Raw genomic sequence first — 72,089 nt, 5'->3', positions numbered from 1 at the left:
CTTCTAAATCAGTAATCTTTGTTTGAATAGCCAGAATGTCCAGATCATGTGTATCTGATTTTTTTGCAAGTAAAGTTAGTTTATCTTCATTTTCTGATATCCGAGCTTCAGTCTTGTCCATTCTTTCAAGAATTTGGGTGCAGGAAATTCCAAATGTTTGTATTTGGGTAGTAAGTTCTTTTAGAGCTTCTTGAATGGGTAATAGAGCAGTCTTGATGTCTTCCATGTTTAACACTTGATCAGCTTTAGTTTTAATCCCTGGCTTTTGTTGTTCCTGCTGCTTTATAACTTGTTGTATTTTGGAAATTACATCTTTCTCCGGTGACTGTAGTTCTGAAAGTTTTGTTTTAGTAATAGTTGTGTCCATATTCTTTTCCTCTTTTGACATTTTATCTCAGTACAGAAACTTAAAGTGTAAAGAGAAAATGGTTTATTTGTTTGATTCTCTCTTCAGAGCCAGCTAATCTACTATAATCCTGTTAAATATCGTCTTATTCTTCAGTTTTTTCTCTTCCTGCGGGATAGTTGAGTGAAGTTATAATTATTTTTTCGAAGATTTGATGTTAAAAAGTTCTTGGTATCACTTCAGGGTTTAGATTTTCTCAGGTTATATGAAAAGCTGCAGTTCAGCAGTGTTCACAGAATGGCAGCCATCTTTGAATTCAAAGGTGTGACAAGTTTTATTATTCATCAAGTGCCTTTATAAGGCACTATTTGTATTCTTCCTCCTAATGTTATACATATGCTTGCATATTCTATTCCTTAAAGGTCTTTCAGTTTTCCCAACATAAAATGCCGGGCATGTGGTTCACAAGGCTAAATATATATTGTGTGTATTACAGTTCCCTTTCTGAAACTTAATTTTGGTCCTATTTATGTTAGCCAACTGTACATCCAAATTCTCACAAATAAACCCACAATGGTTACATGAACCACATTTTCTTGTACCTTGGAGGACTCTCTTTGAATTGAGTGGTTTAAAATTCTCAAAACTACTCTTGAGATTAACTCCTGTCTTATACACAAAAGTCGGTGAAGTTTCTAATAAATTGTAACCGTCCCCATCGTCCCTAAGGACATTCCAAATTTTTGACACTACTTCTTTAATCACTGATGAGTAAGGACTGGACTTCAGTACCATAGCTCTAGAATGCACACTTTCATTCAAATTTTCACCCCAAGATGTCAGTCCAACCCCCAACAGTGGTTTGTACTGTAACCCCCATTATGATAAGACATAGTAAACAGTCTCATCTACTAAATAGGTTCATACATTCATAGGTTGGTACTGGGCTATCTGCCTGAAGGCATATATTAGCCCAGCCATGTTGTGCGGTATTCATCTCCCCTTTAGTAGTTCCCTAGACCCTTGTACTAGCAGCTAGTACCCTTGGCCCCTATCTAGTAGTGCTGTTGGTGTGATCCCCGGTGTGAACTTTCTGTTACCCATCCACTCATCAAGGTTCCTCTTGAAGAGTGATAGTGAGGGGCTCTGTCTTATGTAGATCGGGACCCTGTTCCATAGTAAAGGAAGTCACTGCGAAGGGAATCTATCCCTCCAGCATGTTCTATTCATTGTTGTGTTGAGGTTTATATCCATAGAGCATGTAGCTCGAGTATATTTTGGTTTTGCTAAGATGGAGCATGTTCAACAATTCTGAGTTGGACATGGCTCTGTACGTTAGACAGCGATCGCCTCTGAGAAGGCAGTATGCAACAAAGAACAGTTTTAGCTTTTTCAATCGTGCTGCATAGGGCAACTGTCTGAGGCCAGTAATCCTCTTGGTTAGGTACCTCTGTGGTCTCTCCAGCTGCTGGAGATGTCTATCCAGGTACATTCCAATTGGTGCATTGTACTCAATAATGGGTCTGATGAGGGAAGAGTAGAGGGGCACCATTACATCCTTAGATCTTGATGCGAACCCTTTAGTGATCAGATGGGACACATAGAAGGATGTTCTAACCACTTTGGCAACACGGTTATCAAAGGAAAGCTGACTATCTACTTGGGTCCCTAGATCCCAAATGGGGTGGATACCCTCATTCTAGAAACATATTCGCCACAACTTTCAATTCATTAACAACATTAGTGTATTCAGATGTCATTCTGGCCACCCTGATACATTCACCTTTTTAAGTATGCTGTTTTTCTGTGATATAGGGTGGCAACTATTGTACTCTAAGTAGGAACTGCAAAAAGTGGGTTTGCGGTACATGTTAAATTTAAACCCATTCTCTGTGTGGGATATGTATGTATCCAGGTAGGATACACCTTTCTCACTAAATGAGTGGGTGAATTTAAAGTAAGGGCAAACACTGTTCAAATATGCTACAAAATTTTCAACTTCCTCTTATCTCCCTTCCATAGAACAAACAGGTTGTCCAAACATTGGGCATAAAGTTTCAGTTTACTTGACAAAGGACTGTTGAATACATGTCTGTGTTCCCACTCAGTCAAAACAAGATTTGCAAATATGGGGGGCACAAGATGCCCTCATAGCATCACCTTTGATTTGTTTGAAATGCTCCCCCTCAAAATAGATGAAATTATTATCTAGGATGGTAGTCATAAATTCCAACAACATTTGAATCTTATCACTGTCCAGTGTAGAATACTTGACCATAGATTCATGGAAAAGTTCCAATCCTACATCCTTAGGTATGCAATTAATCAAGTCAACCACATCAGTGGTTAAAAATAATAAATTCTTCTCCCAAAGTTCACTTTTAATTCTACCTAAAAAATCCCAGGAGTCTTTTAAAAGGTAATGAATGTTGTTATAGGAATGCTTAAGCCAATTATCTATAATCACTCCAAAGGGAAATGTGTTAGACTTACTCCCTCCAACTATTGGTCAAAAAGGGGGTTGTGTCACATTTTTGTGAACTTTGGGAATCTCAGTAATAGAAGCTAGTAGGGGGTTCTTAACTTTAAGAAAATTGTATGTATCCACAGCAATCCACTGATCTAGTAAGTATTCTACCAACTCCAAATCTATACATCTGTACACTATATGTATCTCATTTAGTGATATAGGCTCATATCCTTCCAAATTGTTTAAAATGTCATACATCTTATTTAAGTAATCCATTTGGTTGTACAGCAGAGTACTCCCTTCATTCTCGGGTCTCATAAAACTTATGTCTGTGTCTTGACTTAGTTTCTGAAAATCTTTCAGATTTACTCACGTTGTATACCTTTCTTTTTTTCCCTTTTATAGCTTCATAAGCCTTGTATATGTACTCTTGACTAGCTTATCAAAGGTTTGTAAAGAAGGGTGTAAAGGAGGGTGTAAAGGAGGGTTGTAGGTGCTCTTTTTCTTAATAGTAGATGCCTGAATCTGCTGGGCCTTATCTTTAAATTGAATGGCCAGGATTTGTTTTCTTATAAAAAGTTTCATTTAAATCAATGTGTTTACTAAATCAAAGTGTGTAGTAGGTATATATTTCAGCCCTTTAAATAACAGGGAGAAATAATCCTTTGTCACTTCACAACCAGTGTACTTGAAAATGTTAACACTTTTGTAGCTATAAATTACCTCGTTTGCGATTAAAATCTTACCTTGTTCTTGGGGTAATATGCTCGATGCACTCCCCCTTGATATTGGGACTGGCCCACTCCCTGACATGAGTCTGAATAAACTTCATTGATCTGGGTGTGCCTTAGGTTGTTCCCCCCCTGAAATTCTTTTGGGGTATGGGCATAATGATCACATCTACAATGCCCAGATTGCCTATGGTTGTTAATGTTCTCATCCCCACCACTAGCATAGCATTCTCCATACATTTATTAAAATATGCATTATCTATCTGTAACCGTTTAATGTCCCAGGGTTTTTCCCATGTGTAAAATCTTTTCCTTTAAAGAAGGAAAAGCAGTTTGATTGTCAGCATCAGTTGGTAAACAGTTCTTATGTGTAAATACAGAGTCTCTACTTTTCCCAAATGTAAATTCTAACTTTAGAATATTATTAAAGTCATTGTTTAAGGTGCATAAGTCTCTAGAATAATGCACACTGTCATTATTAGTTGTAATATTCACCTGAATATCACTGGTATCTATTGGCACTGCATTACCAGAAACTGCTGCATACGTACGCTTTGGAACGTATAATGCTATTTTATTGTAGAATCTGATGAAGTCCCGTTAAGCAGGATGAAAACGCTTATTCCTTTTATACTACAAATAAAAGAAGTTTTTATTTGATTTTTCTTTGTGGAATTCTGGGAGTCTTTATGGCCAAGGACCATCTGAGCCAGTTTTGCAGTGGTGATGTTTGTCTATTTGTTGCCTTAACTACTGCACTCAGAAATTTGGACTTATTATATAATTGTAAACATGACAACTGTGGTGGATATTGTTCATGCATAACACTATACTGACACAAACTGATACTGTTCAGCCACTGCGAGGTTTGAACACTTACATATGTGACTGCATAAGGTATTGTGAAGACTGAATGCACCACAGGATAAGTCTTACTTAAACTGTGAGATACTGTGTATTTGAAGGCATTACATCATCTTATTGTTGCAAGGCACGTGTCTAAAATTTGGTTAAAAGACTAGTACATGCTGTCTCCTTGTCACAAAGTACTGCATGATGCAAGGTATACGCAAACACACATGTTGCACAATGCCTTCATCACTGTGACGATAAAAGCAGAATCATGCACAATGCATATACTAACGCAGATACAAACATATGTCTTACTAAGGCAACAAGACCCAGAACACTATATCATTTTCTCACACCACAAAAAAGGCTTACTATTTGGTTTATAAAAGGCACAGTTCAAAATATTAGATCAACAGTGTTCAACAAAGGAGTACTCTGTGTTAAATGCACAGAAAGTATCAAAAGAGAATTTTCCAGTTATGCATGTACACACTAAATATTTGATTAATAACATTATCTATATGTACATTCACACTCATACTGACACAACTGAGTTTTAGGAGTAATGTCTGGTTTTGAACAGACTACCTGTCTAAGATCACAAAGTAGAGAACCTTACATCAATCAGACATACAACATGCAACAATGTTTACCACTGTGGATCTGTACATTTGAATGGATGCCATCACTGTGGTTTTGCTAGGGTGATGTGTCTGCTAAACGAGAATGATGTGCACATCAGAGTGATGATTTATATTCAGTTTATGGCTCTACATGAAGTTTAGAGCTACTCATCAGGTAAACACCATAGCATGCTAATTAGTACATAAGCAGCTGAATTATATGCTAATCAACCAAACAAATATGGCAGAGCTATTCAGCAAGCTATAAAGCAATTGTGTACATTCACATAGCTATGTGACCTGTACTCCAAAACCTTTTGTAATACAGCCAGAGGAACTACACTGAAAAGAAAGAAAGAATATTAGGGGCTGCTGTTGCTCTTATTTATGTGTCTGTGCAACAGGCTCAAGCCTATGCTCCTGATGCTGACAGACTTTGGGCAAGGAAAAGAAAGGTATTTAGATCATGTTTAACTTTTCATGGTCTGTAGGAAGTGGAAATAGTAGACCACTACAGGGTAGATAAAGACACACTCCAATAACCCTGCAAACTGTGTTGTCCTCACCTGACACCAAGAGCAAACAGAGGGAAACCAATACATGTGGAGACCAAGGCATGTATAGTACTTAGAAATTTTGCTACAGGAAGCTTTCATAGACCCACAGTAGACATTCTGGGGTGTTACATGTATCAGCATCCATGATTCTATATCAGTCCCTGAATGCTATGCCCACCTCCAAAAAAATGAAAAGGTTTGGACAAACTCATGAATAGCACATAGTAATAAAATATTTCAGAAAAGGATAATAAGGATGTGTACCCACTATCAACAAAAGCACTTGAAACACACTTCCCATTTAAAAAAGAATGGTAGGTTGATTCCCACCCCCATTCCCCATCAAACCTCCAACACAAATGCAAACCTCCAACACAAATGAAAGTGGCTGGACAAACACTTATTCTGTCAGCATTTCAATATTCAAGACTGCAATTCTGTCATTGATTAATGGATGACAATTGTCATTTCTAAACAGTCAAGAATGCAAATAAGAATGCCAGTCAATTTTCTCTGTGCCCACCACTGTTGTGAAGGTTGCCCTGGGACATCTGAGAAGCTTAATGCCACTGTTAGCCACATGTGCAACCACTTGCATTTGATGAAAAGCACAATACAGCTGTCTTCAATACCAGGTGATATCATTGGTAACAACATACTCTGCTGCGAGCATAAGTTTCCCATCTCACAAATCTAAACCACTGGACAAACTGCCTGTGCCATCTGTGAAGTATAAGAAGTGCATACAGAACAATCTTTATTTTTTTCTACTCACTATATAAATACATTCCTAATATTTTAATATAAATTATCTTAAATAAGAGAAACATATCTTGGCAAAATATGTGCAAAAAAAAAACTCCTTCAAAGAAATAGCAGTCACAATTTTCTCTGTTGAAAAACAGTCTCATCAACTTCAAGTTCCCTAACTCTTTTAGTGTAGATTTAGCTCTAAGAGTACTCTGAAGATGCAAATAAGATGTGGACTCATTAGAATTGCTGAATACCAAACTTTTGACTTCGTTTAACAGATGTAAACATAGTGTAGCCTCTACAAAATGAATAGGTGGTAATGGTTTACAGCTATGAATAATTAGTCGGACTGAAGCAAAACACAATGATTCACAGACACCCTTCCCTGAGGTGTCTGTGTCACAGAGGATACACTTACAAAGTGTTGAACTAACTGCAGTGAGTTTTTACACAAAACCAGATGCCCCATATGTATATTTCTTTGTCATAATAGCATAGTTTCCCGACTTAGTTGAAAATTGTTGCTCACTGTTATGTATTTGTATCATACCTTGAAAGTAAAATGAGAAGAGATGCATGAGAGACTGCCTGTCTGATAGTAAAGCAGAAATAAAGAAGGATTCCCGGAATATAAAGGGAAGGCAGAGCTGCAGTCTTGCAAACATATTAATAAATATTTGTGTGATCACTCTTACTCTAAATATGTTATTTACACATGTACAATCAAATATGAATTTCCAGATGTATGAACTGTTTAATACGAGATATGAAATGTGAATTGCTTGTATGCACATTATTTGATTGCTATTGCAAAGCTGTGTCTGTGGCAAAGAGAGACAACCCACTACGCTTGTGTTGCATATGTGCAATAGTCTGATGGTTCTAATCCAGAGCTAATTGTTTAATCTGTGTTTCTCTGTTTTTAATCTTTATTTACTTATTTATTTATTTTTGCGTTTACCATGTATGTGGCACATGGCATAGCAGAAACATGGTTCACTGCTAAAAGAAAAAAATGAAAACAAAATGAATTTCAGTCACCTTATATAATGCAAACATGCTTAGCAGCATTGTGCAATAGTCAGCATCATGGATGGTAATGACTGCAGAAATTTCACTTGTTAGCAGATTGTCTCTGTAGCAGAAAGTGTAGAGATGGTAAACTAAAAAAGAGATAACAATGGTAAAGCAGGGCTCGAATCCCACAGTAGTTATTTTTAGTGAAGGGGTCATAATGAGTACTTACACAAGTAATATGTGTGTGCTATTGCATTTTCCATTTGCACATTGCATACCTGAGTGCAAATACGTCACTGCTTAGAGAAAAAAGTGAAAAATGCAATCAGTGGTAATGCACCTTTATTGAACTATCACTTGTTGCATAGGCAAATTTACATTTATATACAAGCAATTAAACTGTATTAAAAAGTTCAGGTTTACAAACATTACAAACATTATACTTCACATATATTGCCATATATCATATAATCTAAGCAACATTACATAAATTATTTTTTTGAACAAGAAACATTTTTATTAAACCATCACTTACAACACAGGCAATCATACATTTATATAATTTAAAACAAACCACATAGACGCAATCCTAGTTCCAAGCATTTTACATCACAAAGCATACTTATACACTCCCAGTTGCAAATGTTATACATCACTTATATTCTACCCAATCATTTTCAGTCAAACATTGCATAGCTCATTTATTCCCCCTGTATGTATTGTGACAATTCCCATTTTTTCCTATGTAGTTTGCGTCTACTCTTTTCTAAAGATCTCAATTCCAGTTGTTTTATCTCTGTTACTATATTCACTATTTCTAGTATAGTTGGTTTAGATTTTGATTTCCATTTTCTAGTAATTACTTTTTTGGCATCTACAATAATTAGACACAGCATGCCTTTACCATGTCTAGACAATTCTGATTCTGTATCATAGCTCAGAAAAATCATCTCCCTCATCACACCTATCTGCCTACCCATCATCTCATACAGTGCATCCCACATGGAATCCTTAAAGTACGCCAACTCACTGCACTTCCAGAAATTTTTTTCCCAATTTCCTCTTTTCTCCCGTTCACACCTCCAACATTTGCTGTCTACCTGAGGAACAATTTTTTGGAGTCTACTTGGGATATACAAATATCTGTGTTAACATTTCCAAGCAGAAATCCTAAATCTTCTAGATTTTGTTGCATATCTGAGAGATATACACATATCCTCCCATTGTTTCTTTGTGAATTGCTTATCCACTTTCTCTTCCTAATCTTTTCTAACCTCCTCTGATTGATTGTAGTAGTTATCATGTAATATTTTATATGTTCTACTAATCATTCCCTTTTTAATGGCAGCTTCTGTTCTAGATTCTTCTAAAAGCTCTACCACTGCTGGTCTTTCATTTAGGACCCCCTATTTTTTTTTCTTTGCCTATAATCTAATAACAATCCTTGATAGGGAAGGCAATCTCAAATATGTAGTATTTGTGTGTCTTCCCATTCTATCATTGTTCCCTCTCTAGTTATTTGCTCCCAGTACCTTGGTTTCTTTGCCAGCTTTCTCCAATAAATTCCAGCCCCTTCTTGAATATTGTCTATATCCCTAATTGCAGTTATCCTTATTGACAGACTCTCCTTTCTCCCAAAACTTTGATTATCAAGTAATACCATATGCCAGTAGCTATGTATAGTAGGATGATTGACAGAAAGGTATCATTACTGCTTGCATACACATACCTTTGTAGTTACCACAGCTCATTAATGACTGACATATGAACCCTAGTTTATTATATATGTAACTGGTTTGGCATGGAAATGATGATTATGTAATAAAAATGCAGTTCCCTATCTTCAAAGGATAAAATAGTTTACTGATAATCATTTAGAGCCCTCCCATAACCCAATTCTAACTGTAAAACAGAATGTATTGTGAGGTATGTATCATAACTCCAGGCTCTATTACTACTAATGATACAACTGAGAATGCATGAGCCAGGACCTTTTTAATGTCATGCATGTACTGACCTAACTAAAGCTATAGCACCAGTCAATCTTTAAGCTGTATATCTTTAATAACCACAGTTGACAAACACTTCTTCTGTAACAATGAGGAATAATCACCTGTGTGGAAAATTATGGATTATCTTTTACATATGTTTGAATCCCACATTGTAATGTACACAGCACTTTTATCTAAGTCATAACAAAATATGTGTCAAGTCATCCCATTGATTCCTACAAAGTCAAGTGTTAAAAGCCATGCCATTGAACATTTCAGTGTTGACCATTAGATAAAGTGTGACCAGGGATGGCATCACTCATGCCAAAGATCACTGCTAAGTTTCACATCATCATTGTTGTTTTATAAACTCCTTTCTTCTTTGTTTGGCAATTTCTCTATTTGCTTACCATTACTCAAATGCAGTTGGCATGGTCATACATGTTTGCACACTGGTCTTAATATGCAAGATCACAATTTGGCACCAAACCAATATTACTGTTGCTGGAGGACCTCTGCAGACATAGCGGGCAATAAGGAAGATACTGCCAAATTCAGGGTACAAAGATGGGGTGTGGAGGAGTCAAAAATCTTTGCTGCACTCCTTGTCAAGTGCTATAGTTGAATGTTGCTCCAGGGGGGTCTATACTGGGTCTCACTACAAAGGCTGTCTCCATTGTGACTGGCATACCATGCACTGGGGAGCAGTGTAGGCACCACTATAGTGACCTTAAGAGGTCAAAGCAGGCACAACTTGACCAGTGGGTTGATGAGTTTATACCTGCTAGCACCCTCCAAGTTGTGAAAGTATACGGATCAAGCAACTTGAAATGATATGGGATGGTGGAAATAACCAAGGCTGGTATGCACAATGCTTTCATGCCTCTTCTTCTCTCATTCTCTATTTTACAGCTGCAGAAGAAGTCGTGGTGAACAAGGAGGTGCATGATGAGAGATTGGCAAGGCTCAGAGAGGCAAGGGGTATGTTTGCAGTACAACTGACCCTGATTGTAGCAATTATTGCAATTCTACAGATCAGTAACAACTTCAGTATACAAACCTTAGCTGTAACAGCTAGCATGCATGCTTTCTCCTACAGCTGTTATTGATTATATTAGGCAGGTGTAGTACTGTATTCAGATTATATGGGTTCAATACCCACAGCTAAATATAATTTCACATTCATCAACTATTATTTTCACACTTGAAATGCAGCAATATTAGCTTTAATGTCATGTTGTTAACCTGCTCTGTAATATCTTTGAAAGCATCTATGGAATAGGTACATATTCCAAGGATTACTTGTAACAATTTACAGTTATTTTGGGAAGCTAGGATAATAATAATGGCTATTTATTGTAATGTGTGTGTGCGCGTGTGTGTGAGTGTGTGCGTGTATGCATGTGTGCATGTCTCATTATTGCATCTTCCTAAAAACTGGCACATGTATGTCTAACTTCTGCAATATGCATTCATGACAGCTTATTTGACCTAGGTTGCCAGGAAGCATTCACACAATCATATCACAAACTCCTGGCTTTGTACCAGAGTCTCATAATAGTATATGCTACCTGCAACACTATGATGATGTCATCCCCTATAAGGTGCACTCTGACATTGTTAAAAGTCAGACTTCTACAGTGGTGCTAAAGTTAAGTACTGTGTTTTCTAGCTTGTGTAACTAAAGTAGTAGATGTTCTAGTGTCTCTGCAATCAGCTTGTGTGTGTGTGTGTGTGTGTGTGTGTGTGTGTGTGTGTGTTTGTGCGTGAGTGTGCGTGTGTGTGCGTGTGTGTGCGTGTGTGTGCGTGTGTGTGTGTGTGTGTGTGTGTGTGTGTGTGTGTGTGTGTGTGTGTGTGTGTGTGTGTGTGTGTGTGTGTGTGTGGTCAGATGAGAATGAGTTCAGGTCCTGCTGGTCTCACTCAAGTAGTATTCAGACAATGCTTTTACACTGGTACATGACTAAACAGCAATTTCATAAAGCCCTCCCAACATCATCTTCTCAGCATACACTGATGATGTCATTGTCTATAAAGTGTACTGTGACAGTGTCTAAGACAGGCTTCTGTGGTACCACCAGCATTAAGTACTGTGTTTTCTAGTTTCTGTAACCTAGGTAAGTAAGGATTCTAATCTTGCAGCAGTCAGTAGGTGTTTGTGTATATTCTTTCAACTCATAGTCTGGAGACAGTTTTACATCAGGATGTGAGTCCCCAGCTATGTCAGACACATCTTCCAACATATTCTTCTCAGCATAAACTGATGATGTCATCATCTATAAAGTGCACTCTGAGAGAGTGCAAGTTAGACTTCTGCAGTGGCACTAGTCTTACATTATTTAGAATCCAGCTTGTATACCTAAATAGGTATGATGTTTGAACCTGACCTCATTTAATTGATGTGTGTGTGGCTAGTGACATATTACAGTCACTGCATAATATTTTGAATCTGCTCTCAGTTGACACCCACTCCAGATAACCATTTACATAACCACAGGAATCCAACAACACCTTTTTTCCCACATAGCATCCTTTCTGCAAAACACTGATGATGTCTTCATCTCAAAGATGCATGCACACATTGTGAAACAGAGCCCCTTCATGAACTTGTATAAGATATCTGCATACCACTGGATGTGTGATTGCTAATTCACTCATGGGGTGGTTCCCGTGTCCCATACGGACAGAGGCAGTTTGTAAGAAAATCAAACACGTATGCACATATTCCTGCTATCTTACCTCACATAGAGATAGTGATTTGGGTTCAATGGAATAATAATGAATAGGTTTGTATGGGCTCTTGGCTATTAGCCTAGTAATGTCCTATGACCCTATGAGCATTGCACATGTCAATGTTGCTGCTAACCATATTTGCTCTGTTGAGGTATGCTTGTACTGTAGCCCTACAACTGTGTATTCCAATCTAGGATTTGAGCTACTGCATTGATGCCCACTGCTGCCATTTGGTAACATGTTCCTTCCATAACAGCTGTAGCAGTATGCCTTCTGAGGACTGGGGGCATGGGATGATGCTATGTATATTTTTGCCTTATTAAGGAGTGTCTTCTCATAGTAGAGTATATCCACATTCTTAACAGAAACAAGTACACTGTTGGGTAAAGGTCACTGCTCAACAAAAAAACAATAAAGAAAACAAGTAAAGTCCAGTGACCAACACAGCAGCTGAAGTATAAACTCTTTAATCTTAATAAGACAATATAGTGTCACCAACGAGTAAAAATAAAAAAAAACAGGCAATAAAATAAGGATAAGTGCTTTCATGGTAACTAGGACCACTTCTTCAGATCTATTAGAAACATACGGACTCGGCATATTTAAAATCACAATGGTCTATTGCAGATGTCTAAGGACAACACGTCATACACAAATGGATCCAATTACCAATCTACAGTACATTACAAAACTTAAAAAACAGCAACAAATTAAATTAGTTACTGTGAAAGCACATATCCTCATTTTATTGTCTATTTTTACTCTTGAGAGCTACTATATTGTCTTATTAAGATTAAAGAGTTTATACCTCAGCTGCTGTGTTTCTCACTGGACTTTATTTGTTTTCTTTATATCCACATTCCACAAGATTCTCATTAAACCATCACAGTGACAGCTGTAGTATGGCACAGATGTGCATGTACATACCTAGTATCTGGAAATATTATCTGACATACAAAAGTATTACGTCATAGTGATTACATGGGTACATACTCCTGGGTTCATTCACATGTTGTAATGCTGTTACATTTACAAACATATGATATTTTGAGATTCACTTGCAACCTTGGTGAATTCATAGAATGCACTATTGTGTTGCTGTTCACAAGGATTATACAGGTGTTCCCCAGTAGCATTGTGTGTCAGTCAGCATTATATCATTTACCTTTTCTGCCTGAACTGCATCCACCTCATTTGTAATGTGTCCATGTATGATGACAGGGCCCTCAACCACACATTTCCACTAATAAACATATAGCATATGATGTACAACTGATGTAATCATAGGCATATTATGTACAACTGATGTAATCATGTGAAATAGGTAGAGTTGTATGACTGCATTACCAGTTCCACTGTGTCACATGTGATTCATACCCAAGTTTTTATTTGGAGGTGATGTACAGCTTAAAGTCCAGTTGTAGCATAGGTACAGCTGTAGTGTGACTGTACTGCATCAAGGCTGTACCACTACCACTACATCACATCAGTATTACTACTTAATAGCCTGCATGAAAAGATCTGGGCTGTAGAATCTCACTCGCCCATGCCACCTTTCTAAACTAGTATAGTCCCATTTTCAGGCTAGTGCTGAATTCAGGGCTGTGTTACAATTTTTTGAGTTGCCCATACCTTACTTGGATAGAGGGCAGATTGTCTGTTCACTTGTGAGAGAGGGAGCTTTGAGCAGCCATCTCTCCCTGGAGGAGTGGTTCCAGCCAAGAAGTTAGTAGTTTATAGGCCATTTTGGGCTAATTTCTATCTCTTTCATTTCATTGCACGGTTTTGCATGTCCGGGCAGTGTCGGTTAGCTAGGGCTAAATTTATCCTGGCTTCACCAAGTCTCCTCTTCATTTTTTCCCTTGAAAGTAGTCTAATTCTTACCCTAAGCACTTAAAAAGCATCCTACAGTCCAGCACTTGCTCAGACCTAATAGCAAGCACTAATGTACCCCAACATTTGATTGCTCAGTAGGGCAAGGCTCATTATTCACCCCTCACCAACCAAGTGACTAAGCAGCTCACCCTACAATTCAGGCATGACCAAAGGGCAATTTCAGGTATACTCTCCAGTCCAGCTGGTGACCCCGGGTATCCTGAGGCAATGTTATAACTGCTGCATGTACACAGACAACCCTCTCCTCCTACCACAAAACATTAACATATGCAAGAGATGCAATTATATAGCTAAATTGGAGGCTAAGCTCTCTCCACCCAAGACTGGAACAGGCAGTCATGAGGAGAAGGTTAACACTTGCACCACACCTCCAGCCTCACATAGACATACTAAACCAGCACTGAGCAAAAAATACACATAAATACACAAAATCATACTCGGAGGATCTAAATAAAAACCTGCAAAAGCATCACAGACTTACAAAGCAGACACCCAAAAAACCTGCACCTCCCTTCACAAACCAGACAACACATAAAACACAAAATCAGTGTGCCGCACAATCACAGTCCTTAAGGTGAAATAACATACCTAACACACTAATAATACATGACTCTATAGTCAGGCACACTGATGTCCCACTCACTAGGCTGGACAAGGAGAAGGTTACTGTTAGCTTCCTGTCGGGAGCCAGAATCCACCACATAACATAAATACTCAGGTCACTCCAGAACAAGTACAAATATGACTCTGTCATTGTTCATGTTGGTATGAATGACCTGAGATGTACATATCTGGACTACATGAAAAGAGACATGGAAGAGCTCTCTGATCATGTAGCCCAGGTGGGTAAGACCCCGACCCTGAGTAGCATCCTGCCCTCATCAAGAATGATACTGCAGTATAAAGAAAAAATGATCAATTTCAACAATTGGCTAAGCTTCTGGTGTCATTCAAAGGGGGTTCAGTGTCTGTTAGCCTAGGATGACATGCTCAACAAGCCACGTTGCTTGCACCTGTCACCCCTTGGCTTTTGAATACTGGCCAAGTCTCTTCCTGCCCCCATAGTGCCTTGTTTACACAAGGCTCAAAAGTCAAACCCACCTCCGTAAACAGCACAACTAAAAAAATGAGGGTTATGCTACTCAACACCAGGAGTTTAAATCTCAAAATGCACGCACTCGAAGCACTCCTCAGTATTTAGAATGTTGACATCTGTGCAGTAACTGAAACCTGGTTCAAGGCTCCGCAGAGCACCCCAGCACTACTGGGCTACAACTCATACCACACATTTTGGCCACAGAACATGGACCGAAACACAAAAGGAGGGGGGTGTATCCATAGGTTCATAGATTAGTACTAGGCTAACTGCCCTTGCGAGTCATTTTAAGTCTAGCCAATTATCCCTTGTGAGACTCAAACCCTGCACTTTGTGTTTGTAAGGCAAACACCTTAACCATTAAGCCACCCTCCCAACCCATATTCATCAAGGTTACCTACACCTCCAGGTTAGTGATGCAGCATGATACCTCCGAGATCATCCATGTGCAACTAACATCAGGAAAATCTGCAATGCAAATTGTGGCCTGCTACAGATCACCCTCCACGACCCAGGACCACCAGTCCACCTTTCTGGAGATACTGGAAAACATGATGGTCCTACCAAACACCCTGATATTGGGCGATTTCAATTACCCTACCGTTAACTGGGAAAACTACTCAAGTACAAACTCCCAGGTCCAGGGCTTTCTGGAATTTATCAATTCAAATGCCCTGGATCAGCTGGTAAACTCCTCTACCGGAGGTGAAAACATATTGGACCTGGTCATCACTAACATGGGGGACAGGTGTTCCACACCGGAGGTCAACCCATCACTGGTTAGATCAGACCATAAACTAATCACTCTGGATGTCCACACCACACCACCACCTCCAACCAAGGAAACCACAGTAAAAACCTTTTCTATAGCAAACTTCACCTTACTTAAGACAGAGGTGGTAAGTTTCACAGCCCCCGGGCTAAAGGATAACAGTTCCCAAGATGCAGGAACCTTTACAAATGTACTCTATGAGAACCTACAAGGATGCATGGATCATGCCATCCCTAGCAAAACCAAGACTCACTCCCCTAAGAGAAGGAAACCAGTCTGGTGGACCCCTGCCATAAACAGGCTATACAATAGAATGAGGAATCTAGTTCAGAAAAAAGCAAATCCCAAGAAGGAAAGACATCCCAGATCAGTATCAGTAAGAAACTAAGATCCCTCATAAAATCCTCCAAGGCTAACTTAGAAAGAAAAATAGCCAAGAATTCAAAAGATAACCACACAGCCTTCTTTAGCTATGTCAAGAATCTAAGTGGCAACTCACAGATATGCCCTGAGCTAGTGCAAAATAGCACAAAATATACTGAACACACTGATATTGCCAACATTCTGGCAGACAGATTCTGTGCAAACTTCACCCCCCTCTCACCCCCAAAAGGACACACAACAATACCGGAAAAGTGTAGTGTCCAGAAATCACAGACGCACAGGTGAAAACAGCCCTTTCAAAAGCCAAAAGCACAGCGTCAATGGGGCCAGATGGTGTCCCAGGCTGCGTCTTGCACGAACTACAGAATGAACTAACCCCCCACCTAAACACACTGTTCAACCTTAGCCTCTCCACAGGCTACATGCCCATAGAATGGTGCACAGCAACAGTTATTCCACTCCACAAAGGACTGCCACAACTGACCCTGGTAATTATCATTCCATAAGCCTGACTAGCCTGGTCTGAAAGGCTATGGAGTGCATCATCATGGAACTCATTAACAAAGACATTGGAAACCTCCAAACACTTGACCCAACCCAGTTCGGCTTTGTTAAGGGCAGATCATGCCTACTAAACCTGGTTGACTTCTTCGAGACAGTCACCAAGGCCATAGATGAGGAGAAGGTAGTTCACACAGCCTACCTTGACCTCGCCAAGGCTTTTGACACCATTCCCCACTCAGGAATTATAGAAAAACTCACCATCCTGAACATAAACCCCTACGTCACGAGATGGGCTGCATACTGGCTTACAGACAGAACTCACACTGTAAGAATAGCGAGCTCCAGGTCCGACTCTAAACCAGTCACAAGTGGTGTCCCACAAGGCTTGGTTCTGGGACCCTACTATTCGGCATATACTTCTCAAGAAGTACAGGCAAACACAGGAGGACTATGGCTAACCAACTTTGCCAATGACTGCAGACTGGGAGCCATAAGTGACTCTCAGGCTGACATGGACATTCTCCAAAAGGGCCTTACTGAGACAGACACCTGGTGTCAAAGTCATGGTCTCAAGCTAAATGCCAAAAAATGTATAGTTATCCCATTTGGGAAAAACAAAACACCCATGAATTACCACATATGTGGCAGCCCCCTTAATACAGCAGAGGTAATCAGAGATCTGAGGACCCAGGTAGATAGTAATCTCTCCTTTGACAATCATATTGCCAAAGTAGTTAGGAATTCCTTCTATGTAGCCCATCTAATTACTAAAGGGTTCACATCTAGAAATAAAGAGGTTATATTGCTCCTATACTCGTCAGTCATCAGACCCCATCATAGAGTACAATGCCCCATTTGGCATGTACCTCACAAGACACTTCCAACAGCTGGAAAGACCACAAAAGTACCTCACCAAGAGGATTACTGGCCTCAAACATATGTCCTATGCAGCCCGACTGGAAAAACTCCAGCTGTACTTAGTCGCATATCGCTTACTCAGAGGTGATCTCTGCCTGACTTATAAAGCCATGTCCAACTCAGAATTGATGGACATGCTCCACCTAAAGAAATCCAAGTCACTGCGAGCCACTCGCTCTAGTGAGCTAAACCTCACCACAACAATAAATAGAACATGCTGGAGGGATAGATTCCTGTCACAGAGACTCCCAATGCTTTGGAACAAAACTCCTAACTACATTAGGCAGAGCCCCTCACTAACAGTCTTCAAGAGAAACCTTGATGAGTGGATGGGTAACAGAAAATACACCCCTGGGATCACTTCATTGGCTCTTCTTGACAGAGGCACAGTTAATTAATCAATGGGGTGGCGAAAGCTGACACACTCTGGCTAGGTTTATAAATGCCCTTGGGCAGATAGCCTAGTACCTATCTATGAACCTATGAACCTCCTCCCCAACCTCTTCTATGGCTCACAAATTCTAACTAACTTACAGTCTTCACTTTTCTCCAAATTAGAAACTACCTAGAACAAGGTATCCAGATTCGCTGCTAATCTGTCTTCTAAATCTCAGCACTGCCACACTCTGAAGACACTTACCTGACTAGAATTTCCTAACCAGCTCTTATTTACTCATCGTCTCATCATCCACTCTTTCTTGAACAAACCCTCCTCCTGCCGCAGCACCTCTGCACTCATCTCCCTCTACATAGATTCACAAATCAAGAAAATCAATTGGACAGATTCTGTATAGCTATTCTCCCACCACCCAATGGAATAAACTTCCCTTGCCCTCAGAAATATTTCCAGTGGCCTTGAATTCAAGAAAAATCTCAAACAACATCTAAATAGCACCTGGTCATGTCTCAGTGAGCATCATACCTGAACCCTGCCCCTGCTCCATCACTACTTTCTCCCTATTCACTTTCCTTTCCTCTCCCCAATTCCCTCCCTTTATTTAAAATTATCTTCAAATAGCTCCAACACAACTTTTGCTGTTTCCTTCATCCTTTTTCCCTACTGTTACCTATTATCCTCACCCTCTGTCTCTTTCTTCTTATTTTTACTAATAACTGTTATATTGCCAAACTTTTGTAATGGATACATTGCCAAACTTTTGTAATTTACTTTACTTTATCATGTTAATTTTCTTATATTGTTGTAATGTGGAGCTTTTCTCTCTCCGGGCCTCTTCTGAAAAAGGGTTTTAGCCCAGTCACTAAGAAAAAAGGCGCCAATAAAACAAATAACACAAAAAGCTGGCAGATGGAAGCTGGAACCAAGATGAACTCAGTGAGAGTCAGTAAATAGCCAGTAAATAGCGTAACCAACAGTTTAATACACGCTTTCGTAAAAACTTCATCAGAATACAAAAAAAGGAACCAGAATTCAGTGCATTTAAATACTCACATGATTAAAAACCAATTACTCAATTAAAATCAATTAACAAAGCAGTTAAAAAGATACATACTGTTTTTAACTAAAAAACCAAAAGGAATTAACTTCCTTATTCACTTGTAATTTCCTATGCTTTAAAAAACATTTAATATTGATGTAATCATTAAGACCAGGGAATTTATCCGAATTAAGTTTTATCTGCCACACAGTTTCACGCTGTTCTAAGAAATTCTTATGATCTCCTGCCCTGAGATCAGTATGTGCAACTTCCAAAACTGAAAATAAAAATTTTTTATATCCATTACAAGTTTTGGTGTGTTTGTACAATGCATTCCTGTCATCACAAGTCTTAATACTATAAATGTGCTCTCTAATTCTGACATTTAAACTCCGAGTGGTCATACCTATGTAAAATGCAGAACAGCCAGAACATTGACCAATGTAAACCACCCCCTTAGTTTTACAGTCAACATAACATGGTACTTTGAATGTCCTGTCAAAATTGTCTATCTTAATATAAGGTCCCTCAGAAATAAATCGGCACATATTACAGCTATGGCAAGCATGCATGCCAATTTTATTGGTATTGATGATGGGTGGCACTGAAATAGTATTTTCCAAAATTCCCTTTAAATTATATTTGTTCCTAAAAACAAATTTGGGGCCATCCCCCAGTGTCCGTTTAATGTCCTCATTGCCATTAATGATTTTCCAATTGTCGATAACAATCTGCCTGATCAAGGATCCATCAGAACTAGTGTCAAAAGAACACAAGGTATCAACATTATACCCGTTCTCTTGATCATGCTGCTGATGGCCAATATTGAACGCATTTGGAAAATCTATAATAGATCTAAACATGCTGTCACGTTTGCTAAGAATCTCTTCACTAACCAGAGTTAAACCCTGTGCGTCGTACCCTCTATGTTTGAATAAAAACAAAACTGTGTGAAATTCTTCTATCAAATCACCCCATTTAGATGTCATCCTACTTACTCGTATAAACTGCCCTCGGGGGATATTCCTGATGGTGTGTTTAGGATGGTTACTGGAATGATGCAAATACCCATTAGTGAAGGTCTCTTTGCGGTAAACCTTGCTATGAATACGTTGTTCATCTGCATCCCAATATAAACATACATCCAAAAAATTCACCGTAGTACCAAAACTTCCCAAGGTGAATTTAACATAGCTGGAGATAGAATTCATTACATGGAAAAACTCATTGACTACAGTAGAATTGCCTTCAATAATAAAAAATAAATCATCAATGTAACGACAAAAAAACTGGATGTTGAATTGACTTTTCAAAATGGGTAATGCTACACGCTCCCAAAGGGCCATGACTGTGTTGGCAAAAGCGGGAGCTGCCGGAGATCCCATCGCCACCCCCTTCTTTTGCCTATAATAGCTGTTACCAAAAAGAAAAATGTTGTTCTCTAAAACTAATTCTAAAAACAATCTGATGGTAGAAATGGCCCCAGCAGTGAACCTACCACCTATTCTAGCTAAATATTCACAAACTGCATCAATCCCTTCCAGATGGGGAATACAAGTGTATAAAGAAATGACATCAACTGTGAAAATCACATGCTTAGAAGGATCAAAAATATGCTCCTGTAAAAAGGCACCAATTTTGCTCAAAAAGTGCCAAGAATCTTTCACATAAGATGGTTCATTCAAAAGAATGGGACCTAAAATTAAATCAATCACTAAGGAAATACCTTCAGTGATAGAATGTGGGCATGAAACTATCGGCCTAAAGGGGGGATTGTTTACATTTTTGTGGGTTTTTGGTATTCCAAAAATCACCCCAATGCGTGGCTCTGTTACTACGCAAAAATCATACACCTCACTTGTAATGTCTCCTGACATAAACAGACTGTATAACTCAGAGTGTATCAAATGCACTCTACGTTTATAATCAAAAAGAGAAATGCTTTCATATTCGTCTGAATTGTTAATGATTTCTAGCATTTTTGTCTGATAAATGTTCTGGTCCATAATCACAATGTTGCTACCTTTGTCACTTTTCATGAATATGAAGCGATGACATAAAGACTTCAGATTCATGAGGGCAACCCTTTCAACCCTGGATAAATTATCTACAACATACCTCTTTGCATTCAAAGCTTTGTTAACATCAGCAATGCATTGTTCCTCAAATACTTTAATAGTATTGTGCAAACGTGGAGTGAAAGTAGAAGGTTTCACCAAAGACTTTTGAGGTTGTCCATTGTTGGCCATAAAGTGCAAAGTATATTTTACATTCAATTTCCTACAAAACTTCTTGATATCAACAATGGTATTAGTCAAATTAGCCCTGAATGTGGGAATAAAATTCAAACCATATTTCAAAACACTAAGTTCATTTTCAGAAAAACAATGTTCTGTCAGATTGATAATGTTAAACTGATCAAAAGTTCTTTCTAGGTTTCGTCCGTTGAAGAACTGGACCCCAAAAAGGTCCGGCTGCGGGTCAGGACAGTGTTCCTTTGATGCTGACCTCCCTTTTTGTTTAAAAAAGTAGAATTAGGATTGGAACCAGAATTGGTGTTGCCCAATACATTATTACTAATTTTAACTTTGGGTCGAACTGACCCTTCAACATGAGCAAATTGTCCATCAGTTTCAATGTCAGTACCCTCATTGCCAATAATGACATCGTCGGTAAAAAAATTCTTAACATTGTGGGAGTCAACCACTGACTCCTTGATCAGCCGTCTGTCAGAGTCATTGTCAACTAAATTATTTTCCGTGTGCATGGTCCTGCATTCCACACCATTGCTATTGACCCCTACTGGATCAGATACATCGTGAATAGGTGTAGAACGCCCAAAAGCATGAGAAGTCTGTTGCTTCGAGGTGAAACGACTATTCGTTTCACCTCTAGAGCCTCTTAAAAACTCTTTGTTGGCAAAATTGTCATAAGCTGTGCCACTATCATAGGCGATAGTGTCACGGGTTATCTTAACCCGTTTACGGTTAATAACCTCTGCTGTATGTTGTTCCAACTCTTTATGCAATACAATAAAAAGTTCTCCAACCTTGCTGTCACCAACCAACTCCTTTAACTCATTTTCCAACTGCATAATTTCGGCTTTTAAATCAGCCATTTTAGTGACATTGTTGTCAATTAACAAGTTCAAAAAATTCATGCCCACAGTATTGAAAAAAACACTCAAAGTTTTAAAAAAAGGCGACTTTTTGGTAACTCCATTCGGGCATTTGAAGAATCTCAGGCCCTTAGGGACCATACCTAAATCAACACAATGTCTGAAATAGCTGTTTTCAATGTCCAAAGAACGATGTCTTTTTAACAAATTTACAAGCATGTGTCGTTTATTACTAATGTCAATGTGGTTAAACCCACGTTTTGCATTACCTTGTTTGCCGAACGGGTTCTGAATTCCATTGAGAAAACACTCTATGGTTTTTGTTCCTGCATGATAGTCCAGGGAAGACTTTTCTCGTGGTCGAGACGCCGCAACACGGCAATAATCCCTTTCACGACGGTCTTCTGTTTCCACCACTGTGTTCAATTCAAGAAAGGAAGCGTTCGGACTCAGTTGTCTTTCAAAACGTGGTTTAGTCATCGGAGAACGTTCGTTCTCATTGGATCTCTGCATTAGAACCTTCAACGAACTCTTGATATCTAGTAAAGTGGCCATAAATAGCTCACTCAAGGTGTTAGTTGCCGAGTTCGGTGTATCATGCACAGTTAAATTCAAAAGTTCATCATCCCTTACATCAGCCATGGCGAAAAAAAGAGACTAAGAAAAAAGGCGCCAATAAAACAAATAACACAAAAAGCTGGCAGATGGAAGCCACGAGGGCAGTTTATACGAGTAAGTAGGATGACATCTAAATGGGGTGATTTGATAGAAGAATTTCACACAGTTTTGTTTTTATTCAAACATAGAGGGTACGACGCACAGGGTTTAACTCTGGTTAGTGAAGAGATTCTTAGTAAACGTGACAGCATGTTTAGATCTATTATAGATTTTCCAAATGCGTTCAATATTGGCCATCAGCAGCATGATCAAGAGAACGGGTATAATGTTGATACCTTGTGTTCTTTTGACACTAGTTCTGATGGATCCTTGATCAGGCAGATTGTTATCGACAATTGGAAAATCATTAATGGCAATGAGGACATTAAACGGACACTGGGGGATGGCCCCAAATTTGTTTTTAGGAACAAATATAATTTAAAGGGAATTTTGGAAAATACTATTTCAGTGCCACCCATCATCAATACCAATAAAATTGGCATGCATGCTTGCCATAGCTGTAATATGTGCCGATTTATTTCTGAGGGACCTTATATTAAGATAGACAATTTTGACAGGACATTCAAAGTACCATGTTATGTTGACTGTAAAACTAAGGGGGTGGTTTACATTGGTCAATGTTCTGGCTGTTCTGCATTTTACATAGGTATGACCACTCGGAGTTTAAATGTCAGAATTAGAGAGCACATTTATAGTATTAAGACTTGTGATGACAGGAATGCATTGTACAAACACACCAAAACTTGTAATGGATATAAAAAATTTTTATTTTCAGTTTTGGAAGTTGCACATACTGATCTCAGGGCAGGAGATCATAAGAATTTCTTAGAACAGCGTGAAACTGTGTGGCAGATAAAACTTAATTCGGATAAATTCCCTGGTCTTAATGATTACATCAATATTAAATGTTTTTTAAAGCATAGGAAATTACAAGTGAATAAGGAAGTTAATTCCTTTTGGTTTCTTAGTTAAAAACAGAATGTATCTTTTTAATTGCTTTGTTAATTGATTTTAATTGAGTAATTGGTTTTTAATCATGTGAGTATTTAAATGCACTGAATTCTGGTTCCTTTTTTTGTATTCTGATGAAGTTTTTACGAAAGCGTGTATTAAACTGTTGGTTACGCTATTTACTGGCTATTTACTGACTCTCACTGAGTTCATCTTGGTTCCAGCTTCCATCTGCCAGCTTTTTGTTTTTAGCCCAGTCAGACTATCCCAGTCAACAAATGGCAAATACATAAATAAATTATGTTAGTATCTCAGGGCAGTATACTATTTTCACTGGAAGTGTCAGTGGGACAGTGATCATGTGCCTAAGTATTTACATGTACTTATACAGGGTGCTTAATATATTGTCCGGTAGGGGTACAATATTACAGAGACAGCTTCCTCAGTCATTGGCATTTGACTTTGCATTGCTGTAATTTCTGTGCACATCCGCACAGTTGATGCATTGCCACAAGTCACATATACTGCTGTGCCATTCATTATCACAGATCACTTCGTAATTCACACATCACTTGCAGATGCTTCAGACAATATCCTTTGTTATGACATGTGGCAGATGCATGCAGTACTGTGTGTAAGGAATCCACTCATAATAGTGAGGTGTTTGCATGTGTTGTTATCTGCATGGCCAGTACCTACATCAGGCAAGGCTGCTTTTCTCAAGTGTATCACATTTGTCACAGTGAACTCCCACACATGGTAGACAATACAGAATTACTCTCTGGGATGCTTACCCACTAGGATTTGACAGTGCAGACTTCCCTTCAAGGTGTTCTACTAGATGCATGTGTGATACATCTTTCTGTATTGCACACAGTAAATAAAAAGCTCACTGACAACATTGATGACAAAGGTTCGATTCTTGCAGGGGCTGATTGTGGCTTATGTGTCATACAAACCTCTCAGCTCGCCATGATTGTCCCTGATTTCAACTCTGGGTTTAACACTTTTCCTCTTAAACCCTACAAAAGTGTTCACTTTTGGTGAAGGGTTGTGAAATCCCCTAATAAGATAATGATAGTCATTAAAGCTGCACGTCTGTTACTGCAAAATGTGCATAATAAGTAACAGTCACATATTCTGTCAATGCTACAGGTTAATGGTCATAATATTTTAAAAGTGTCCATGGTTGCACCTATTTCTTTCTACATTTGTCCATGAGTCTGTTGCTATTTGTCCCTGATTGGTTGAGAGCTATGGTGACATGTTGGTCATATTCAAGCAAGTCATTTTTACAGGTCTTCAGAGTATGCACATACCCCAAATTATATAACATGCTTGCTAAATGTCCACTCCAGTGAGCATGTCACTAATGTTTGTATCCTAACTATTCACCTCCATTGACATGTAGCCTTGTGTGTCCATCACATATATACTATCATATGTGTTTATATCATAATATACTTGCTCACGAGGTGTAAAGAGCAGTAAGTACTGTGCTATCTACACATGGCCATAATGCTATGCTACCAACTTGTTTTGAAAGAGTACGTACATAGATATATACATTGACATATCCTATCTTGAGGACATTTCCATATTTACCATGCCTTCTTCCTCTTTATTCATTCCTATCCTTTATGTTGCAAAATAAAGAAAAACAAATACCTGCTCAGCTATGAAGCAGCGATATCACTTTATTCATAATAAAAACAAATAAAAGTAGGTAAAAAATACATGAACTATATGCTTTCACCCCTTATTGGGGCTTCTTCAGAGTCAATGTGTTAAACAAACATTCATCTTTTATTTCCCATGCAGCATGACATCATATCCTGAGAAAATACCCACTAAAAACACATTCATAAAACTCATCTAACTGCAGTATATGCATAAAATTTACTACCCAACTGGTGATTAATGAAAAATTAAAAACCATCACAGACTCTGCACAACTCGCTTTTACCATAGTATAATAAAAACACTAGTAAAATATGTGCATACAGAATGAACATCTTGAAAAGTTGTAACATCCAATTTGTATCACTAGGTGGCATACTTGTTAGTTATATCACTGTTGCCCTTCTCTTTAGAATGGACTTAATTGATATGTAGTCATTGATCCCTGGGCTTTTGTGGGCATTTAATCTTATTTGCCATTCAACATCTCTGATCTCTATTTCTAGCTTAGGGTCACACACTCCCACCACCAGCACCACCACCACCAACCTTCACTTTGTCTATAATGAAAAACAGGAACTTTTTAAAATTCCTGCATTGTATACTGTGCATATAGAAGGAACTGACACGTTTTGTTCCTAATGTCCAAGACATGTTCTGAGATCCTCTTTTAATTTTCTAGCAGTTTTGCCGACGTAAAACGCCGGACATGCCATGCAAGATGCAACATATACCACACATTTTGTCTCACAGTTGCATCTGCCAGGGAATTCCAAATTCCTACAGACGCCATGAATAGAAATCTATGGTCCGTCATTGATGTACTTGCAAAATCTGCAGAAACCACACTTACTCATTAATGATCTAAAGGCAGTGGGCCTCTCCTTGCCACCTGATTCTAAAATTTCCTTCAAGTTTCTACCTCTAACAAAGGTAGTTATGGGTCTATTGCTCAGCTTCACTGTGAGCTGAGTATCAAATTTTCCTTCCCAAAATCCATTCAGTCCTGAGATTATCATCTGAGAACAGTCATTGTATACTACTACCATGACATCCTGTCCTGAGTGTGTTGCCACATTAAAATCAGTGTCACTCAGGCTATCTTGCATTCTCAGTATAGGTTTAAATCTTGCATTTCTCTTCCTTGTCACCTCCCTTTTTATTTTACCAAAAATTCCAAAGGATAACCTCACTCAATTAACATGTCTATTAAAATATTCATTTCCTCTACAAAATATCCTTTATGTCTGTGTAAATTTTAATCAGCAAACTGTCCCTGCCCAGTGTACCTTTCATTGTAGTTGCCCTTGCTGTTTACCCTCCCTCTCCATTATTTCACACTGCAAATAATTGTTTTAGTTTAAATTGCAGTCAGTAAACTTTTCTTTACCAAGTTATTACTGCTTTACTGCTGCTACTGCAGAATTTTCAGTGCTGGTAGTCATTGTGGCTGCCTGTGTATTCTCAAGGGGCAGGTTTGCATGTAGAAAAACTTGAATGGTTCTTCTTTCTGTGCTCATGCTGGTCGGCATGGTTTTCTGGCCAGCGGCCCTGTTGCTGGCAATGAAAACCTGCTTGTATTCGAATAAGCATGATGAGCAACATGCATATGCCCTCCTGCCCTTCGTTCTACAATGTAAGCGCCTTGTAGGCTTCCTGCAAAGCCTACACAGAGTTTATTGAATCCCTGGGGTAGCATTAATGCCAGTTTTATGCTTCTTCATCTAAAGAGATGATCACCTACAACATACGGAATACTTTTAGTAGCCATAATTACTAATCTTGTTACAACAGATTTAAAGACTTTCTTTTCCCAAAGTTAAGGGTGTCATTGATTGTAATAGCCTTACTAAATTCAGAGAGAAAAAAAGATTTTATTACAATTCTGCCAAGAGAAAACATAACTATTTCAAATGTTCAGTATGTTAAATTTCTGACAGCATTGCCATTTTCCACAGAATGTGTATACAGACAAAAGTAGGTGCAGACATTTTTGTCTGTAAATGCCTGAATTATAAGTGCAAGTAAGGGAAATGGATGAGGATTTTACAAAGGAGGAAGTAGTTTTGATTGGGAGAGTAGAACAGGATATGAGGTAGTTAGCGGAGAAGTAGGGAAGCTTTATTTACAAGTGGGTTGAAGGTACATTTATCCTCTTGGCTTAACCTGAAGAAATATCCATGTTGGCAAAAGGTCCCCATACAATCTGGTGTCAAAGCATTCAACTAAAGGGAACTGTGGAATTTTGAGGTGAGTAGGTGGCTAAGGCTGTGTAGTAGGTAAAATGATTTATTTTTCTGTTATGGAGCTTTGCCAATTGTGGGAGGGTACAGTGCGTGCATTGTGGTAAAGTAAAGGGGTTCAAACATATTATTCTAGTTTCTTTCATGGTTGTAAGGGAGTAATTGTGAGGTAGTAGACATTAGTGAGATGAGGTTGCATTAAGGATAGGGTGAGGGTGCTATCAGAAGTTATAAGTCTCTCTTCAGTGGGGACGTTTGGAAGCAGACAAGCTGATTACTTAGGGCTATTTCACCAAGTTTTCAAGCTTGGCAAGGATCTTGTAGGATTTTGAATTGGGAGAGAAGGGAGACATAAGGGTGCCAGTAACAAGAAAACGTGTCCATCTACATACTTAACTGAATAAACTACTAGAAACTTCAACAAGGTGTCTTTATTCCCCACACAGGGAGGGTATCAGAGTGAGAGTGTCCTAGATCTGCTAGTTAATGTGATTTTATCTGGCTTATGCTTTATACTCTGTTTCTAGTTAGTAAGTGAGGGAGCAGTGGGGTGTGTCTGTAGATGGGAGATCGTGGTAGTGAGCAGGTAGTGGTAAGTTCAATAAAAAATTCTGACAGAAAGGAAAGAAACAGCCCATTCCCATTAATATGAGATACCGGTTGGTATAGGTCTAGGAATAAGTAGGTGGCTGGGTCAGCTTACTTGTCAGCAGGCTTGGTGCAAGTTATGAATGTCCTTGCGAGGGAAGTTTTGTTTTGACAAAGCTATGCAGATGGAGTATGCAGTAACTTATGCTATTTTAAGAAGTTCAGCTCAAAACTCCACTGCATATGGCAGCAGGACAACCTGGCAGGGGGACAGTTCACTAATTTAGTCATTTTCTCCTGGTGGATGATAGGATAGACTGTAGACAAAAGTCCAGTGTAGTTTTTTGGGAAATATGAGAGGGGTTCAGTATTCCGCTGGCCAATGATAATGAGGAGTGATTGACTAATATGCTAGCATTTTTGGTTTGGATGCGGATGCTTGGAAAATCTTATTTAGGCTATTGTAGGGTAAGCTGGAGAGATTGAAAGATAAGCTTGACATCTAGCTAGTAGTGGACAATGTTAGAGTGAAAGAGGTGATGGTGGTTTTAGACTTCTTGACCTTTTTAATGCAGGGCCATAAGGCTGGGTAGGGCATTTTGCATGTTGGTGGCAACTTTACAAAGAGGTAAGATTAAGAAACAATGTAGCACTGTAACTGGGTACCAATGCAACTAGTGGGATTGGGATGAGATCATATTTTCAAGCAAGGTGACTCATGGCCATGTGGCTGAATGAATCATCACAGGACGTGAAGAAGAGTTTTCTGTTTGGAGTTGGTGCTAGATTGGGTAGCAAAGTAGGTTTGGAAGGAGGACTTGGCCAACAGAAAAGTTGTGTTTCATTCTGATAATGAGGCAGTGGTCCAACTTTTGGCAAGGAAGTCAACTAGGTCTGTTCCAGTACAGTTTTAACTTGGGAAATTGTCTTTGCAGTGTCTGAATGTTAATTTATGCTTGACTGCTAAATATTTACCTAGCAAGTGGAATGTAGCTGCTGATAGTTTATCCCAGTTTCAGGCAGTCATGACAGAGGTGGGAGCATAGCCAGCTGTGATCGCAAAAGGAGTTTGGAGGATTGGCAGGTTATACAGGGCTGGCTGGTGCAAAAGTCATGAGGTCTGTCTCCATTGAAGATGTACAGTGCAGTTTGCATGGCCTTATTTATCTTTGTTAATGAGTTACTGGTGAGGGATACATGTTAGTAATTACATTTGCTTGCAAGGTATTTGGTTTGCAGGTTGCAGTTTGAAGAGGCAGTTAGGATGACTTGACTGCACTAGATGGCGTTGGCATCACTGCTTACATCTCAGAAAAGATAAGGCTAGATTAAATATTAACAGGTGGTTATGATGCTCAAAAGTTGGGAGAAGTTGAAAGGTTTGATGCTGGATAAGCAATTGCCTGTAGATAGGCAGCTTTTGAGTCAGCAGACAGAAACAAAATTATTTTTTTTACCTTACCACTGATTTAACTGATTTGTCTTTTTTGAGATATCTGAGCATAATCATCACACTCCATGCACTGCACAATTATAAAGATTATTTCAATATTATGAAACCGTTGGTTAGCTATCATTAAGAAGATAGCAAACCAAGATTGAAGTAAATGTTACATACATATTTATGAGTTATATATTATCTGATGTAATAAATTAGATTTTTCACAGGGTACAATTTCTATTATATGTATTACACTGCTGTAACAATTTTATTTTCAAAAGATTTGATTTTTGTCAAGTGCATCAGATCACAAAATGATTTAATATCTTATATCTGACATTTGAAATATTTGAAATGATATTTAGATACTACATTTTTGTTTAAGAAACATAAACTGATAAAATTATTTCACATCAATATATGTGACACAAGAAGACAAAATCAAGGTTAGAGAACAACTATTCCTTAAACGTGTAAATTTGTTTTACTATATCACAAATGTAAGGTAGAATTGTTAGGATATATTGAATGTCTTATTATATTCATGTAAGATGTAACATTTGTTTGTCGCTGTGAAACAGATTGTGTTGTTTTTCTAAGTGCAGTTACAAGTCAGGCTGACACAGAAGGATATTGCAAACTGTTCAAAACATTCTCGAATAGTTGTGATACTCAGAAGCATGAAAACAACGCAGTTATCTAGCAGGCAAAATGTCTGCACTAACAAATATGTTAAGTATGTGCTGAAGGGCAAAAACTGTAAAGTACAGTATGTTGTTATTTCTTGTATTGAGCTACAGTGTTGTTAAGTCATCTTGTCTGATAACTATAATGGGCTAGCGCAGCTACTTACACTGACTTCTCATAATGCAAATATTTGTAAATATGACACAGAGTAGGCTGAGTTTATGATATTGTAAAATGCATTGCATCATTGCTTTATTTTTGAGATTGTGCCATCTTTCTTGCTGTACCAGCTATGTAATTAAAGGTTCACTATAAAAAATGTCTTATGTGTAATAAACTGGCTATGTGTCTGAATGCTTCAGAGTGTTGTTCTCACTTATGAAAGGGAAACATTTAACATGTCATTTAGAACAGATCATTCTCATATAACTTCCTGAGCAAACCAGCAACAGGTGTTATTTTATGTCCTACATAACACCTACATGAACACCGGACTATAATGCAAAAATCACTACAATGGTAAACATCTGTTAGAAAAGAAGTGTATGGCATTCATGTTATAATCTAGGGTCATGTGCTCAGGCATGCCAAACCAGGCTTGTTTTGTAACTTTCCTGGGGCTATTGCAGGAATGTGTATGTCACCAGACAATGGAAGTAGAGAACCTCACGTATGAATGCACATGGCAGTTTACAGTGTTGGGGATAATGTATAACAGAAGATCCCTGAGGCCTGCTCATATGATGGCATCCTATGAATAATCGGGCTGATTGACTGCAGGAATACTTTTTCATGCAGCTGGGGAAAGACAGAAAAAATATATAATTTTATAAATATAACTCTTTCATCTAATTATCATGAAGTGCAAATACTGCCCCCTCTTAGTAGCATTGTGTTTTGTAATCCCTCCACTACAATTTTAGGCACAATCAGCTGTCATTTGTAAGTTTTTGTTACATAACATATCTCTGTAATTTCAGCACAATGATCTCAGCATCCTATATTTAAAATGGGATTTTCTTTATATATGTATATATATATATATATATATATATATATATATATATATATATATACATGTGTGTGTATACACATACACAAATGCACACACACACAAATGCACACACACACACACACACACACACACACACACACACACACACATATATATATATATATATATATATATATATATATATATATATATATATATATAGTCCATAAACACGACAAACAAACACTGACGGTACACATAAACACAAACCCCATACAATGCACACACCACACACACACACAAACAAAACACACAACACACCACACAAACCACAAACCACACACCACACCACAACACAAAAAAAACCTACTAACCTTCTAACACAACTAACTAACCACACTTACTCTAGGTCACCCACTTACCTAACCACCCTACTACTAACCCTCCCAGCCACCTTCCCCTCCCTCCCCCAACCTTAACCACCCCTAACGCCCCCCTACCTAACTCCTAAAACTCCACCCTACCCCCTACCCCCTACCCCTAACCCTAACCCACCCTTAACCCACCCCATCCCTACAGACACTTAACGCCCATCTCCCCCTGCTACCGACTGCTAACGCTACCCGCACATCACACCCTTCCCCGTCGGCATCCTCGCGTCCATCGTTGGTGTTGTCGTTGTCGGTGTCGGTCTTCATCTGCATTTGTCTGCCGCCTGCCATGGCGTGGCCTTCTTCTTCTTTTTTCTTTCTCTGGAGCTCAATTCCGCGTCGGGTCTTCTGCGCTGTCGACGAAGTCAGGTAGAACCATATATATATATTTATTATATATTATATGTACATATATGTAAATATTTGGAACTCTTAAGAAATGTGCTTGAGATAAAATGCATATGTCATAGGCTGTTTCTCTGTCCTGGACTGACTAAATAACAATGTGTTTGTGTGATTTATGTTGTATTGAAAAAAAAAAATAATATCAGACAACCCAATCTTTTAATAAAATGTTTTTGAAGTATTGCTGCAACCTTGGAGCAAATGTTTTTGCAGGTGGGTTGCACAACACAAGTCCTCCATATCAGAACATTACTCAACTACACCACCTACCTCTTAATAATAACATCGAGTGTCCCATGAAAAATGATAAAAGAGCATTCTCACTGTTCTTTCACAGAGGAATACCTATATGCCAAAAGCTATAAAAAATTAAGATGAGAAGGTATAGTATGAAAAAATAAAACTCAGAAGAAAATGTACAAGTTGTACTGCAAAAACATGTCCTCTGTTACATCTTTTTTTTTTTTTTTATCAAACTTCTTTTTATTAAATATTTGTTCACAAAATATGCAGAAAAAGATAACAAGACATATACATGTGGTGCAGTTTATATTACAGAGTGCATACGATAACAAGACATATACATGTGGTGCAGTTTATGTTACAGAGTGCATATGATAAGACATATACATGTGGTGCAGTTGATGTTACAGAGTGCATACGATAACAAGACATATACATGTGGTGCAGTTTATGTTACAGAGTGCATACAATAACAAGACATATACATGTGGTGCAGTTTATGTTACAGAGTGCATACGATAACAAGACATATACATGTGGTGCAGTTGATGTTACAGAGTGCATACGATAACAAGACATATACATGTGGTGCAGTTTATGTTACAGAGTGCATACAATAACAAGACATATACATGTGGCACAGTTGACGTTACAGAGTGCATACCAAAAGCAAGTAATAATAGTTATTGCCCACTTTACTCAATAACATTCAAATTAAGTAGAATTACCATTTATGTTACTACGAGGATATGGTTATATTATAAGTTAGTCCAAGAGCTTTTACCATATAGCAGTTTTCTTGTACATTATTTTACAACTGCGAGCAATATTAGAGGTATAACATCAACCTATATAATGATAACAATCTCCTCTACTAATCCTTATATACATATATAAAAATAGGTCACCTTAATTATTGTGGTTGCTAATCTCAACAAAGTGATGTGTTTACCATTCTTATATAATTAGTATTTAACATACTGTTTATGACAGAATATCAATTAATGCTTTGCAGTACCTTTGATAGTAGGTTTGGTTCTTCTGACTTTTTGTATAAAGCTTCTTGGCCAATATATGTTTTTTCACCATGCTTTTGTATTCTGACCAGGTTAGTTTTCATGTCTATCCAGTTTTTTGCTATGTAAGCTTTTAATAGGGTGCATAGTGTTATTATAATATGTTTAGAGAAATTATTATTATTGCATTTGAATATATGCAGTATAGCTGTTTCCCATGACAATGTAAATTTTGAATACCCTGATTTCTCTAAAAGGAATCTAAGTGAGGATCATAGTTTATAAACTGTTTTGCAGCTCCAAAAGATGTGGAGGATATATGCCTCTTTGTTAGGGCAGAAGGAGCAATAGGGTGACTTGGATGGGTTGAATTTGTTAAGGTGGACAGATGCATGGTAGGCATTGTTGAAGATCATGATCTGTGTGTATATTAACTTTTTTATATGGTGTCAGTTTCATAGTATTTCTAATAGATGATTCATTTTGATTGGCTGTTATGGTGTTACCTTTTCATTCCCAAAACTTTGAAAAAAGAATAGTACTTTCTTCTTCTGGCTTTTTTCCAGTTAGGGGTTGCCACAGTGGATCACCTGTCTGCTCATGATTGGCAGTGGAGTTTTATGGTGTTCAGTTGCCAGCCTGGTGCCCAACCTTCCATGGAAGGCACACGCACACTCACACCTAGGGCCAGTTTAGAGTATCCAATCCATCTACAGCATGTCTTTGGGATGTGGAAGGAAACCAGAGCAACTGGAGGAAATCCACATATCCACAGGGAGGACATGCAGACTCTGCACAGAAGGCACCCCAGCTGAGGATTGAACTGGAGAACCTCTTGCTGAGAGGTGGCAATGCTAACTGCTGCACTACTGCGGCCGCCCTAAATAAAAAAGAATACTACTTTGATATTTCATATTTGCTATTAATTTATATATATATTTGATATCATTTTCTTTTTACTTGAGAGCAATTTTAGAACTTGTTTTGCTAACTTAACATCTTAGTCAACTACACTGATATCTTTGTTTATAGTACTTACTAGGTATAAGATTTATTTAATTATCAGGTTATATTAATTGCTAGCTTTAAGTAGTGTCATGATATTTTCCATTGGAAGGTGTTTTAATTGGTAAAAATCCCACACTGTATATTTTTTTATTAAAGGGTATTTATCTAGATTTACCATAGTGTTTGCTAGTTTTATATCTGGGTTGTTATGTATTGGTTGCAAAAGCATAACTGTGTCTTTTAAATTTATCGATATCAATAGTTTCTTGAAAATTTCACAGTTGTTTATTAAAATTGGGTGAATTTTATTGTCTTAAGAGTGTCTTGTTTTAAGAAGGGAATCGTTTTTGGATTAACTTTATAAGTTATAATATCCTGGTGAAATAATTGAATCCATAATGGGTACCATTCATTTCCTACTGGGTCATGATTTGCTAGCTGCATGATGTGACTTGCATTAATAATTTCATAGTACAACTGAAAATCAGGAAGGCCTAGGCCTCCTTTTTCTTTTGTGGGTATTAGCTTATTATAGCTAATTCTTGTATTTTTTGGGTACCATATGAACTTTGCCAGTCGAACTTTTATCTTGTTGAAGAAGGTAACTGGAATTTTCATGAAAGTGGCATTCAGATGGTATACAATCTTAGTTGATATGTTCATTTTTATAATTGAAGCTTTTGATAAGGTAGATAGTTTAAGCTTTTCCCACTTACTAATGTTACCAACTATATTTGACCATGTTTTACTTGTATTATTATTGAACATATCTGATTGTGTATGGCTAAAATTTATACGTAAATACTTCAAAGAGAGGATGGCCTAATGGTTAAGGTGTTTGCCTTGCAAACACAAAGTGCAGGGTTTGAGTCTCACAAGGGACAATTGGCTAGGCTTAAAATGTCTCGCAAGGGCAGTTAGCTTAGTACTAATCTATGAACCTATATTGAACTTTAACATTAGTCTCTGGAAAGTAGAATTCCTTATGTCCCAGTGGGGTAATTGGTTAAATGATTGACTTCTTAGGATTAATTTCATAGTTGGATACCATGGAAAACTTATCTATGGATGGTATGATTTTATTTAAATCAGTATTGGGATATTGAAAGTAAATATTGAGATCATCTGCAAAAGCTGTGTATTTTACTTGAGTTTTTGATACAGAAATAAGATGATCATATGTTCTCTAGGTAATTTGCAGAAGTAATGCTTCTATATAAAATTAAACAGGTTTGGTGAGAGTGGGCATCCCTGTCTGGTTACGTTTACTATTTGTATTGGGTTAGAAGTTTTTTTATTAATATAAAGAGTTGTAGTTGCTTTAGTATATAATGTTTTAATCATTTTTATGTATTCATTTGTGAGTCCAAATTGATAAAGTGCAAAGAGTTGGAATTTTTGATTGACTCTGTCAAAGACTTTTGTTGCATCTACTGATAATGTGTATTTAGGGGATTTGTCCTTGGCACATAAGTGGGTTAGGTCATCGATGGTTAATGTGTTGTCCTTTACTTGTCTCTGACTCATAAAGTCTAGCTGTTCAGGTGCTCTTATGACTGAGGCTACTTTCTGTATTCTTTGTGCTAAAACTGTTGAAAACATCTTGATATCCAAATTTATCAGAGCTATAGGTCTATAGTTGTTTGGATTTGTGGGATCTCTATTCAGTTTTGGGATAAGAACAGTTTGGGAGTTGTTCAGATAAAGGTCTGATATCCCAACTTTTAGAAGTATTGGTGTTATTTGTTGCTTAAAATGTTTATAAAATTCTGCTACATACCCATCAGGACCAGGAGCTTTCCCAGGTTATAATTTATCAATAGCCTTACTTACTTCTTCTGTTAATGGGCTTTTGAGATTATTAAATTGGGATTCAGTAATATGGGGAATTCTAAGTTATTTGCATAAGTTTGGAATAGGTTGTCATTAATATGATCTTGTGGACCGTAAATGGTTTGAAATATTTATTCGAAAATCCCTATCATTTCATTATCAGAGTTAGAAATATTGTCTTTATATTTAATTTCTTGTATTTTACAAGTGGGGTTCCTTACATTGATAAGTCTTGCTAACATTTTGGAAGGGGTTTGAGCCCACTCCGCATATTTGTGTAGCATTCTAAGTTGTGTAAATGTATATTGTTGCGTTAGAATCTCATTTAACCATTTTGGTAGACTTGCTATTTGTTTCTCAATAGTAGGGGTGTAATTTCTTTGTAGTTAAAGTTCAAAATATCTTTGATTACTTTCTATTTTACTTATATTTTCCTTTTTTTGTTTTTTGCAATATGATGTTTTTTGGATGGGGGTACCCCTAGCCGTAACTTTAAAGGCTGCCCATTGGATATCCAAAGGGATATCACTGTTTGCAAATATTTCATTTAAGTGCATAAGAAAATTTATAATTTCTTGTTCCACTTCTTTAAATTTCAACAGGTTTCAGTTTAATGTCCAGTTTGATGCAATGTGCATAGTAAAATCAGTTTTATTTTGTGTTATTATTAGATTTATTTTTGAACAGTCTGATAATGATCTAGGTTCTGAGTTATACTGTACTTCATAATGAGCAAAGCTTTGAGAAATTAGAAATTTGTCAATTCTAGACCAGGGTTTATGGCATGGGGAAAATATGTGTATCTGGTACCTAGACTGTCTGTGTTGTTAAGTTCAAAGGGATCTGTTAGGTTGAAATCTTCAATTAGTTTTGATAAAAATGTTGTGGCTTGGGGAAATTGAGTATAATTTTTATTCAACCTATTTTGAGTGGATTATTTGTTATATTCCAATCTCCACCAATTATAATCAGATGATCTGGGTGCTTATTTAGTAAGTTATACATTTCTATTAAGAAATCAAGCTGATAGTTACAAGGACCATAAACATTACAAAATAATAATTTTTTTTTTGTATGTTGGAAGCAAATGTGAAATAGCACCATCTCCCTTTAGTATCATAACTATGTTTAATGGTGTTCCCTTTAAAAGATTTCTTAATTATTATAGCTGTTCCTCTTGATGAAGTACTGTCCCCAGCTTCTATTATTTTCTGAATCCATTTAGTGTTTTTATCTGTTCCCTTGCCCCATTGTTCCATAGTCATATGAGTTTCCTGCAAAAAAAAGTTATATCTGTCTTTGACTTGTATATGAGGTGCATAACTAGCTTCTTCTTGTTAAGATCCTGTAAGCCATTTACATTCCATGAGGCTATGTTAATCATATTGTATGAGTATTATTTTAGATATTCCTGTACCTGAATTAACTACGTGTGTTATGGGGGGGGGATCTTTGTCAATGCATTTTGAGTAAAGGTTACTGTGTGTTGAGAAATAATAGCATGAGAGGAGAAGGTGACATAATTCTTTTTCAGAATTTCCTTAGTGCCTAACCACTTACCACTATCCTCTGAAAGAGAAAGGTTAATCCAGTAAACAAGTAACATATACATCATTCTAGAATTAAAAACAAACAAACTCTATATGCAATTTTAACTATCATACAGTAAATATTTTGCTTTCCAAAAAACATCACAGCACTGCTAAGATAAACACCACCCAGCCAGCAACTTAAATAAGATAACAAATATAGATGCTATTAACCCAATTAGGCAGTAGGGGTAAGTTGTGGCTTGTAATGTCATATTTCAATTAAAAAAAAATATATATATATATATATATATATATATATATATATATATATAAAAAACTGTATAGATGTAACCATGTGACTAGATATAATCTTTTATCACAAATCCTTCTCTTGAGTGCTATATAGTTCAGACATTAGAACTTGTTTTAGTAGAACAACGGACACTGCTACTACATATTGTATTATGCAGATATATTATGAGTATATGTTATAAGTACCCTTCTTATCTTCCTCCTATATAAGCATATGGAAAGTCAACATAAGCTATATCTCCAGAATATGTTTCATATTAAAATGCGTCTAGTGCACAAAATGTTACTTGACCTTCTCTAGTATTCTGACTAATACTAGTCCAATGAAAGAGAAAAAAAATGATAAATGAGCATAAAGTCATTTTTATTTACAATAGTGTAACAGCCAAGTCCAAGCTTGTAGTGCATCTTCTTCATAAGCCTTCTTATTCTGGAGGGATCATTTTAACCTTAGCTTTCTTATTCAGTTCTTGTTTAAAACTTGCTTTCTTCCTTTGCATCATCAAGATTGCCAGTAATTACATAAATATTCTTCTTCAGTAACTGCCTTTAAAGACTTACAGTTAGTGAATTAAGGAAGTTTGTAGTACCTGTGCGGTTTTTGAGCCATGCATTGTTCTTTTTCAAGAAGAATAGATGCCTCTCGATTTTCATCCTTATAATACTGCAGTTTACTTCCAGGATGGCAATCTGGTCGAGCTATTGGATGTCTTAATGCATTCACATGGTTCTTGCATCTTTTTGGCTGCCATAGACTGGAATTGGCTCTGACATCACTCAATGAGATAATTAACATGTGTGACGTGAGGTCAAAGGTCACAGGGCGTCTGATGTGACTCATCTTCCTGGAAAAATGGCTTTAGAATGTTGCAATGGAAAATAAAGCCCATGGAGAATTTTTCTTACTATATAAAGGTAAAGAATCTTCAAAAACTTCAAAATAATGCATAGAAATACCAGCGATGCTCATATTTAATCGGAATTAAGGTCTTTTGCAGTTTAAATGCATTGTAAATGCTGATAAGAACAGTATAAATGTTACTTAAATTTCCCTGGTTATATTGGAGGGATTTCATTAAATGCTTTAAAGAAAGCTGAGTTTGCCTCTTCTTTACTTTTTACTTGGTATGCAGATCCCTTGTATTGGAATTGTAGAGAAGCAGGATACTTCATTTGGAACTTTATTTTGTTTTTTTATTAAGTATGCACAGAAAGGTAATAGAATGTGTCTCTGTTGTTTGATAGCTAAGTGTAAGTCCTGTGCAACTACTATTTTATTGCCTTTCTAAATTTTTTTTTTTTTAGTTTTGCCAGCTTCTAAAACCATGCTAGCATGAGCTTCATTCAGTAATCTCACATATACTTGCCTTGGGGCATTAAGAGTTTGAGATTTTCTTAATGCTCTATGAAATCTCTGTATTACAAAGTTTTGTACTGCAGCATTTTTGTCCAAGAGTATTTCAGAAATTTCTGTTATTGCAGTATGCAAAGGAGCTTATTCATGTGATTCAGGGGTGCCCCTGATAAGCACATTATGTCTTCTAGATATATATTTTTTTGTAGTTCAGACACTGTTTTTTTCTGTGGCATTAGTACTTCTTCTGATTTCTTCTGTCTTGGTTTCATTTTCTACAGTTTCCTCTTCATTTTTCTGTAGCCTAGATAATATTTGCTCTAAAGTACTTCCAAAAGCATTTAGTTTTGTAGAAAAGGAGTATATTTCTTCCTGCAAAGGTGTTAGAGTTGCTTTGAGTTCTTCCATTAAAAAGGATTGTTAAGTCTTCATTCTTTCAGTCTGCTTCTGTAGATCTGTATGCTGTTTTTTGTCTCAGTACAGACTTCTTTTTCTGGTGAAGTTAATTGTGAAAGTCTTGTTTTTATTGTTTGAGCATCCATTGAGTCCATGTTACTGTATTTATCAAAGTTTTTTATTTTCTCTGTAGATTCCTGTAGTTTATCAGTGAGGCCTGAACTGCTTGCAGATACTCCCCTGTCAGCACATGTGGTTTTGCAAATAAGTATATAAATTCTATATATTTTACAAATTCTTCTGAAAAGATGCTTTGGTATCCAGTATAGTACAGTATTTCTTGATTTTTGATGAGTTAGTAGAGGTGCTGAAGCCCTGATTGGGTTAGATTATAACTTTTTGTCAGGAGCTGTCTGAGAAGTGTGCTTCCTAGCTGGCGGCCATCTTAGAATCCCCTGCATTACATCTTAGTCTCATTAAAAAGGTCAATTAAGGCTAATGCTGAATTCAACTTAAAGTCATGAGGTCCAGTAAGCAGGAACAGCCCTAGGTCAACTGGTGCCCTAGGCAAAAGGGCTCCACGGCGCCCCCCACCACACTACCTGGAGACCCCATCCTGGTCTACCTACACCAAACAAATACTGGAAAAGTGCCCCTGCTAGACTGGCGCCCTAGGTGGCTGCCTAGTTGGCCTATGCCTAAGGCCAGCTATGCCAGTAAGACACACTCTATAAACTTGAATTTGATTGTTTCATCCTCCATTTCCTTACCACATTATTTACAAAGATACACTAATCAGACTGTACTATTTGTATATCCCTAAGAAGGTTCACTTGTATCTTGGTTTTACCCAGTTAATAAATAAATAATAAATATCAAATAAGCAATTTTGAAAATTATTAACTTAATTTCATAGAGTCTGTTTCAGCAAAAGACAATTTTCAATGGAGGGCTAGGTAAAAAAGCTCCGAGGTATGAAAAAAAAATGCTTACATAACAAAATAGTTAAAAACACATACAATATTACATATTAATAAACTTGAAATACATTAGAAAAGAATATGGCAATATATAGGCAGTAAGGAGAATATACACATATGTCATTCTTGGGAAGAATTCCTTTAGTTGGAATACATAGGTTCATAGGTTCATAGGTAGGTACTAGGCTATCTGCCTTAGGGCATTTATAAGCCTAGCCAAAATGTGTTAGCTTTCGCCACCCTTTTAGACTAGATTCCCAAGCCTCTGTCCAGCAGGGCAATAGAAGTGATCCCAGGAGTAAATTTACGATTTCGCATCCACTCATCAAGATTTCTCTTGAAGAGGGTCAGCAAGGGGCCCTGCCTATACATGAACCGGGATTCTATTCCAGAGTGAGGGAAGCCTCTGGGATATGAATCTATCCCTCCAGCATGTCCTATTTATTGTTGTGCTGAGGTTTAAATCCATGGAGCGTGTAGCTCTAATGGATTTGGCTTTCTTGAGGTGGAGCATGTCCAACAATTCTGGGTTAGACATGGCCTTGCATGTCAGGCAAAGATCGCCTCTGAGTAGGCGGTAAACAACTGAGTAGAAATGGAGTTCCTTTAGTCGAACAGCATAGGGCATCTGTTTGAGGCCCACGATCCTCTTGGTGAGATACTTTTGAGGTCTCTCCAGCTTTTGCAGGTGTCTGGTAAGATACATCCCAAATGGGGCATTGTACTCAATTAAGGGCCTGATGAGCGATGAGTAGAGGGGCACAATGACCTCTCTCGATCTAGATGTGAACCCATTTGTGATTAGGTGAGCTATATAGAAGGTTTTTCTAGCCACTTTGGCAATGTGATTGTCAAAGGAGAGGTTACTATCTACTTGGGTCCCCAGATCCCTAATTACATCTTCCGTACTTAGTGGATTACCTCCTATGTGGTAATTTGTGGGCACTTTGTTTTTCCCAAAAGGGATGACTATGCACTTTTTGGCATTTAGCTTGAGGCCATGCTTTTGACACCAGGTATCCATCTCTGTAAGACCCTTCTGGAGGATGCTTGTGTCGGCCCGGAGAATCGATTATGGCTCCCAGCTTGCAATCATCTGCGAACTTGGTCAGCCACAGTCCTCCCGTGCTTGCCTGTGCCTCAGAGAAGTATATACCAAACAAGAGGAGTCCCAGGACTGAGCCCTGTGGGACGCCATTTGTAACCGGTTTAGAGTCAGACATGGCAACTGCAACTCTGACCATGTGAGTTCTATCCCTGAGCCAGTTTGCAACCCATCTTGTGACATATGGGTTAATATTTAAGCTGGTAAGCTTATTTATGATACCAGAGTGGGGTATTGTATCAAAGGCCTTTGCGAGGTCCAAGTAGGCTGTGTGGACTACCTTTCCCTCATCTACGGCTTTGGTAGCTATTTCAAAAAAGTCAACTAGGTTTAGGAGGCAAGATCTGCCTTTAACAAAGCTGAATTGGGTAGGGTCCAGTGTCTGGAGGTTCCCAATGTCTTTGTTTATGAGATCCATGATGATGTGCTCCATAGCCTTGCAGACCAGGCTAGTCAGGCTTATGGGGTGATAGTTTCCGGGATCCGTTGTGGCGCCACCTTTGTGGAGCGGGAGTACTGTTGCTGTACGCCATTCTTTGGGTACACATAACCTGTGATAAGGCTGAGCTGGAACAGTGACATGGTTGAAATTTGTAATTCTTTCAATACATAAAAGTGTCTTTGCTCAATCATCCATTCATACCTCTCAACCTGGAAACATCAAAAATCTGGACAAAGTCCCATGAAAAATAGGTACAAATCTGTACGCTGATTAGCATAACATTTTCATATATAATTATGTAACCCCATCCACTCCAGTGGAATTGTGGGATGCCAACTTTTAAATGCAAACTGAAGATCACACAAACAAAATATGATCAGGAAACATAAAATAAGCAGAACAATAGTGTTTTATTTATATTAATATTTGGTTAATCTGCACAGGTCCCTTCCACTTATTAATAGCCTGATCTGGCCCCACAATAAGATACTTTGTAATAGCTGTACAAAGAAAGTACCATAAACTGTTTAATGTGTGACCTAAAGTAAATCAGAGTAAAAAAAAGGAAAAAGGGTGATGCAATTTCCATTACACCGATGTAAATATTCAAAGTGCCTGCCTACAATAAAGATTAATAATGGTAAATATTGTAAACATCTAGAAGGTGGACAATGACTGGGTCAATGATTCCTGGATCCCCAGTTTTACACCAATTTACTCTACCTTGTAGATTATATTACTTCTACAGTATTAAGTCATCAGTCCAAGGCTTCAGTCTCAACAGTTAAAGATGTATCATTATGATCGTCCAACAATCCTGCCTCAGGATTGAGAACAAAAGCCCTGCTTTCACTAGGACTATCTTGTTTCAGAAGTTACCATTACATTTCAACAACAAAACAAGGGAATTATTTTATTTAGATACCAGATCATGCAAGTGGGTGGGGCAGGAGAAGACTAGCTGCAAGCCTCTTTGCAGAATGCTCCATGACCATGAGCCTCCTTTTCCTACTTTACTCTTCATCTGTGGGAACTTCTGAGAATTAAATCACAATCCAGGAACTGTTCAGGCATGAAATAACCAAGTGTCTAAACTGTTCAGTGTATTTACAAAAATAAGTGCCCTTTGAGCAAAAAAACAGTAAACTTAAGAGCAAATGACTGTGCCCTTTCCACTTCTCTTACAGCATCCCAAACTTCTTAAAGAAAGCAAATGTACCAATTTAAGTAACCTCTGTTCAAAGGGTAAATAAAACAAGAGAAACATTTGCAATTAAAGCTCAGTTTATGATACACATTTTAGATAATCGCACTAACTATTGTTTACCTGCCACAACAGCCAATATGTAGACGTAAAATAAGTAATAAAAGTCGCATTTACAAAATACTTGCTCTCATTCCAAATAAAGACAAGGCAGTGCATACTGCTGACCTAAGTATAAAAGACTATTGCTCTGCAAAAAAGGGAACCCAGCAGGGGTCCGAAATGCAAACATCCCTACTACGTGCATTTCTTTTCAATTCAACAATATACCTAGCATAACTGCAAGAATTTACAAGTCACAGCTCACCATTTTACATTCAGTTTGGCCATTTATTACTTGGTTTAATTTAATGGTAATTTTCAATAATAAAAACTTTTTGCAGTTACAGAGAGGAAACCAAATAAAAGATCAGCGATTTGGAACTTAACATCTGGGCAGTTTAATAAAAAACTCCCCCAAAACTCTTTACTTTCAGATTTATTTCATAAAACAGCAGTATAATGATGTCTTCATTTTAAGTAAACAAAACTTTACTAAAATATTTTAACATCCAGAAGATATCATAAACACATAACAGTAAAACATTACAAACTTAAAACTTCTTTGCATACTGCAAATATAACTAGATTTAGTGCTGTATACTTAACCTGAGTGAGTGAAACCAATCACCGTCACATGAATGCACTAGTTGTAGCACCACTGTCTATTTACTATACATACAACCATTACTAAGGAACAAACAAATGGCTTGGCTGCACTGCATGTATTGTATAAAAAAAACAAACACAGTAGTACACACCCCCTGAAACCCACAGCCATATTCTGATAGGCTGGCAGGCTGCACACAACACTGACATCATCGCGCACACCATGCATGTGATGACATCATCAAAAATTCAGCATGAGAAAAAAAAAAGACCGGGAAATTCATAAATTAAAGGGGCCATGCGGGAATTCATGGCACCCCATTATTTTGACCTCAAAACTGGTAAAAACCGAGTAATTTGGTATGGTTGAGAGGTATGCATCCATTACAACAGCTTTGCTGATTCTCTTTCCTTCAGCTAAATTTCCAGAGCATGGAATTCCATCCCCAATGCATACTAACTACTGCCTGCCCAACAAAGTTCAAACAACTTCGTAGAGCTCACCTAGATAACAATTGGCTTTACTCATGTTCCACGCTGGATAAAGTAAATTGTTTTCTTTTTCCTAACCACTCACCTGTTCACTACACAATTTCACCTCTAGACTCTCTGTTCTACTTCACCCACCTTTCCTACCTTCACAGCTCCCTACTCTCTACTTAGCTCATCCTGATACTTTACACAGTTTTCACCCTTTTTCCCAGAATTCACGTAAAAACTGCAGTGTATAATAGTTGTGCTGACAAACCAAGCCAATCACATTACTGTAATCTCAAAATGTTCAGCTCAGATTCATGTAATCAAATAAGTACTACTGTATATAACTGCATTGCTATAACATTTACTATTGCATTGTTGTTGTAATTACATATGGAGCTTTTCTCCCCAGGTCTCCACTGAAAATAGGCTAATGGCCCAGTCAGACATCCATAGTAAACCAATGTTAAATAAATAAATAAATAAATAAATGTGCATTCTGAGAAAGTTTAGCAATGTAAATACATCTTCCTGTGTTTCCACTTATACTGCTCAGATTTCTCAGCACTGTGCTGGGTTTACTGTGATATTACAATTAGTGGGATAAAGGGAACTGATTTTCCCAATTGCTGTGCAATTTTGGAGTCAGTATATTTAAAGTAGCAAGCTATGGTGGTGCAAAGGGGCTTGCCCCTTGCAAAAATAATTTTTACCTATTTTGTTACTTAGGGTTAATGCTTATGGAATGTTCTCACTATACTGAATAGTCAAATTACTGCAAATAACTTAGACACTCATTCTTATACACCGGAGTATATCGTGCATATGTCATTCATCGCATTTATTGTTTAGGAGTCGTACCCAAATTTGTATAGAGTATCAGTCTTTATAAATGAAGACTAGGGTGATGGGGATAAAAAGTAGAAGTAACACAGTAATAGGTTAGAGAAGGCAGGAGAAAAGAGGTATGAGAAAGGGGTTTAAAGAATGTAGGATTAATTTTATGTCAGGTAGTAGGAGAAAGGGCGAGAGAGAAATACTGTTTGGGTAGTTTAATATAAGTCTATGTGATCTCAGGGAAGTAATTAATCTTCAGAGAACCGCTACGGTGAAGTAGTTTTTTTTATTAAAAAAATGTTAAGCAGTCTCTTTTATGTGTGCACCTCCTTTGATATACCATCTGATTTACTAGAAAGAAAAGTATCTATTGGAAACATATAGGTAGCAAGGGCTGGATTCATTAATGCCTACACTAAGTGCACACCATTCTGACAGAATTGATAACACAAGCATAACTCCCCCTTCTTCCTCCTAATTTTACTTTTTTGACTTTATTGCAACCTTAAATATCAAGGGCAGAGCTGGATCCAGCACTAGGTGATTTGCACAGTTGCCAGGACCCACTGGCTGGGAGAGGTCCCCACTGACTGGGAGACAGCCCCCAGGGTAGGGGGGCTGCTACAGCATTTACTTTTTAATTAAAAAGTAAAAAAAAATGCACATCTTTGTTAAGGGCATTCTTTAAAAACACCCTTATATCCCAAGTGCATATGTTGATGAACACAACACATGGACACCAATTGTTTCTTCTTTTCTTTTCCAAATTCTGCAAGCAGAATTTAAACCACAAGACTGTTCCCATGGAGTGAAACAACGACTATATCCGTAAGGTGCTTCTTCCCAACAAATGAAAGGTAGGTGTGTGTGTGTGTGTGTGTGTGTGTGTGTGTGTGTGTGTGTGTGTGTGTGTGTGTGTGTGTGTGTGTGTGTGTGTGTGTGTGTGTGTGTGTGTGTGTGTGTGTGTGTGTGTGTGTGTGTGTGTGTGTGTGTGTGTGTGTGTGATGCCCTATTTAAGAATGGCAGGTTAGTTAATTTGAAGATCAAATAACACCACCCATTTACAGTCATCTGGAAACTTAATTAACCATAGGCCAGAAGTGCTGGATGGAAGTCCTGAGAAATATATGCCAAAAGGGAGAGGGCTCAAAACTGGGCCCAGTGATACACCACTGGTAACTGTTTTTGCTTTCAGAAGTGGCACCTGTTACTCTAATCACATGGGTTCTGTCAGATAACCAATTAGCTATCCAATGTACAATATAAGGATTTATTTTCAGATTTACAAGCCTGCCAATAATGCTTGCATGATAATAGTGTCAAAGGCCTTGGCCAGGTCTAGATATGCTGAATGCACTGAAGAACCACTATCCACTGCTTCAGTTACTTTTTCAAAGAAATTAATGAGGCTAAAGAGGCAGGACCTTTGATAAAGTCAACGTGATGAGGGTCTAGGTTTGAGAGATTTTTCAATGTCCAGATTAATGAAGTCAGAGATAAGGACTAAATGAGCTTTACATATGAGGCTAGTGAGACTAATGAGTCTATAGTTACCAGTGTCCGTGGTTGGGCAACCATTGTGTAATGGCATTACAATAGCTGTTTTCTTGGCTTCAGAAATGTAACCAGTGGAGAGGCTTAGATTAAAGAGTTTAAGTAAGGATTTAGAAAGGTCATATTTGGCACTGATTTTCAGGTAATCTGATATGTTGTCAGGGCTTGTAACCAGGTTCTTATTGATGTTGTCAGGGGCCTATGGACATGTTTCAGGGTATGCCAAGAAAGTTAACAGTGAGCAGAAAAATGTCCTATAAAATAAAAAATAGTTCTTGGTTAATAATAATTCAACTCATTCTAACAGAAAATCATTAAATTCATAACAATAAATTTCATCATGCCTCAACCAAAATCCCAAAGCATGAAGTCCCCCTTCATGAGGTATAGCTGTATGTAATGACTTAACATACATGCTGCAAACATATCATTGGCACCCAGCTTGCATCTCAGAGATGTCTTATTGCCTAAAATAATTAGTTGGATCATTGAAGAAACTTCATATATAATCTAGCATCATAACTTGTTTATGAACCTCCCTTAATACAAACGCTAGTCCCATAAAACCACAACATTGTCTGCTTGTATAAATACAACACCCTGCTATAATTTTGTTTTTTTCTCCAAAGATAAATGCAACTCTTTAGTTAGAGTATTTTATCTATGGAATTTGTTAAACATTTATTTTGTAAAATGCAGGTCTTTAATAAATGTTTGTCCAAATGTTCTCACCAAAGGGTGTTATCTTTGATTCAATATCAGCCAGTTGGCTAATAATAGTAATAAAACTACAGGATATATAAAATGTGAGTTACATTATACCCAAACTACAGTATGAAATAACAATATGGAAACCCAATACAAAAACTGGCATGAGTAAACTGGAAAAAGTATAGCAGAAATATTTATTTATTTATTTGTTTCCATTTTGATGATCAGGGAAGTCCACTGGGCCAAGCAGAGCCCATTTTCAGTGAAGGCCCAGGGAGAAAAGCTCCAAAAGCAGTTAACAGAATATACCATAAGTAAAGTATGGAATATACATTATACAAAAGCATAAATATACAATTTAAAATACAAATACAAAATCAGGGAGTATATGTTTACAAAACACAAATGTTAAAATATAGATAAAATAAAAGTAATACAAATAATATAATTAAAAATAAAAGTCATAAAGTGTTTACACAAGTTTAGTGCTTGTTCTAACAATAATGTTAGTGATCAGAGGTGATAGTAGATGAGACTGAAGGGAGGTTTGAAAAAGATGACAATGTAATTTAGGTGGGAAGGGAGCAGAAACAGTCCCAGTTTGAGGTAAGGTAAGAATGGAGGAGAAATTTGAAATTAGGGTGGTTGTGAGTACAGCAGAGGGAGGGTAGGTAGAGAATTCCATAGTTTAGCTAAGGAGTGTGATAGAATTAATTGTCCGGGTGGGTGAAGGGGTTTATAGATTTTAAGGAGGTTTTGGTTTTCAGATCTAAGAGTATGACTGGGGAGGTAAGGGGATAACACAGATGAAAGAGAGGGGCAAATGGAGGGTTGGAATATGAGTTTTTGAGCAGTGGTAAGTTGTATGAATTTCAGGAAATTAGGAAGCTCAAGCCAGTTTAGGTAGTGGAGGGAATGGCAGTGATGGGTGGAGTATTTGGACCCTATAGCAAATTTACAGACTTTGTTATAGCAGACTTCTAGTTTGTTTTTTAGGCTAAGTTGGAGATGAGTAAGTAGAGGGGCACCATACATAAGAGAGGGGAGGAGGTAGGGGGAGGCTAGAGTACATCTGGTAGAAGCGGTTATATAGCAATTTTGTCTATACAACAGACCTAGTTTTTGGTGGGGGTTTTTTTTATCTTATTTTGGATGTGGATATCAAATTTTAAATGTTCATCAGTGGTAATGCACAGTAGTTTGGTGTGAGGTACAACATCGATTAGAGTGTTATTGTGGCTTTTTATTTTAAAGAAGCTTTTGTCTATGATGAAATTTCTGGAAGGACAGAATATCATGATTTTTGTTTTGTTAGCATTGGGAGCGAGATGGTTGTTTATCATTCAAGTTTTGGTATTGGAGAATGCTGTTTGGGTTTTTGGAAGGAGTTCGGAGGGAGAGTTTTCTGTACAGATGATTGTGGAATCATCAGCGTACTGGATCAGTGTAGCATTATCTATGGATTTGTAAAAGTTATTAATGAAAATATTGAAAAGTAAGGGCCATGAATAGAGCCTTGGGGGATGCTGGAGGGATTGTTGAGAAAGGATCAAGTGGAATGTTTCCATTTAACAGCTTGTTGTCTATTGGAGAGATAGCTTGTAAACCAGGCTATGGAGGAAGGAGAGAAACTGAGGGAGGAAATCTGAGATAAGAGTAGAGGATGTGAGACAGTGTCAAAGGCTTTGGAGAGATCTAAGTAAAGAGTGGATACAATTTTACCAGTCATGAGCACAGTTAATGGTATCAAGGAAGGACAGAAGAGCAGTAGTAGTGCTGCGGCCAGGTCTGAAACCATGTTGTGTTGGGGAAAGAAGATGATTGTGTGTTAGGTATGGCATGAGTTGGTGATGAATGCACTTTTTGTGGATTTTAGAAGGAGATGAGAGAATAGCTATAGGATGGAAGTTAGTAATGTCTTTGTTATTGCCACCTTTGTGGAGAGGGGTGAAAAAGGCTTTCTTCCAGAGTAAGGGGACATAGGCTTTTTGGATGGACCTGTTGATAAAAATGGAAATGAGGAGGGCAATGCTGCCTGCAGCCATCTTAAGGAAGGATGGAGGCAGATTATCAGGAACATAGAAGCAAAGCTTTAGTTTATGGAGGAGTTTTTTTATGCTGCTGGTGGGGATAGGTTTAAGACTAAAAGGTGGAGTGTTAGAGGGAAAAGCAGTAGATGAGGGACTATGACAGGGAGAGAAGATGGGAAAGTGTAAGGTTAGTTTGGCTATGCAGTTAACAAAAACAATGTTGAAATTAGATGCAATTTCATGGTCTGGCGAGTTTGGGTTAGGGCATGGACTGGCTTTTCTACCAGGGTTTAGAAGGGAGGAAATGTACTTCCAGAACTTGTTGGGGTTAGGATTATGTTATGATTAGAGTTTAGAGTAACACGTCTTACAGTCTTTAGTTATTAGTTTCTTCACTGATTTGCAGAGTTGTTTGAATTCGATTAGAGAGTTTGTTAACTTATTTTTTGGTATTGCTTCCAACATTTGTCTCTGAGGTGCATTAGTTTTCTGGTTTCTTTAGATAGCCAGAGAACAATTTTGGCTTTTATTATTTTTGTTCTAGGAGGGGCTAGGCTGTTTAATAAGTCTAGGAAGGTTTTTTTGAAGTAATTAGTTGCACTATCCAGAGGCAGAGTCTTTAGGGGAGCCCAATTCATTTTTTTTCAGACAGTCGGAAAATGTCTGTGAATTGAAGTTGGTGTGATTATGAGTTTGAATGTATCAATGTTGTATTTGGACCAAAAAGACACACTGGAGGGCATAGGCTGGTAGGTGGTCACTGAGGAGATCAGGTATAATTCTGCTGTTTGAGATTAGGTTGGGATGAGTTGCTAAGATCCAATCTAGTGAAGTGCCAGAGGAGCCATCTTTACTAGGGCTGGTGGGGTAGTTTGTTAGCTGGGAGAAGTTAAAGAGATTAATTGTTTCGCTCATTGATTGTGAGGAGATGGTGGCCCAGTTGATTTTTACATCACCAAGGATGGATGTTTCCTTTTTGATGTTGGAAGAGAACCATGAGAGAATGTCTTCAAGGATGGGGATGTTATCACCAGGGCAAATATGGATGGCAGCTATACATAAAGATTTATGTTTGTTCATTTTTAGGAAGGTTATAGATAGTTCAGCAGGAGAAAACTTAGGAATGAGGTTAGTGTATGGAATGACTGTTAGACAAGAGAAGTTAATTATGGTTACTCTTCCTTCCTTATTAGGTCTGTCATTCCTATGATTTGGTAGTTAGTTGGAATAATTTCAGTATCTTTGATGAGGTTTGAGCCAGGTTTTTGGGACAGTTAAAATGTCGGGATGGTTATCGACAGTCAGGTGTGTATGTTGAGTATTCTATTACAAATTCTTTGGGCATTGATTGTAACTAGGTGGATGGTTTTGGGGGAGGATGATTGTGTTCTAGAGGAGCAGATGTTGGTGTAGACAGTGGGACCATGATTGGAATAGATGTCACTAGAAATAGAGAGAGAGAGAGAGAGAGTAGATATAAAAGATGGGTGATCAAGTTCAATAGGGAGGGTAAATTAGGAGTGTAGCTGAGGAAAGGTCTACTATTTCCAGTGAAGTGATGTGGGTGAGCAGAGAAAGGTACTGGAGGGTGGTTAAATTTATAGAAGAGAGCTGTATTTAGAGGGTATAGCTCATGGGATATGGAGGAGAAGGAATGAGGGGTGATTGTTTGAGAGGAAGAAGTTATATGTAGTGATAAGGAGTGTGAGGAGCCAGGGAGGATAGTAAGGAATAGAAGGGGGCAAAGGAGGGATATGAGGAAGGCTAAAGTGAGAAAACATGTTGGAAGATGGAGCATGATGTAGAATGAGAGATGTGTAGAAGTATATGTGAGATATACCAAAGTCATCCATGTATGGGAAAGTTTAGGGTATTATGAATGGTTATAATATATGAACATGTATGATGTGTTGTATAGACATTTAAAAGGAGACCTTATTCAAGTCTATAAGGCATTTAGAGGCAACTACCTCTGGGAATGTTTTGGGTTATCAAAGAGTGGTAGACAATAATCAGATAAACTGTGTAAGAGATTATATAGGAATTGGAGATGTACTTATTAGTTTTCTTTTGACAGTGGCCAATGCATGGAAAAGACTAGCAAATAATATTAAAGCATGAACTAGTATAGATATTTTTAGAGCAACCTGGACACGTTATGTGAATGATTGCTCTGATATGCTGGCAGGCTTGAAGGACATTATTGCTCTTGCCTGAAATGTCTGTATGTAAATATGGTTTTAAATATGACTTACAAAATTTAAACTTCAATATATCAAAAAACTCTTCTTCAGCTATATGTGAATCAGAAGCCCTAGTATGAAACCAATATTTCAGGTTTAAATTTCTGAAAAACATTTTCTAATCTTTTACAACCTCAAATTCAACTGGAAAAGTGTGTTGAACCAAAGTCAAACCATGACTCCGTAAACATTAATTAACAATATCAAGTGCAAATTGAGAAGTATTTAAAGTAAGGTTATAAGTTTCACATGAAGCCAAAATGTTGACAGCTACACTGAAGACAGATCTTTCAGGAATGTTTCAGTGATGTTTGTGTTTGCACACACCCATTATGGACCTGTAGCAATTTCAATAGGGATAGTAACAGTATATCTTGTTTTTCTTACCAAAATAGTCCTTTTAATATGTCCTTTTTGATCATTAGAGTCTAAATCACTCAGGGGAACCATCAGTTATAACAGATTCAGAAGCAGAAGAGTCAGCACTTAAAAGTGCCAGTTTTTTAGATGTTCATATTTTCAACACCATGTTCTCTGCTGATATAATGTAAATAAAACTACTTGGTGTCTCAAAGAACACCAAGTGTACACATGAGCAAATTTTAATCATTCTGGTCACACACGAATGTACCTTTTTTTCCCTCTATCTGTTTATCAAAGGTTTCAAGCCCGACTTTAAATTTGTGCATCCTACATATAATTTATCTGGCACAGTGTACATATGGCACCTTTTATGGGGGATAGAGAAAGAGCATATTTAAGAATGGACTTTGTAATAATTTGAGCACCATTAAATGTAAATCATAAGAAAATGCCCCTTTTAAGCATACAAGGTCACATCAGGTGACAAAAGTGATGTTTATAAGCATTGACAGTGCTGATGCTGGTGTTATAAATAGTTTGGATGACAAAGACAAGAAATGGATTAAATTATTAGGGGCACATTTTGTACTAGTGCTAAATGAAATACTTTGAAACACACACACACACACACACACACACACACACACACACACACACACACGTATATATATATATATATATATATATATATATATATATATATATATAGAGAGAGTTATATTAATTTAGGTATTTGTCCCTTTTTATAGTATCTCTTTGTAAACACGGAGCTGCAGCCATACCTAGTGCTTACATTCATGGTGTAATAGTTCTTATTAAAGCTACTAGGTTTAACGCTACAAATACTAACAAAATAAAGTTGCTTTCCATTTACTTCCTAGAAGTATCAGTCCTCTCTCTACGGTTTAGGGCACAGGGATCATTTACTGGATACTAACTTACTTTCACCTGTTAGCATCAGGGTACTCTCAGACTCAGAAAAGAAAGAATAATGTACAAACACTTTTCCATGTGATACTGAAATGTTCATCTCTCAGGCCTCTACTGAAAGGATCTTCACAACAATCATAGTAAACTTGTGTTTCAAACTCTGTTGAAAAGATTCATGCTTTTGCATGGCATTTATGCAAACACAGTCTGGGTCTCTTATTTATGTCTTTATACATGTTATCTTTTAATATGTTATTCTTATTCTTGTTTTTGACTCTGACTATATGCTTATTACTGTATGTTTTATATGTAATTGCATACACTACTCTGTATTATATTTTGTCCCTGTGTATATAAATGTGTAGATTTCTCTGTGTTCATTGTGAAGCTTTTCTCCCAGGACCTCCGTGGAAAAAGGATTTTTGTTGATTCGGACTTTCCCAGTAAACAAATGTAAATTAAATAAAAACAAATTATTTTATTTTTCTTCACATTTGTTATAAGTGGCTTTGATATCATGTAAGGAACTCTGAGGTTACAAAGAGGCTATATAAGTTTCCTTCTTTTCTACTACACCCTCACTTCCTACGAGTATCTCACTCTCAACAAATCTCCTAAGTTATCTAAACACACTACCACTGTCCTACCTAAATCTGAACAAACCTTTACTAACCTCCTGTCTACCTGTCCTTTCCTTACCCCTCACTATCACAGAATACTTCATAACAGGTATCTCACAACAAAAAAGTACTACCTAATTATACCCCTTAAAAACTCTAAAGCATGTCCACTCCCACTAACACTCCTACTGTTACACGGGGACATTCATCCCAACCCTGGGCCTGATAATCCCATCAACCACTCCCTCACTAACCAAACTACCAACCACTTTAGTACTCCTTTCTCTCCTAACTCACTTACAATAGCACACCTAAACATTCGAAGCATTAACAACAAAATCACACAACTGCATGCTTTAATTGACCTCTACACATTTGATATCCTCTGTCTTACTGAAACCTGGCTTAAACCAGGGACCAAAGACAATGAAATTACCCCACCTGGATATAACATTTTAAGGCAGGATCGCCTAAACAAAAAGGGTGGAGGAGTTGCCTTACTCTATAAATCTGAACTACAGGTGTCCTCAATCGACTCCCTGCCTCCCTTACCTGCAAATGCTGAAATACTCTTCAGCAAATTCCAAATAAATAAAAGCAAAGCCATCTATATAATATGTTCCTATATCCCCCCTGGCAACAACTTAAATACACTTGAAAACATTCTTAGCTGGCTCTCCGGAAGCTTTCCTCAGGAAACCATAATACTAGGAGACTTTAATATTGATTGGAACTCCTGCATAACACCAAAACCCATCTCTCACCTTAACCTCTTCAATTTTCAACAAACCATAAACTCCCCAACTAGAATTAACAAAACGACCAATAAACAAGCCATCCTGGACTGGATATTAGTCAACAATAATCACCTCTTATATAAAACAGGAACACTCCCAGACAAAATCAGCGACCATCTCCTCACCTACATCACTAAACAAAAAAATAACAATTTCAAACAGGCTAGCTATCGTACTATACGTAGCAAAAAAAACTTTAACCTTCCTTCTTTCCGAAATGAACTCAAAAAATACAACTGGTCAGCTCTAAAATACCTCCCCCTAGATGAAGCTGTTACCCTATTCAACAACACATTTCTCAATATCCTGGACCATCACGCCCCCTCTCGCTTAATCAGAATAGGATCCAAAGCAGCCCCTTGGCTTTCTAAAGAAACCAAGCAAACCATGCTATTAAGGAACAAACTATGGTCAAAATGGAGAACAACAAAACCAAACTGACCATCAAAACTTCAAACAACTTAGAAACAGCACAAAAACTCACCTATCTTGATAAAAAAAATTATTACCTTCAATATCAGCAAAACCAAAATCTTAGTCCTAAGAAATTCTGGTCAGGAATCAACAAATTGCTCCATCCAGGGAATACCAAAACACCTACTCCAACTAACCTAGCTCAAACCCTCCCAACATAATTGCCAATACATTCAACAACTTTTTCTCTGAAACAGTCACCTCACTAGCAAACACCATGGCTCCCCCCACTTCCCCTCAAAAGACCTCTCCTCAAATAGATACCCCCACACTAAAATTTAAGACAGTCTCCACTACCTACATATGTAAATTACTCTCAAAGCTGAAACCATGCACTCCATCAGCCGACCAACTACCAGCGAATATCTACAACTAGCAGCAGCAGAACTAGCATACCCAGTCTCCATCTTAATTAATAGAACAATAACCGAATCAACTATTCCTTCCCTCTGGAAGGTCTCCCACATCATTCCTCTGCATAAAGGAGGAAACACTAATGAGCTTACGGATTTCCGTCCCATAGCCCTTCTATCACCTCTATCTAAAATTATGGAACGTTGTATACACCAACAACTTTTAAATCATCTCTTACATAATAGCCTACTAGCAGACTCCCAACACGGCTTTAGACCTTTCCATAGCACTTCTACTGCTCTTCTCTCCTTCACAGACAATATCAACAAAAATCGCAATAACAACCTTTTCTCCTCTGCTTTATTTCTCGACCTGTCTAAAGCCTTTGATATGGTGAATCATCAACTTCTGCTACACACTTTGAAATCTCTCTCACTTGACTCCATGGCATTGCACTGGTTTGACTCTTACTTGAAGGATAGAAAACAAGCTGTGCTTTGGGCCAGCCATCTATCTTCTCAGCTCCCAGTCACTATCGGTGTCCCTCAAGGATCCATCCTAGGTCCCCTTCTTTTCTCCATATTTATCAATAACCTATCTATTTCACTCCCAACATCCACATGTATTCAGTATGCAGACGATTCAGCTCTCATCTGCTCTGCTGGATCTCCATCTGAACTCCATTCTTCTTCCCAAAAAGTCTTTACAGCAGCAGAAAAATGGTTCCAACATATCTGTCTCCTCCTCAATCCCAAAAAAAACAAATTATTACTTTTCTCACCTACCCTTAAGTCTACCCCCTTCTCCTTCTCTATTGTTTCTGATAATGGCACTATCATTACACCTGACCTTTCAACTAAACTGCTAGGTTTTACAATAGATAATCAACTGAACTTTGATTCCCACATTAACCTAACCATCAAAGCTGTAAATAAAAGATAGGTGCCCTCTATAGACTTAAGCCCTTTCTTACACCGACTAGCAGGGTGTCTCTAGCCCAAACACATCTCATCTCTACATTACTGTATGCCTCCCCATCCTTTATCAACCTTTCAAAATCAAACCTTCAGAAACTTGCCACAACCTACCATAACATTGCCAGATTTGCCACAGGTTCCCATTTCGTACCCATCATTGTGATAATCTCAAAAACTCAGCTGGCTTGAACTTCAAAATCTAATTCTCCTCCACCAGTTAGTTATCACCTATAAAATTCTCCATTACCCTAATAATACACCAGTACTTAATAACCTTGTCACCCCCTACAAGAATCTTACTTCCCTCCGCTCAGCAAACAAACTGCTAGTCACTACTCTCAAATCACACAATAAAGCTGGCGACTCCTTGTTTACAAATGTTGTTGGCTCTTACTGGAATAAACTTCCCATAGAACTGACCTCCCTAGGCTCATCAAAACTTTTCAAGAAACAACTAAGGCACCATTTCAAATCCAACTGGCTATGCCCTTGTTCTAATCCTGACTGACTTTAGTGCCCAACTCTCTTTACAACTCCCTCCTCTACTTTCTCTGCTTGTCTCTACTACTTGTATCACTCCTCCTCTGTAGCTCACCTTATATCCACTTAGATATTTCTTTTCCTATAACATCTTTTCTCTTTACTCAATACACCTCTGGATCCTGTCATCTACCCTCTCACTTACACTCACACTTTGCTCCCTGCCATGCAATTCTATTTCTTAGAACTGGTGCCCTGGCACAAATGTATTATCTTAGCTGTCAATACTATATAGTATAGACCTTTGTATGTGCTACCTCTTTCTTCCTTTCTTTTCAAAACTTACTACTCCTGCTTCTCCTAATAACATGGGATTAGGAATTTCTACTCAGTATTTAGTATTTTAAGTATTATACATATTCTGTAAAAATGATGTAATTCAAGAACTGTACAATTCTGTAAATATGTTTCTGTATTGTTAATATCCTACATTCAATTAGTTCATCAATCCTTATAAGTTGTATCGTATAGTAATGTTTTTTATGTAATGTACCAGTTATAGTGGAGCTTTTCTCCTCGGGCCTCTGCTGAAAATGGACATGTATCCAGCCAGACTAGCCCAGTCAACAAATGTAAAATAAATAAAATAAATAAATTGTAGGCTTTTACTTTGTTACACTGAGAGGGCTTGATTTGTCAAACAAAACTGGTTTGCTGTTTTTTATTTCATTTCAGCTGCTGAATAAATTGATTTTACACCTCAATGCTGATTTTACTTATTTATTTATTTACTTATTTATCTATTTTGCATTTTTATTACAATGGCAGATGCATATGAATAATTTATGACTATGGTTGTTAAGATGATACATAAGTTAGAGAAAAATGGATGACTGGATATGGTCCTAATGTTCAGTGGGATTATATTCCACAGTTTAGGTCTCCAGCTGAACACTTTAGCGAAACATTCCAAATAATAGAATGGAGTGAAATGAGTAAAGGTACACTCATGTTATTGATCAAGTTCCCATATTAAGGTTATGGAGTGTAACTGTGTTCCTTGTAATTGCTCTCACCTCCTTACAAGTCACAGATGACTCCCTGAGTGGCACTCTGGAAAGCCACTGCTATCATCAGAGTTTACAAGGCAAAGGGGGAAGAGATGTAGTTGCCAAGTAACGAATAGTAGCTACGGTTAAGGATTTGGATATCAGTAAAGAGGAAGATAATATGGCTGTTAATGTGACTGGTAAAAATCTTACTTTTGTGAGGAAGGTACAGTGATGATCAGTTCTGAGTGAGTTGTTCACAAATCCATACATTTTGTTTCATGTGTTTGTATTCTACACAGCAGTTCTTTCAATCATGAGGGAGGATCACATTTAGTTTTGATGGATGAACACCTTTTTTTGCAATTGCACTTCTTATTGCAGGTGTTATCAGGAAGGATACATTAAGGGAGATGACTAAGGTGGTTTTCAGTATAGAAGTAAAACAACTGAGGTTTGGATAAAAGTTAATATGCGGAGTAAGACAGAAATGTAAATATTTAATGTGATGTACTGAACATAAGGTAGGCCTAATTATGAGATAAATTAATTCAGGCGGGCTTATAATAGGAGCTATGCGCCCTGCCTATCAAGACTTAAAAAACATTAATATTAAAATTGCTATGCAACTTCCTAACAACACTTAAAAATGTCAATATTAGAATTACTTTTATATGATTTTCTTGAATTGCTTTCTAAATAATAATTATATGCCATATATGAGCAGCATGTGAATGGAGGTCACGACATGTGCTTAACAAAATATGATCCCTTGTAACTTCTAAGATAACCTCAAAAATATGTCAGATTCACTTGAAAATGTACATTTTTTCAATGTAGTAAAAAATTGTCTTGCTACGTGTACCATTTTAGTGTCAGTACTGTGAGCCCAGTGTTGTCAGCTGCTTACTGAAATTTGTTGGAATTGCAGATAATGTGGTTCTGAAGTCCCCTGCAATCTCCACATGATAACAAGCTCCAAAAAAACTCTATATAGCAAGTCCACAACACAAGGAGAGATAAAAGAAAAAATGCACACATGGGTATTGCTGCTGGTGCACATTTAGAAATGACAGTGAAAGTAATTACTTATAGAAAATGGGAGTCAGAGAGTTCAATATCAGGGAGATGATCTCGTTTGAAAAAAACCTCATCCACTTTAAACTTTACAAGACGTATGAGAAAGCTGAGAAAACAAGATAAGAAAAAAATTTCCTTTCATATATTTGTGCTCAATTTATAAAAAAAACTAGTCTGTGCAAAACCCATCTTCACTGGCCTAGGCACTCTCTATAGAAGAAATATTAATACAATTCTTACCAGATTATTCATTTATTTTAATTTAAGCACTTCCACAATAACCACTGGTGCCTCTGTGAATCTCTTAATATGCTGGCTGCAAGCAGTATGAAGCAAATGAAACATAATTGTAGAAATGACCTAATAAATCCTGACCCAGTACCAGTGTATAACTATACAGGAGGCCAAGCCTGACACCAAAGAACAGAGAAACAAGTTTTACAGCAATTATGCAATTGTAAGAGTCAGTAGCAACAGGTTTATATCATTTACTAGTAATGTTTATATAACTTGTGTGTGTGTGTGTGTGTGTGTGTGTGTGTGTGTGTGTGTGTGTGTGTGTGTGTGTGTGTGTGTGTGAGGTGGTATAGGCAAACTGAGTTTTAATGTGTGTGTTGGGGTCTGCAGGAATATGATCAAAGCATTTGTGCTAGCACTATGTCCTGGCATCTTGGACAGGTGTAAGCCATGCACAGTAGAATAGTTAGCTCACCATATAACCCCTGACCATGAAAACTACCTCTGCCAGGAGTTGCATTGATACTTCAATGGCCCTGGCTAGAAGAAGGTGTGTTACTTGAATGTGAGCAATGTATGTGGGTAAAGTTCTCACCACAACTACTTCCACAACCACATGGCCTACCATGTCTGAGTGAGGACACCTCACACACTGATGGTGCAGTGGAAGTAGTGCCATTACAGGAGGAGGATCTGGCATAGCCGCATTGGTTAACATCTGACGATCTAGTAGCTCTCTGACTGTGTGGATGCTGACCCTCCCAAGCAGATGTTGCAATACAGATACTGCCTGATCCTGTGTGTCATTCATCCTGTCCAAGGAGTCACACACACAGTTCAGGCAGTCTTACTCATCAGAATGCACAACATGCAGTACTCAGACTATCTCTTCCAAGGCCCTGGAAAACATGACTGTGTCTCCAATACATATGTTGCATGGCACCTACTCGCATACCAACATGAGGAGGGGGTTGGACAGCAGGCCTCCTGTGAGCAGCTCTACCATCACCCCTGTGTGGGAAATCACCCTCATGATGGTGAGGAGGGGACTCAGATAGCTCTATAACTGGAGTAACTACACTACTCTGATCAACCATGACACCCTCAACTTGTCCTGTCTCTGACTGCTCCATGTCATGGGTATGTGTAAACAAATATGTAGACAAAATAAGGGCAGGGGATGTGAGATCCACAACCTCAGTGCCAGACTGACCCAATGCATCCCCCGACTGTGCTTCTTCATCACTGCCATCTTCATCAGAGGATGCCAATACTCTGACATTAGGCAGTAGGAGTTCCACAGTCCTAGTCGCAGGCTCATCTATGATAACAACTAATTAACACAACAAAGAGAGAAATAGACTAAAAACTGATCAAATTTATGTAATGTAAAACTTAAGTTAAGTTATAATGCATGCATAAGCAAGTAGAAAAGGACATTAATAAACCAACTTTATGTATAGTAATTTGAAAAAGGTATACAGCTATCCATTGCTGGTGGTCATGTGAAATCAGTACCTAATGTGGCTTGATAGAAATAATGGTAATGAAATGGGGATGAAAAGAATTATAATGGAAATGAACCAATTAAACACCCACAAGTCCATTATAGATCTGCATATTAAAAACATCTTATGCAGCAATCTGCACTCCACTTTCCTTTTCTCTCCACTCTTCTCTCTCTCACTTCCCCACCCCTATCAATTGCTCAAACTCTCTCTCTCTCTATATATATATATATATATATATATATATATATATATATATATATATATATATATATATATATATATATATATATATATATATGTGTATATGTGTGTGTGTACAAATATAAGATACTTATTAATATGGCATACTTGAAGTTCACCAGTAAACACACTTGGCTTGCCCTCTACCTAAGCCCCTACATCAACCATGAATCTGGAACTCTCTGATGAGCTGTTTGGCTCTCTTACAGTGGACAGAACGTCTCTGCCTCGGTCAGTGGCAGTTCGGTAGCAGGATCTCCACTAGAAGTCCTCTATTCTCATGCAATAACAGCTGCACCATATAGCAGCTGTACAGTTTTTGGCTTTGGTAATCATATCACTGGCTGATTTCTGATTGTTTCATAATCTTGGCCATGTCCTCCCATGGTATTCATATCATTGATCACCTGCTACCAAATAAAAAAACAACAGAGGCAGTGACAATCTCCAAACCAAGTTTATGTGAGCACTTTTGTTCACATCAAATACATGAACTTCATCAGACAAAAGCTAGTAACAAACCATCAATTTAAATAGTAATTAAAGTGTGACATCATACATTAATTAAAAACTTAAAGAAATATCACCATGACAAACATCTATTAAAAGTGATAAATTACAACAATTACATAAAAACAAAAACAAATGTATAAAACATCACCTCTCCAATACCTTCAATTCTAAAACATATTTTAAAGAACATTGAGACCTTGAGAGAGTGGACTTTGAGGTTTAGACTTCTAGCATTGAGTAGCATTAACTTCAGATTTTGAATGCTTGTACCTCTTACAGTGGTGGTTTTGTCCTTTGAACTTTGCCTAAAAAAGGCACTTTAGGGGTGGTAAGAGCCTTAGCCAGTAACCGGAATCCCATGGGTGACAGGTGCAGACCATCTCTGGCAAAGCATCGTGGTCTGTTGATCATCTTGCCCCAGGCAGACAGATACTGGATCCCCTTTGAATGACACCAGAAGCTTAGCCAATTGTTGAAGTCAATCATTTTGTCCTTATACTGTGGTATCATTCTGGGTGAAGGCAGGATGCTACTCAGGGCTAGGGTCATACTTGCCTGGGCCACATGATCCGAGAGCTCTTCCATGTTTCTTTTCATGTAGTCCAAGGAGGTATATCTCAAGTCATTCACTCCAACATCGACAATGACAGAGTCATATTTGTACTTGCTGTGGAGTTACTTGAGTGCATGTATTTCATACAGAAAGAAAATCTGTATGAAAAGACACAAGCAATTGCAATTCCTACAGTGAAATAGCAGTATCAATCTCTATCAGTCCAGTTTCCCCTATTATGATACCAGTGCCTTAGCAACATAATTAGCTTACATAGTGCAGATGCAGTCCTGTGACCACTGCAAATATGCAAACCAGCTATCAGCTCAGTAGTATTCATGAAACCAACAGTCTGCACTAAGTGCTAGGCAGGTAAACATGTTGTGAGGATTTGCATGATTCTCTGCACATGCCCTAGCAGTACATGAGCAAGCATTAAGAAGTTTTGTTCCCTAAGGGCTTTTAAGTGTGAATGATTAGTCTGACTGCAGGAATAAATAGTTCCTCACACTCCTGACATTGTGATGTACACTTACTGAGGGTGTGCCTGGAAGGAGATATTTACTAAAAAGTCACACATTATATTGACCAACTTAGGATATAAACCTTTATAACAGTTTTACTAAAAAATGCTTATGACCACACTACCACTGAAAAAAACGTTATCTGTAATTTTAATTAAGTAAATAATCCATTTAAATATACAAACATATATCGAACACAGTACAAATGGAATTGCATTTATGTTAGAAAAGCATAGAAAAGAGAATGATCACAAAACAAAAAGAAGAAAACAACTGTAATATTGCAAATATTGTTTATTATGGTGACAGGAAGTATTAACTTAACTGTTTCAAATATCTCATTCTCCTACACATCTACTGGCAAGTTACAAAAAACAATGGTTAGAAAATGCTTAAGTTGCATCTTTAATGTCAAGTGGTACAATGTCATCTTGAGTATATGCAATCTACTTTCTCTTCTTCATAATATATCCCTCTGTTTGTGGCCAATAGTGAAAACAATCTTAGTTGTGTCTAGTGTATGTCATGGTCTCAAGGTTCAAAACCAGAGATGTTTGTGTAAAAGGTGATGTTTGTGTAAAAGTAGTAATGTTTTAGGACCATATGTTTATGTTATAAGACAACTAGAGAAAATTCCAGAAAGGTACATTTCAATACCTTGATTTCTATTTTTTTCTTTTTTTTAATCTGTGTATCATGTGGCATCATTTTTGGGTGTCAGCAGTCATTGCCAGTGAATTAGCAGTTCACTTACTATGGTATAAACTCAAAAATGCAATTTGGAATGCCATCAAAATTGCAAATGACCCTGGCACTGTTGTAATTCTGTCAATACTCTGGATAGTACTGGATAAAAATATGCATGTATTGGCTGTCTATCTTTATGGTACAAGGTGTTAAGTGCAGTGACCTTAGAGAAAGATGGCAGGTAATGTAGTTTTGAATCCAGTTTATAGATATTTTTTCTGAGGAGGTTCAGAATAGATGTTGGCACACAATTTTGTATATGAAATGGGCAAGCTAAATGTTAAAAATGTTACTTCTACTCTTTGTGAATTGCTGTCACAAGTAAGTTCATAGGTTCTTAGATATATACAAGCTAACATCCACCTGACCTTTATAAGCCTAGCCATGCAACCCAACCCAATTCTGTTCCCTTGAAACATGTGCATCTTAATTGAGGGGGTAGGCTTGTTAGGAGGTTGCTAAAAAGTTATGTTGAGGCGTATGCTTGGGAAGCCTCAGTGGCTTAAAGGAATAAGGCAGTTAGCTTGTGTGATGGTATTCAGGGTTCTAATCCAGAGATATCCAGATATTTGGCATGATAAGGAATGTTTGCTGCCAGCCTTTGTCTAAAAGAGACATCTTACCAGCATGTTCTATTTATGTTGCAAGCTAAGTTCAAATCACTGGATCTAATGTTTCTAATGCTGCTCATTTCGTAGATGTGCAAAAGCTCCATCAGGGCAGGATCTAAGGATGTTTTACATGACAGCCACAGGTATCCTCTCAAAAACCTGCAGGAGACTAAGTATAGAAACATGGCTCTAAGGAAATCTGTACAGGACAGTGTTTTAATTACCTGGATTCTCTTGATGAGAGACCTTTGTGGGTGTTCCAGTCATAACATGTGCCTATTCAGGTACATGACAAAGGGGAGATTGTACTCAATGGTGTGTCTGATAAGGGATGAGTACAGTGGTACTATAACTTCCTTGGACCTGGATGTAATCCATCCATCCATCCTCAACCCTGTTTTCCATTTTTGCACATGGAGTTGGGTGATGTAGAATGATTTTCTTACTATCTTGCCTATGTATTAGTCAAAGGCAAGATTACCGTCTACTTATGTCTACTGCTAATTCCTATTATAAGTTCAATACCACAAGATATACTTATGTGTATGCTAATACTTCAGGGTCATTTGCTCAAATGACACCAAGTCACCAGTGTGTTTCAGGGAGAGATTTAAAATAAAAAAGTGTGAGTAGATTGTATAACTTCCGTATATGTTAATGGACTGTTGTACTCAAGATATGTGGATTTCAGTGTGCTGGTGACTGAGCACATCACTCTGCAAAATTATGTCTGCACTCCAATACTTACACTGGGAAATGGTGTATAATGGTGTGAAACCTTTTCACATATAATTCATTAGTGGTATTGAACAGCACAGTGTCAAACTTTTGATCTGTTTGTTTCTATTTAGACTGCACAGTGTCCAAAAATGAGCAGATACAATTGAACAGAATGTTAGCATTTAACCATCCCAAGCTGAACACTCATGAATACTTGTTTATAAATCCACTGTTTTGCAAGTGTGATTGTCATAAAAACATAGTACTGTGACACAGGTACATGCTACTCACACAAACACAATGTACATAAATGACAGGATAGATAAGATAGTAAGATAGGTCAGGATAGAGCATTATGTATTTGCTTGTGAGCAGCACATTGCTGTTTCTTCTACCTGTCAAGACACATGCCATTTCACCCAAAACTGTAATGCACAATAGCTTATCTGCAACACACTGATGTGGTAACTCTTACAAATGTCCATTTTAACACATTTAAAGTCAGAATTTTCCTGTGACACTTGTGGTCAATACTATGTTCTCTAGATTGAGTGAATAGATCTGTAGGTGCTCAAATACAGAACTGCCTGAGTTTAATGTGTGATTGTGTATGTGTGTGGGGGGTATGTGTGTGCATCCATAGTGCCAGCAAGGACAGCATTGACCAATTCATCTGATGCATACAACCACTCAAAAGAAACATTTAAATTGGGAGCAGATTCCCTCATCACTTTATCCCTTTTTTAACACAAACATATTCTCTGCAGCACACTGATGATGTCATACTTTTATACTCTGTCAAGACTTCTACTCTGGCTCAGGCAGTTGATATCATGCAGTCTAGATTGCGCAACTAGATATATAGGTGATTCAGTTCCAACACTGCTGAACTTACATGTGTGTGTGTGGCTCTGTTTTCAGGTACATATGGCTTCATCAATAAATGTGCTGTGACCACTTCCACTCAGACAAAAAATTTAAACTAGGAGTAGGAGAGGACTACCCCATCACTTTATCCTGCCTTTTACATAAGCATTCCCTCTGCAACACACTGATGAGGTCATCATTTCAAAAGTGCATTCTTTCACTATAGAATTGAAACCTCTCATGAGGCATGTGGATAATACTGTGCTCTCTAAATTGTGTAAATAGACAGGTAGGTGGCTCAAATTCAAAAATGTTGATCTTGTGTGTGTGGATCTAATGTGAGATTCATATGGCTTCATCAACAGATGTGCTGTATGTACTTCCACACAGGAGAAACATTTAAACTGGGAGCAGAATCCCTATCACATTATCCAATTTTTAACACAAATATCATCTCTGTAACACACTGATGAGGTTGTGATGCCCCTGCACTGGCCCAATAATCAAGGAGTCTCAATCCTCACCACTAGCACCAGTGAAGGACGTACACATTGGGAGGATGAAAAGTATATACACAGCAAAGTACAATTTTCCTAAAGAGCACACAGAGCTCACAGTCAGTCTGGGGGCTGGTTTCTTCATCTTTCTCCAGATCCTCAATAAGACTCCCCACTGGCACAGCTATACGGTTAAGATCTCAGCTGAGGGGTCAATCCAAGACCTACAGCACACTCTCTGTCCAATGAGTACTTTGTGTCCCTGTCCAAGTAGCTGACGCACACACTTTGAGATTTGATTTATATACGAACACACATACATACATACACACACACACACACACACACACACACACACACACACACACACACACACACACACACACACACACACACACACACACACGTACACACACATGGGGAAGGCTGGCACATGTTTACTAGCTATGCCCCCTTTTGCGCAGACTATACAGTAGTTATCACTGCCACCAACCCCTAATTAAAGGCCCTTACAAAGGGTGACTAATCCTACTGTGTAATATTACTATTATTCAAATGGTAAGATTGACCAAGACTAAGGGTATTTAGGAGTGGACTATACAGTGTCACCAAATACATATGCAAGTACTCTAAATATGTCTCACCAATATCAACCACAAAGATAGGTTTAAATATGTTTAATAATAAACAATAAAAGAACATACAATACTCAATCAACACAGTAACTGCAGAGTTCAGAATTACAGGAAATATTTTAAAACAACATTGCAGCTCAGTCTCAAATAAATATAGAAAACATTTAAACTAATCTTTACTATATTCCTATCTATCTCTTAAAGAAATACTATACTTAAATCATACTTACAGAGCAACATGCAGGCAGAAGTTCTGAATGGATGTTTCTAGGTCCTAGACAAGATACAAAATGCCCAGTCCCTGTTTCTGAAAGAATTCTTAAATTAATATCACATATTACTGCTGGGTTAGCCTAGATGACATCACTCTTTGTCACCTGCCTTCAATTCCCAGGCTAACAGAAACTTAACAAAAGGTAATACTTCATTGTGAAAAATACATATTTCTCAGATGTTTGCTCAGAGCTGGAAGTCATAAAACAATTAAACACTTTTCCATTTGAAACCTGGTAATTATTTCTGTTTCAAGGTAATAGGAACACCTCAACCTCTAGATATTGTGTCTACTTACTTAGAGATAACACAATCGTAAAACTCTTTACTTTTCAACTTATTTTCTTGAAGTTTTGCAAGTTAATTCTGTTTGTTCCAGCTTCCACTATTAAAACATACATTTGCACAGGTATATAGTTTATATACATTTATGTTCTTTTCCAGTAGAGTACACTGTGACTGCATTCTTGAAGCTCAGTACATAACATACAGTTCAACACACACTTCTCCACCAGTTGCTTAATATACACATAACATATAGTTCTCTTACATTTGTAAGACAAGCATATGAATCGTATTAATATTCACAAATGACACACAACTATCCACAAAATTCCAGATAGCTGGGCTGGCAGTGTCACAGAGGTCATCCTTTTAAATTGCAATCTCATGCTACAGAAGTCAGAATAAGCCTGCGGTGTGTGTCATTGATACTGCACTCTCTAGAATGTAGAACTAGATAGCTATGTGGTTGCTTAAGTAATATCACTGTGTGTTTATGTCTATAATATAATATAATATACAATTTGCTGTGTCACAACACCTATTATATACACTACCACTTAGGACACATAGTTACACTAGCAGGGGGTTCCCTATCAATTTCTAGCATCCTGAGGCTAAACAACATTTTGCCAACACACAAAGATAATGCTTTCAAAACTGTACTATCTCACAGTTGTAATATGACTTCCCCTGTGCTGTTGTTTGTTGATACTGTGCTTTCTAAACTGTGTAAATGGATAGGCAATTGGTTTGAATCCAGTAGTGAGTGACTATTAAGAGTGTGTGTTTCTCTACTGTGCTGTGTAGAAAGGGCTTTAAATACACCTAGAAAGTATAGCTGTACAATGCTATTGGGCTTTTCTTTGCATTTTAGCAGATACATCACCATATTACACAATGGTGATGTTGTGCATTCAGTATTCACTGTCAAAGTTGTAAAACAGTATCTGGTGTGATTCATACAATATTCTTTAGCTTGCAAACTTAAATAGGCAGTTCAAGTCCAGGCATTACTCCTTAGACTTAGTTGTGTCAGTATGAGTGTGAATGTACATGTAGGTAACAACACTGTCACCCACCTAGCTAATGTGTACAGGTATAGCTTGGGATTCCTCTTACACTACTTTGTATCTATTTTTCATAGACAAATATTTTGTTTAACACTAATGATATTATTTCCTGAAATTTGCCTTTTCTTTTACTACTAGTATGCCTTATCCTATCATGTGTGGAAATGAGACAATGTTTTATAGCTTGTTGCTTTTGTAAGCCATGAGTTGGGATCCATGATTATCTGCAAATTGTCATGGTTGTGATTCTACTGTCACAGTGCTAGCTACATTATGCAGAATGCATGTTTAGGGATATACAGCATCATGCAATATTTTGTGACATTGAAACAGCTCACATTACTCTTTTAACCAAATGAAAGGCACACATATGCCCTCCAGCAATATGAGGATACAATGCCTTCAAATGCTACAATTATAATATATTTTTCTAAGTCTTCTCCTGTGGCATCTTCAGTCTCTATAATATCATGTAGCTTCTCTGGTCACATAGGTAGGTGTTCAAAACACACAGTGAGTGACTATAATAACTGTGTGTCAGTATACTGTTATGCAGGGTCTATATTACCAAATCAAAAAACCCTTTACGCGAATAACTAAATGTCGACACGTATAATGCAAACTGTGAAAATCCCAAATGCACTAAACAGTGAAAAATAAAATAACGAACTGTTATAGTCGGCCAACCCCACCACCCGCTAGAAACTACCTACCCAAACAAAATAAATAAATCACATACATACACTAACTAAACCCTACTTCTAACCTAAAATAAAGCACCAAAACCCTACTTCTAACCCTACACTAAACCCCACATACACAACTAACTATGCACTATCCTTAACCCCTCCCTAACCCTAAGGTCCATAACTATTGCACACTTCCCCTACAGACATACACCCAAAAAAATAAATAATACACATATATTCATTTAACAAAACCCTACTTCCAACACTACACTAAACCCCACATACACAACTATCTATGCACTATCCTTAACCCCTCCCTAACACTAAGGTCCGTTATTACCGCACACTTCCCCTACAGGCATGCACCTAAAAAAATAAATAATACACATACATACAGTTAAATAAATCCCTACTTCTAACACTACACTAAATCTTACATCTATTACCTGTCTATTCACTTACCTTAACTCACATCCTAACCCTAAAGTCCTATTTATTGCACACTTACCTTACGGAACTATACCGCAGACAAGCCAACCATTACAGTCCGACATTTCAATTTTCGCTATTTTGGACGTTCGGCGTTTCCATCTTTCGTGCAATACATGTCGCTCTTTTCATATTCACGATTATGGTCTTTCGATCTGGTAATAGGAACCAGGTATGCATGTATACATGTGTACAGTTTCAGTGGGAGAGCCCCCCCCCCCCATCCCTTTTATCTCAAACAAATGGTTTACATCACAATGGTAGGATGCAATGATTTCAAACATGTGGAGTCTCACAGTTATGGTAAGACTTCCATTGTGGCATGTGTGATTAATGCACATTTCATTAGCTTATGCACTTACATACATGGCTGTTCATTTCCAGCAAAGGACAACTTTATGTGAGTATACTAATATCACACAAACTCTATTTCATCAAGTTATTTTGTTTTATTTTTATTTTGGAATAATAACTGTCAGCACATTTGTTGATTTCATGGCAGTCAAACAGGTGATCTGTGATTCCTGTGGTGTGAGTGCTTCTTTGGCACATGCAGTTAGTACTGACTTGTATAGCATATCTATATAGATAGGCCTTGAATCTGGGACAGTGTGTCCACAAACAATGTTGATGGAAAAGAGTGGCTTTGCTAAGCAACACTGATATTGGACTGTTCACAGTTGTGTGAATGTTAACTTAACTACCTTTTTGCATCACATTGACAAATTTGTATTGAATAAATTGACATCAAAAGCCCTTTCTTACATAACACCTTGATGTGAGTTATTTGTGACAAGTGCCATTGCTATCATCTGTGGCAGATGAAGTTAATACATAGCTTGATTGAGTGTGTAGTATGATTGGCAGGGGTTTGAATCTTATAATATCTGCTGGAAAACTGTGGCAGCAGAAGTTGCTTAGACAAAGAAAATCATTATGGCAGTGTTTTAAGGTCTCACACTCCAATTTAGGGGATTCATCCCTATTAGTAAGTGACTGATGTAATCCTATTAAGTGTATTCTTCATGATACAACCACTATGCCTTTTTTGTGGTGTTAATGCTTGATACAAATTTTGCTGAGATCTTCCCTGGCATGTATTCAAGTCTAGTAAGATGCAAGAGCTGAGTATGTCAGTATTTACTCACAGGCATTACTTATTTTCCATATAATAATTCTCTGTATTGCATGTCCATACACGCTTTTATGTATTACTGTAATTCTTTGGTTCATACTCTTGGGCTTTATAGGACATGAGAGCTTATATAACATTTCTTAATGTGTGGCATGCTGTGAAATATTTGGAAAGTGTGAGTGGGTCTGTGTTATGATATTTTCTTGTGTGTTTGTGTTGGTTAGTTGGTATTATGGTAGTTTTTTCTTGTAATTCCTTGTGAGCACATCCAGTATAATGATACATTAGATGCACACCATTTAGCAAAGCGACTTTTAATGAATGAATGAATGTCATAAGATATGTGTTGTCATTTGTTGTTCTTTGTCAACACTTAATTGGATTAGTCTTTTTGCCATGTTGGCTTTGGCAATGTCCAAGCAATGGAGTTATTAACCTGCGGGTGGAGGATAACAAAAAATGTCACAGGCCACTTTGCATTTGGTGTATGCAGAATGCAAATCTACCAAAGGTCATGTTAACATTTCACCTGGGTGTATTGTATGTTATTTTATGACAGTACAGTTCTTAATGTTGTTCTTAACAAGGCTTCCTTCAGGACTACATATCAATTACAATATATTTGCATTCACATCTGCACTTTAATACACATATTCAATTCACCATTTCTGCTGTGGCTCTTACAGTTTGAAGGAAATAAGTCATATCATTGATTACATTAACACTAATGTATGCTAGTCACAAATAACTGTAGCCTGACATTTGCTACATTTCTCTATTAGCCAATGTATTAACTGTATAAATCTGGCATGGACTCTTATCTTGCCCATGTTTTATGTGAGCTAGCTATACATTTGTGATACAGTAGACTCCCTTATCTGACCTCTCTTTAACTGGCCTTCTCTTTAACCTGCCATCACATTTCTGCCATAGCCCTAGCAAAAGTAAATAGAGAAGAACAGCACTTCTGCCTCCTCTAGGCTAAATAATGACAAACATTTGAGTTTTAAACTACATACTCTTTAGAAAAATGCATGCTAACACAGATCCTGTTATTTTAGCTGATTTATAACCCGTAAATACTATTTTGTA

Source organism: Protopterus annectens, chromosome 2.part1, assembly GCF_019279795.1.
Source record: "Protopterus annectens isolate FY-2018-M chromosome 2.part1, PAN1.0, whole genome shotgun sequence".
Taxonomy (NCBI): Eukaryota; Metazoa; Chordata; order Ceratodontiformes; family Protopteridae; genus Protopterus; species Protopterus annectens.
This window is presented reverse-complemented; position numbering follows the sequence as displayed.